The sequence below is a fragment of the Accipiter gentilis genome, chromosome 27, assembly GCF_929443795.1.
Source record: "Accipiter gentilis chromosome 27, bAccGen1.1, whole genome shotgun sequence".
NCBI classification, from domain to species: Eukaryota; Metazoa; Chordata; class Aves; order Accipitriformes; family Accipitridae; genus Astur; species Astur gentilis.
This window is the reverse complement of record NC_064906.1, coordinates 19,892,207-19,964,295: the sequence shown is the minus strand read 5'-3', so window position 1 is coordinate 19,964,295 and position 72,089 is coordinate 19,892,207. Positions and strand designations below refer to the sequence as shown.

At 38.8% G+C, this 72,089-nt stretch overlaps 1 protein-coding gene across 4 annotated transcripts; it reads left to right on the top strand.

Annotated features, from left to right (window-relative positions):
• Positions 1-21,109: 21,109 nt before the first annotated feature.
• Positions 21,110-46,138, top strand: VSTM2A (V-set and transmembrane domain containing 2A). 4 transcript variants are annotated; one of them, XM_049830191.1, is made up of 6 exons: positions 21,110-21,285; positions 21,596-21,723; positions 23,997-24,163; positions 25,069-25,119; positions 28,460-28,796; positions 45,668-46,138. In XM_049830191.1, exons 2-6 carry the CDS (start codon positions 21,645-21,647, stop codon positions 45,754-45,756), a joined length of 723 nt encoding a protein of 240 aa, XP_049686148.1. In that variant the 5' UTR covers positions 21,110-21,285; positions 21,596-21,644; the 3' UTR covers positions 45,757-46,138. The 4 variants fall into 4 exon arrangements, with proteins under 4 accessions (XP_049686148.1, XP_049686147.1, XP_049686150.1 ...); XM_049830190.1 differs by having other exon boundaries at positions 21,110-21,723; XM_049830193.1 differs by having other exon boundaries at positions 21,110-21,723; positions 45,408-46,138.
• Positions 46,139-72,089: the final 25,951 nt, after the last annotated feature.

Genomic DNA, 72,089 nt, shown 5'->3' with positions numbered 1-72,089 from the left:
TGTCTACTCTTCACTCTGAAAATAAATCTGGAAAATCTAAGGCAAAGAAAATTAAATTAAAGCATGCCATGTTACATACTAATGTTATGAGAAAATATGCTGAACCATGGCACGCTTCTGAAGTTCCAGAGTGCTTGTTTTCATTTTCTGTATATCACATGGTTACAATGTCAAATTTATACTCTAAATATAATTTCTAGAGCACTGTTAGTATGTAAAATTCTCCCTCTTTTGTAATGTATTTCTTTCTTAATTAAGGAGAAGGTAGGCTGAAGTTCAGTGGCTAGAAATGCTTACCCCAGGCAGAGGGTGGGTGGTTAGCTGCTGACAATGTTTGTGGAGCACTCAGTTTATTACTTCAAGGTTTGAATGTGATCCTCTCATTTATGGCAAAGCTGGGTGTGTTAATGTATCCTGCAGTGATGTTAAAAGGCTTAAAGTGGTGATGCTGTCAAACTAGCTGTGTCACCACATTCAAAGCTTTAAAGTGCAGTTACAGCTTGAAAAATGATTATGAAAAAGACCATATTCTTACCCAACTGATCTAATCCCTATATACACTTGATGTATATCTGCTTACTTTACTGACTAAAACAAATGTTTTGTACTGTTAGCACTGCAAAACCAAGACAGCTCTGAAAGATTGCACAGGATTTCCCTCTGGCTCATATATCACCAGCAAACCTGTCAGATGAATTCCAGCTGCAGAATATTTATTACTGATGACGATATAACAGAGAGAAGAGCAGATTCCTAGTTGAATTTGCACAGTAGGCAGTTAAAAAAATTCTTCTTTTGACTCACACAGAAAAGAAGAAAAAAAATATATCAGGCAATCATTACAAGACAATGGAGAGTATTTATTATCCCAGTTATTTTGGTCTTGAATGTCAGTGTCATTCAGAAGACCAAAACTGGGGAGCTCAAGTCCTCTGTCAGTCAATGAGAAAATGTAGGTGTCTCTCTGAGAAAGAGGCAACGTGTGTGTTTTGTGCTGTGAGATTTCAAGTTAGATATTTGAAACAGCCTAAAATGGATGATGTGAATTTGCACCAATGTTACTCCTCATCTCTTCAACAGTCTTTTTCTGAAGTGTCCACACTGTTATGAATGTATACATGTGAAGTTTATTAAGTATACCTTATCAAGAGGAATGACACTTTTCTGATGTACTTAATGACATCGGTTACTGAAGTTTTCTTTTTAGGCAGTAGCACGGGTTATTTTAATAACTATCTACCTACTTGCCTACCTACCTGTAATCTTCAATTCCTTCTTAGAGTCTGAATCAAGCAAAATCACATTGCCCTAATACAGACACTGTTATTGGAATCAGGACTGTCTACTAGTGTTCCCTGGTTAGTCCTGCACGGTTAATACCATAGCCAGCTAAAGGAAAATAAAGGATATGGATGCCGTGTATGCCACCTGTAACTGTTTCTGAGACTGTTCTCACTGTCTGTGCAATGCAAGTCTCCATACATGTTCCTGTAGGTTCTTCAAATCTGGTGCCTCAATGTACTACACACTGGCTCTTGTCGTTTTTGAACTGAGAGCCTGGACTTTATAACTCTGTGCTTTTAAAGAGCCTTGGTGCACCTCATTATCAGGAACCACGGCAAACCAGTAGCTCACTGTAGCAAAAACCCTCTAGATATGTGTGTACAGTCTGTTTTTAAACTCTCCTTAATGTGAAAAAGCACAGCAAATTTTTCCCAGACTGATGCAGTCCAGAGCTGAGACCCAAGGGCTTTGTTCTTCCAACTTCTTAGTTTCTAACCAGTACCATTAGCTGTATTATGAATTGAGATTGGGTATGAAAGCTACATAAGGCAATGGCTTTTCCTTCTCTCTGTTTGGTCAGAAACAAGATACACTTGCTCAGTAGCTAAAGTATGAGTTTCTGTCTTAAGAACTTATGTGTCAAATTTCAAGCTCAAGAGAAAAATAAAGCACACCAAAAAGTTAGACAGCTGAAACAAGCCTTAGGAAGAAATATATGTGTACCCTTAATCAGCATCAGTTAATTTGGCTTATACTGCTTCTGTGAAGATGTAATTCCAGCATCTGGAATTCAGGCTGTTTCCAGTTTAAGGCTGATCTGCTGGTCTTTGGAGGCCTCCATGGGATCAGCTCTAACTGCCAGACATCAGCTGTCACACTGTGACCATAAGACCCCAGTAATAATGTCTTCTCTCTGGAATCAATAAATTTGCTGTGCTGCAGGAAGAGGTTTGTGAATACGGGACACAGAATTTTCACAGGTGCTTAGCAGAGAAGTGACCCTTTATCGCTTTCAGCTCTAAATACAAAATTCATTTCTTTCAGATGAGTTTTCTTCCATCAATTTTTCACACATGTAAATCCAATATCCCCTACCTCTTACCCCCCAAAAGAGTCAATCTGTTTCTCCCAAAGGGTATTAAAAAAAAAAAAGGTTCATTTCTATTTTAAAATATTAGGGAGATTTTACAGGGATCAGGACTTAGAAAGCATGAAGATTAAAAAGAGCCACAGAAGTAAAGGCTAGAATCATCCACAAAATTTAGATGGACCCATGTATTTTCACAATGAATAGCAGAAGAAATATGTGGCTGACAGCTATTCAATAATTTTTGTTCCTTTGCTTATCCTTTTAGTAGGGATCTTACTTTGCTACTCCAATTTTACAGATAGGCAATGTACAGTGTGATACATGAGGGAACTTCAGTGGTTTATATGTGGAAACCTGTTAGCTCACACTAGACCAAAAGTCCAACAAGAGTTTTAAAAGACAGCTTTCAGAAGATAAAGACTATTTCTTACTCTCCTAACAGGCTGTCTATTTCAGGGTAATACAGAATCTTCTATGTTCACATATGTGCTAGACACATAACCCCCCCATGAATAGTGTTCACACAATTCAATTTTGAGGAAAAAAAAATACACCCAGCAAGCTGACATACTTGAGAAATTTGTTCTCAATCCTGTGTGCAAGCTACATCACACACTTCTCTGAGGTCTCTTTCCATGTTTGATGCATCTGCCCAAAGCTTCCATTTTTGTATGATACCATTCTTTGCATGAAAAGGCATAATTGTTTTGCTGTGGGTATCCTAATTTCTCTTTAGAAATATATTCTGAGGCTACAGAAGTGCTTATCTAGAAAACATCAGGCAATCTATAAAAGATATCAGGAGAACATTCCCCTGACTTTGATGCTGGCACTGAAACTAATGGAGTTCCCCCCTCAAAAATCTTTGATAGATAGCTGGTGACACCAGATGCCTCCAAGGTCCTACCACCTCCAGCAGCCACCATATCATTTGTTGTTCCTAAAATCAGCTGTTAGCAGCTTGGCCCTCAAATTACAAATTACCTTATCTTTGGATAGAATCAGCAAGGAAAAAAATAAATAAGGTTACTGAATATTTCTTAAGTTATTGAGAGTTTTATAAGCACAGCTAACCTCTTTTTCATACTAGCTTGTATGCATATTGCACACATATACCATCTTAAAAAACACCCTCAGTGCTGGAAAATACAAGCAAATGACAGACATGCAGAAAAAGTCACCTCTGCAGCATTAATTCATTCTTGGGGTTTTATTACTTGGTCAGATACTTACACATGACCCCTGCCTTGCTCAGTACAAGGATGGATTACATTCAGGAAAATAATGAGGTGTTCAAAAATTTTTCTATCTTCTTTTTTGTAAAGTGTGGCCTTAGGTCTTGTTTGCACTGCATTATTCAAACTCTCCTTTGAAGCTATTTGTTTAGACTTCTCTGTGGTGCCCACGACTATATTTCATGAACAGCAATGCCTCTACTTTTACAACTGCCTATAAAGTATGACTATAATATTATCCTACACTGGGTAGATAAAGCACCAAGATTAAGAAGCACTGATCTGGGGAGCCTGCTGTCTGGGATGACTCAGACTCGCGCGCGTTGCCTGCTCCACCCTGCTCAAATCACAGCTCCCAAAGACAGCAGCCTCCACACCAGTCCATCAGCTGCCTTCCCATTTGGGGAACTCCTACCACCAAGTATCAAAGGCAGGTCTTAGGGAAATGTGAAAGGTCATTAGTCAGCACTCAGAAAAATGTGGTTTAAGCAGCTTGCCTAGCATCAGGCAAAAATTCTGCAGCAGTGTCAGGGACAGCAATAGAAACCAGCTTTTCAATGACCTCACCATGAGGTAACCTTTGTAGCTTTGCCTCATGCATGGTACGAGTTCCAGTTTGGGGGGGGGGGGGGGGCGAAGAAGCAGCCTCCCACGTGCTCCAAGGCACTTCATTCCCATAGCCCAGTCCACCCCCCCACCCCCCAAGACTGAAGTTGGGTCCTGCAATATAAAAGTGTGCAGATGTGTCATCAAGAACATAATGGGAGCTATGCTGGAAATGACCAAAGGTCACACAGTATCGTGTCTGACAACAGTTAGTAGAGGTTACTTAAAGAAAGAGTGTAAGAAACAGATGAAATACGGACTGACATCACTTTCTGCCTTGCAGCAACAAGAAGCTTAAGGTTTCCCCAACCCATACATTTTTTTAATATTTTTTTTTTTCTTTAAGCCAGAAGTTGCATCCAGGCTAGTACATTTAACAGCCAATTGGCATTCATGAAATAAAGCTGTTTAATTCATTTCTGAACCTTTTCTTTTCCCCCAAACAATATCTTACAGCAAAAAGTTTCACAGTTGAGGACTGCAACAAATATATTTATTCGAAATAGCCTACAGTCCTGTTTAGGACAGTCCTTGCAGGGTGGGTCTATGCATTTGAAACCCTTGGATTCAGAAGAGAAATTATCCTGAATCCTGCACATTAAAGGATGAGCGCTTTAACCCAAATGTACAAATCAAGATATTGATTGCTGTGTGTAACCCAAACAGTGAATATGTCAGGCAAGCTTTTTGAATGCTTAGACCCTTCTGGCACCCTAGCTCATGTTATCTCCCATTACAGACAGCAGTTTCTCTGACATACACCATATACAGGAATAACGCAAGAATAATAACTTTTACAGTTCCTAACTAACATGAACACAAGGTGTTCACATATAGTCAAGGGGCATTATATACTTGGAAGCAGATGGTATAGAGAAAACTTGACTGATATTGCTCAATACACCTGAATACCCAGTAGAAATAGCCCTGCCTACTTTCTCCCCATCTATAACTATACACATGTACACACAAAAATGATGCGGTCATTTTTAATATTGAAGAAGTGAATTTATCTTTGAAAGAAAACCAAAAAGTGTTATTTTTATTTTTTTTAATCTCCCCTGGAGATGCACCAGATGCCTTTTAACCATATGGTGAAGTGTTGAGCATTTCATCTTAAATTCCTTGCTGAAGTCCAGGGAGGTTGCTAAAATATTGAACTCCAAATGGCTTAGGAACATCCAGCTCATATGATTAGAAAGGTTCTACTACATAACCTTGGAACAATTAAGTATCGCCAGTAGATCAGACTAGTAGCCATACGCCAAAACCATATGGGTAGATATCAGTTCAATGAACCACCATTCAAGGAAATTATAAATGACTGACCTTTATCAGGCAGTCATAAAAGGAGGAGCAACTATACATCACCCCCAAAAGCTTTCTTTTTAAATCTCAGGATAAATATAATAGGCTGAACAGTGTCTAACTCAGAAGCAGTAAAATGTTTAGTGGGACAACTTAGGGAAGCAGAATGTATGAGAGAAATTATGCAGTTAATGGGGAATTGCTCAAGTTGTAATTTACTAAATATTGTTGCAGATTCCTTGTGTCAGGTTGCAATAAAAGGAAGATCTTCCTAAATTAATTTATACTGGTTAATTAACTCCTAGATAATAACTAACTATACTTTTATGCAACATGAACCCAATATTTTAAGCTGGACACCTGAGGTTAGACACCCAAAATTTCACAGTACTGGCTGCTGTACAGATCCTCAGCCTGAGCATGGACTTAGATGGCTGAAAGCAGGCAGCCACATCAATATTGGTCTGTCACAACACCGCTGTGTCGATTCAACAATTAATATAATTTGTTGCTTCATTCTGATTGACCCCTGCGTATCTGAGGCATTTGCTAAAAAATTTGTTTCCTGAAAATTTAACATAAGGATGAAAAATGAAAACTGAGCTGCATGAGGATTGTTATAAACACTGCCCAGGAGTACAGAGGAGTATAGTAGGTAGTTATTTACTTGAGTGGCACATATTTACTTGAGAGCCCTGGACACTTTTCAATAATGCATACTACCTCAAGCTAGGAAAGTATGACTAACTAAAGGCAGGGATGCAAATGTTGCTGTGTAAGCCTTTTCTTCCATTCTTCAGTCCTTTATTTACAGTGGAGAGGGGGGCAGAGGGGGAAGGAGGGAAAGAAATTATAAGAAAAGACTTGGTGTGCTACATTTGCTGCCTGGGCTTGCTCCTGCTGCTTACCTTTAAGAAGTTCTTACATGGCTGTTGCTCTAAGAATAAATAAATAAAAATAAGTAAAACAGCCACATTTTCAAAGAATCTGCTTTGTGAAAAGCCTTGACAGATTTTTATAACTAACTATGGAAAAGCAGCTGGAGAAAAAGTCACACCTGCACCCCAAATTCAAAGAGAATCCAAACCAAGGCATACTTAATAGCTGAAAAGGTTAGCTTTGCTTTTTTACAGAATCCATTTTCCTATTCATTATCCTTCCAAAGTATGGAAAAGAGAAAGCCCCGATAAAAATATTTTTAAAATCCTGCCGGTAATTGCCCATCTCTGTGCATTTTTAATGCTAAGACTCTATAAGGTACAAACTGGAGCAACTCACTGAAGCTAACAGGGCTGAGGATTTGACTTGTACTCTTTTTTTTACATTGTTCCTCTGATATATGACACTTCCAGGAAGGGCAGTACCACACCAGGAAAGCTCAGTCAGGCCCTGGCGTTACAGCATCACCCTCAGATGAACTGGGCACACGAAGTAAAGACATCGTGCTACAGCAAGTGGGCAGTTTTAGCAAGTGGCCACTGACAAGTTTAACTGAGGACCAATACATCAGCTTTCACCTGTGAATTCCAGAGCTCTTTAGAAAAGAGTTGTCATCCTCAACTTAAACTTGGTTAAAGGACTTCTTGTTCTATGCAGCCTTCCCAATGAATCAGAGCAAGTCAGTGCCACAACAAGGATCAGAGCTCCTCTGAATGCACACCTGATGGGGTTTAACCAGCAGGCTGAACCGTAACTTTTGACTAAAAGTTTATAAAATTGCATTTTGACACCTAGATAGCTCACTGAGGGGAAGAATTTCATACCATGGGTTGATGTTTCCCAATACCTCATGGGCATTTCATGTCCATGTATGAAAGCATCATACCAGGAGGGAGCCTGGCCCTTTATTTTTGGCAGTTCTCTTTAATCAATTGAGTCTAGCTCTACTCTTTTTGGAATAGAGAAAGCCACATAACCAACGGGTGGAGCCAGCACATGCTTTGGGACAGCGACAGACAGAGAAAGTGGTACGAGTTCAGAAAAGCGCCACGTAAAGACGGCGTGAATGCCAGCCCGCTCTCTGCTCCCCTCGCCCCCCCGACCTGGGGGAAGGCAGGCATCACTCTGCAAGCACCACTTTGTCCTTTTCGAGGCCAAGGACAGAGGCATCTTACACTAAGTGCAAGAAGTGTTGCTGCTGTTGGGCTACTTTTAACTTCCTTATCACTCTTCAAGGTACCTGCAGGAATCAGACCAGTGTGTTCAGAAGCAAAGTCCATCTTTCTTTACTTTGTGCTTTCACAGGCTGTTACAATTTACTAAATGCTCCCCGGGGTTCAACTTGTGTAGCAGCGCTGTGCATTATGCGGTAACTACCATCGCAGTACTTACACCATCACTGGAGAGAATTACACCTGAAATGCTCCCTTTGGTTTTATAGTACAGAACAGTGTCCTCTGCAATGCCTCCAACTTTACAGTATAAAGAACTAGAATGACTCACTGTCCTATTTCAGATTCAAGAGATGGCAGACTTTTCCCTTGCTATTAAGAAAAAAAAAAAAAAAAAAAAAGAAAAAAGCTTTCAGGCATCTTCTGTTCCAGCTGTAAAGATGCGGCAGGCAATGTAAATTGAGCATTCTTGGCAGGTAGCTTCTTCCTAATGTTTATGGGTCAGGTTGTCAGACATGAACAGCAGGGTCAGCCAACTTCTTTTCTACAATAAGTGACATACATTTTTACTTGTAGAGATCTAAGTGATTTCGTGCTCTGGTCACCTTATCCCTGTGTTTGTCTTCCAAGCAAAATTTTAAATGAACTTTTAAATTACATTTTAAATTATCTTCAATCAAATGGGTATGTCCTATATCTAGATGCAAAAGACATTTTGTTTTACTTCTTTCTCCTTTAGGTACTGTGCTGACAACTCAGGTTTTCTTAGCATTACTTTGTAATAATGCAAACCGGCCACCACTGACCATATTTACGTCTAGTGGATGCCACTGAAACAAATACAAAAGCCTTCTGTAGATGGGAGTTTCCAAGTGCTGAAGGAGCCTGTACAGAGATGTGAAATCAAAGTCCTAGTTTTTTCTCAGACTCAAAATTATTCCTCTAACTATTTAGAGAATACTGATCTGAAATTATAGAATCAGGCTATTAGGAGTGCAAGACACCACTTGAATTCAGGGTAGAACACCAACAACTTGACATCTCTCATGGCAAGAGATGAAGCTTTTTCAGTTTAAAGAGATAAATATTTCTACCAAAACCTTACCAAAATCTTCCTGAGGAAAATATTTTTTTTTAAGCCAAGAGAGACAGAAGGCAGAATCCCTTGATTTCAGTATCAGAAGAATCATTTTCTCGAAGCTTTCCTCTGTTTAATCTGCTTAATATCATGGATTTAAGGAGACAATCAACAGCGTTCTCAGAAAACATAATTTACCATCAGCATTTCTTTTGATTTTTATAGATTTCTATTCCATATTCCATCTTATGAATTTTCATCCCATTAAGTGATTATATGAGTGTAGATGAATGTTAATGTCTTTCTCTTGGACTCCTATGTTGGGGAAGAACGGAGAGAACTACGGAAACTATGAGGCCATTGGTTGTCTAAGCACAGCACCTAGTGCATAAATGGCACCTTCGGATATCCTGACTCATCTCCAGCTGCACTCTCAAACAGGTGTAGGATCGCTCCGAGTTCTGTTGTGCATCTGCCAACCCCATGCCTGGGATAGTCTAGGGAACCTAATAATAGGAGCAGATATCTTTAGCATAAGCAGCTGGATTGCTCCCCTAGTTCAGAGCAGTGTTAAAACTCCAACCAGCACCAGCAAAGCGTGGCTTAGGGATGTCACCTTCCTAACCCCTGTACCTAGAGGGCAATGGCAGCAAGAAGGATGAAGTTCAAATACCTTCTGGTTCTCCTTTTAAAATACACCTCAAGTAGTGAGAGAAAAACCCACTGCCACCCAAGCTAGGTCCCAGAATTAGAGAATTATCTTGGACAGACATCTTTTCACTGTTCCAAATGCTGTATTAAACTCTCTTGTAATCTTCTGCAGTGGCAGCAAAAAGCTGCTGTTGTGGCAACCCTAGAGCTGTCCCTCATGAACAGGCTCATGCTGAAATCCCCAGTTTACAATATCTTCTTCTGAACAGCCCAGAAACTTGGCTTTAACTGGTATGCATTGCAGTTTTCAGAGTAATTGTGACATTTTATTTGTATGACTACAGAGAAAAATATAAATATTTGAACAGAGGGATGGAGCCGGTTTCCATTTAGATCAATGGAAATTCTCACATTCCTCTTCTGAAATTATATCTAGCCCTTAATAAATAAAACTTTATTTTACTTAAATAAAATATGGAATCATACTATTCCACAGAAGGTAAAAATAGTCTCTTTCTTTGAAATGCCTGTATCTGCAGGTTCCTTCCATTTCCAACAGAGGCATTAGCGTCACATTTCAATTTTGTACTTAATGTCAAAATATGATATTAAAAAACCCAACCCTGGTTCTTCATTATGCTGAGCTGTACTTGCATAATTATTCTTCAGGCTTCACTTAATTATATGCCCCACCATGTATTACTTTTCAACATCCTAAGTGGTACCACCATACAGCTAGGAATATTAAACAAGAAAGGCAACACTCTTTTGTTTGGTTACACAGCATGCTGTGTCTGAATTCAGTCTCCTCTCACAGGTGCCCCCTCCCGGCTTCTGAATTATATCCTTTATAAGTGTTTCAAAGTGTTTCACTTACAGTCATGCTTGCTCTACAATGTTAGGGTTGGTCTGTGACTTGTTGTATTTCCTGTATCCCAGAATTTCCCCTGTTATTCAGAATTAATTTTTTTAAAAAAAAGTAACGAAAGAGAAGAATGAAAAGAACAGAAAAAGCAAAAGAAACTACAGAGATTCAGAAGTCTCATTTTAGGTCATTTTTTTTTTCTTGCCCTGTCAAGATTACAAGCTAGTAATCAAGGTGAAGAAAGAAGCATTAGAAAACCTGCTTATCTACAAATGGTATTTCTTACATATCCAACACTGTATTACCCTAAAAGAACAGGAATGCTGAAGAGTAAGTGAAGAAAAACAGGCAGTAACTAAAAAGATACTGAAGATTTTGCTCCAGTGCAATCGGATGGGAGTTCTGATCAAGCCTTCTGCATCCTGAATGGTTTTTCATCATAGTCCAAAAAACATGGGACCTCCTGACCTCACAAGTGGCAAACATCGGCAGATTGAGTAACCAACCCAGAAAGGCTATTTTTATAAGAATGCTTTTTCTGAGAATAATTTAAGAGTTTGATTCAGAGAAACACATTGGCAATGTCCAAGTGAGTGAGACAGATAGGATTTTTATATGGTCAACACTATTCTTTATCAGCCAGAGAAACAGTGACTCCTAGGCCACTGACGTTAAGTAAAAGACTTCCATTGATTTAAATCAGCTTTGTGTCAAACTGAAAACAAGGATATATTAGGAGTGTCCCCGAGACAGGAAGTTATTTTAATAGTTTAGCCCAATAAAAGTTCACTTTATATTATCCTTATTTTGTATAACAATATTCAAAATGATAGTCCTAAAACAAAACCCCTCAAAAAAACCAACCAAACAAAATAATCCCCATGCTCAGATTAAACCTTACTGATAAATCATCCTGAAAAACAAAGCAACCTATCAATCATTTCCAATCAACAAATCCTAACATTTAATCACAGGCATATTCACACTTCAACATGGATCCACTTCTGTCTTTAAGCTTCTAATTAATAATTGTGTTGTCAAAATGCAGAATCATGAATAGTCCTTAAGGCTTTTCCTGTACATCAGATGATGAATACTTGTACTTAGCCAATCAAAACTTTATTTAATTGTTAAAGAATTTGTCTCTTTAAAGTAGGTTCAAACAATCAAAATTACAGGCTTTTTGCTATTTTAAATCCCATTTTGAATGTTGTAGAAAGTGAATAGCCAATAAGTAAGTACTGAAAAAGGCACTTCCCTCTGACTTGTGGACTGCTGTTCCATGGATGTTACCTAAATTGGATGGATGGATGATGGATTGGATGATGGATTTATTATACCATGGCAGGTACTATGGGGCAAATTTTGTCATCCTTACTCACATTTCATTCCAAGGATGTAATTTTCTTTACAGAGAGGGTATGCGTGCAAAAGTAGTGGAACCTATTCTTACTGATTCATTGGATAAGGAAGACTTAGTAAAATGTAAAAAAAAAAAAAAATCTGAGAAAAAAATCAGATTGTTTCCTAAGGTGAGTATGTCAAAGATTGGATTGTTTCTTTTTAACAAAGCTCAGGTGAAAACTAGGCTCTGATGGGCTTCTGCTTACCAGCTACCTTTGTAACCAAAACTTTCCCAGCTTGCAATCATCTCTGAAGCTTCCAGTCCCCCTTGACTTCTTGGGCCTGCATTGTGAAGACAGCCTCACAGTTACTGAGCCTACTTGAAAGCTACTGTCTCATAGGCGGGCAAATGCAGTAAAATAATGCCCAAAGACAAATGCTGACAGTCTTGCTTTTTCTTTCACAAGGAAATATTTCCTTTCACAGACTGAAACTGCTATGGTAGCTGTTTCACTGAACTGCATAAAAATCAGAACTAAAGAAATACCTGTAGTTAAAATGATGAAAGTGGATTTATTTACTGAAAAAATGAATAATTTTGTATGCAAATAGCCGAAGCTATCCCAGTGTTTTTCAATATCTCCTCTATGAAGATTTCCAATGTGTTGAAAGGGCATTATAATAGGCATTTTACATTGTCACTGGCTTACCTCAAAAGGATATGCAATATCCATTGTTGACACAAACAGCCTGCTCTTTTTGAAATTCTTATATTTGCTCTCATCAGCAGCATAATGAAAGATTACAGTTTTTTGAAATCAGAGAGCTCTCCCTTTTCAAGCTAGGTGTACTTCACTGCATAGCTTTGTGAAAGATGCTTTTCTTTGTTTATTTTTTATGTTGTTCTTAAAATAAATGAAAAAAGCATACAGGCATTTGGGGAGTAGCTGAAAGGAACTGCATTCTGCAGATGAAAAGTTTTCTAAGTGCCTCATGCTTTTCTGGATGAGTAATCACAAATAGTGTCCAGTGATCTTGTCCTATCTGACCACAGACAGAAAATGATCAAACAGTACTCCCAGTTTCCCAGCATGCTGGGAAAATTTGTAAACAACTGCCCCTATCCTCAGCTGTTCCTCAGTCTCCTTCCCTAAAGAACTGTCCACAAGAGGGCTAGGCATAGCCTAGATTAAAAACACAAACCAAAAATGCATAAAAAACTTAATGTCATAACTGGATTTTAATATGGACTGGGATTTTTCCAAAATGCAACTGCTATGGTAGGTAGAAATTCATAAGCCTGTAAGACAGTTAAGCATGTACAACTTGTGCACATCCATAAGGTTTAACTGATAATTAGAAATTACAAGTTAATAAAAATGACCACAGACCAATGCTGTTCATAAAGACTTATTTAAATAAATAGATTTTGTTTCAAAAACAAATGAACAGATAACACCTACCATGCAATAATAGAAAAGGTATTTTCAAGTGCTAAATAAGGAATTTGTCTTGCAAGAAAACTGTTTTCCCCTAAGGCTACTCTGTACCTTCATAATCCATTGTAAAACTTTAAAATAAAATAAAATAAAAAAAACAACAAACCAACAAAAAGCATGTAACACCTCTTCCGCTTTCTTTACTGCTACTCCAGTCTGCACTTGCACCCAATGTGCCCAAGCCAGTGAAGGCACGGAAAAAAGAGAAACTAAAGAAGTGAAAAATATAAACTCTGCCAGAGGTATTCTTTTGTTACTCCATTAAGAAAATTAAGGATGCTCTTTTGGCATTATGAGAACTTTTTTCCTTCAAACTGACAGATCTTAAGGAATCAAGTACGTTTTGGGGCTACCTCCACACACACACACACACAAAAAAAAAAAAAAAAAAGACTTCATGGACAGAGTGTGATTGGCCTTAGCCTGGTTCAAAGAAAGGAATGAAGTCTTTTCTTTTATCTGACCAGCCTGATAGCCGTCTCCAGCCCTCCTCATTTGCTTGTGCCTGCTGAGCACACCTCTCGCTAACCGCACACAAAATAGCATGGACAAAACAACCCGGCCACTGTCCTGCTCTCCAGTGTGCCTTTCTTCCAAGAAACCCCCTCAACTATTACTGTGTTTTGGACCACCAACATTCTCAGAGATGCAAAAATAAAAAAAAAAAAAAAAAAAAGAGAGAGAGAGAAATCAAACTGAAATTTCAGTGAAGCTTGAATTTAGAAAACTGCAGTCAATATCCATAGTTCAGACAGTATAAAATCCTACAATAGAAATTCTGCATCTTATTTTTTTGTTTTCCTAAAAAGCTCTGACTATATGATCCTAAGCAATTTAGGAGCTCAAGATTTTGAAAACTCACTTAAGCCAGAAATACTAATTTATCAACTGTGAAGATACTTCTACACTATTCTGGGTATGAACCAACAGGGAAAAAAAAAAAAAAAAAAAGGACCAAAAAAGGAGGAGATTCATAAGACGAGTAATACAACATCAAAGCTTTCTGCATAGAACATTTTGCTTCACGTGTTTTCCATAAACCCAGGGTACAGACTGTGCTTAAAACAGCTTTTTTGGGTGGTTTGTTGTTGCTTTGCTTTTTTGATAATAAAAACCAAAGAGAAAACCAAGAAAAAAGCTTTTGGATTGATGCCCAAAGTCCCATTTTAAGGTTGTGTGAGTTTTTCTCCCAGCTACCGAATGATAGAGAAAGACAATGGTAGAGAGCGAGCTATAAAATGTTCACTATAAGTAAAAAGCTGTACTGAAAGAGCATTGTTAAAGTTGAAAAATCAAGCACTCAAGAGACAGCAAAGCAAGAATTAATCTTGCCTCCCTTCATATGCAACATCATATAGTCTTCAAATGCAGCATGCCATGTTTTTTTATTTCTAGACCCTCCCACCACCTCATTCAGGTTATGTGGAGAATGGAGTTCAAATAATGAGCAGGTCTTTGATATTTTGGTTATTTTTATTGTTCAGTGTGTGTCCCTAGGCCTCACCCGTGCACACCACTCAAACCATGAGCTAAAGACAGAATTATTCATTTCCTTATGGGCTTCCCTATGGTGCTCATCACGTAAAGCTCTGTGAGCTTCATGAAGGTTAATTTATCTTAACAAAACCTCTCTGAAGTGACAGGATAATATATCCCACTTTAAAGACAGGCAGCAGAGGCACACAGGCAACAGTCAGTGCTGAGCTACCCAGGACCCAGGTCATGGGTTTTTGTCACGTTTTGTAATAATTTGCACCTTCAGGCACAACACCCATTCACTTCAGTTGCAGCTGTTACTGCTCAGTGTTTCTTCATCTCAGCCCTCAGGATCTTGAGGTGGGCATTCAGAAATGAGAAGCACACCATGACTGACCATCTGTGAAACATCTGATGTAAGGGACTGCGCAGCATCACTCAGGAACTCCAGCAGTCAGAGACAGGCTCGCCTTCTCCAAGCCAGAACTTAGCTGCCCTGAGGGGAAGGCATCCTTTCCCTTCCAACACTTGTAAGAAACAAGGCAGAGGTACCACAGAAAACGGCATCCTTTCCTTCCCGGGCCTGAGTAGGAAGCCATTCTTAGACCAGGACAACTTTGTCTACTGAGTGAACCATGAGCCCATGTGTAGTGGTTTCAGCCCGGCCGGTAACAAAGAACAATGAAGCTGCTTGCTCACTGGCCCCCCGCCACAGTGGGATGAAGAGGAGAAAACATAAAGAAATGCCCGTGGGTCGAGACAAGGGCAGGGAGGGATCACTCGCCACTCGTGGTCATGGGCAAGGGACAGGCTCAGCTTGGGGAAGGAACACAACCGATTTCACTCACTACCGACCAAAACACCACAAGGATATCGGCCAGTAAACCCGGGCCTGGGAACACCTTCCCCCCCACCCCCCCGCCCTCCCTCCTTCCCGCCTCAACGCCGCTCCCGGTTCTCTCCACCTCCTCCCGCCGGCGGCGCAGGGGAACAGGGGACGGGGGCTGGGGTCCGCCCACCATACCTGGGCTCTGCCGCTCCATCCTCCTCAGCCGGAGGAGGACTCTGCACGCCTCTCCAGCATGGGTCCTTCCCATGGGCTGCAGTCCTTCAGGCACAGCCTGCTCCAGCACAGGCTTTACCACAGAGTGGCGGCCATCTTAGGGGGGCATCTACTCCCTTCCATGGGCTGGGGAACAGAGCCTGCCGCCTCCCCACGGGCTGCGGGGGCATCCCCTCCTCCTTCCCTGCCCTCGGCACCTGCAGAGGGGTTCCTCTCACACCCCACTCCCCTCACTCACTGCAGGTTCCCCTTCTCAAACCTGTTCCCCACAGGTGTTACCACTCTCACTGATGACTCAGCCTGGGCCAGCGGCGGGTCCCACCTGGGGCCGGGGAAGCTTCTAGAAGCTCCTCACAGGAGCCGGCCCTGCAGCCCCTACCCAGCTACCAAAGCCCCACCTCACAAACCCGAAACACCATGCTAAAAATAGGAGGGGTTCACCTGAAGTAGAGCTTGCTCATAATTACTTGCGAATGAAAGGAATGACTTAAGATAATGGACAAACTTCATTATGATATTTTCTAACTTTCAACTCCTTCATTGGTACTTCAGCTTCTTGTCACCTCTTTCTTTTCTCTTGCTTTACTCCTGTTTCTCCAGATTCTAATTACAGGTGGTTTTGCTCAGCTAGTTCTTTGCATGTCTGTTCACTCTGTGATGATGCCATATATGCACTTAGTCAGCATTCAAGGCTGTGAGGAGTTTAAGCACGATGAACAAACACAGGCCTCTAAGGGATATGAGCTATTATTGAGTATAGGCAGCCCATATTTCTTCAGACCTTTGAATATGGCCAAATGTGCAGGAATTTTCACAAGAGTGGCAAAGCTACAATGTCCAAACACAAATGATAACTCTATAAAATATGATGTCCCTGATCTGAAGAGTAAGAGGGTGAGGGTATTTCAAAGAAAAGATCTTAAAGGTAAACCAGTACTTATTTCTAACCTTTATTATAATCCCCTCCTCTTCCACTATTGGTTTCAGAGATAGCTGTGGTGGGTTGACCCTGGCTGGACGCCAGGTGCCCACCAAAGCTGCTCTACCACTTTCCCTCCTCAGCTGGGCAGGGGGGAGAAAATAGAATGAAAGGTTCATGGGTCAAGATAAGGGCACTTTGATAAAGCAAAACCAAAGGAAAACAATAGATTTTATTCTCTACTTCCCATCAGCAGGTGATGTCTGGCCACTTCCCAGGAAGCAGGGCTTCAGTACACGTAGGGGTTGCTCCGGAGGACAAACGTAAATAACGAATGCCCCCCTTCTATAGCCCTTTACTTAGCTTTTATTGCTGAGCTGACACCATATGCTATGGAATGTCCCTTTGGCCAGTTTGGGTCAGCTGTGCTGGCCGTGTCCCCTCCCAAGATGTTGCCCACACCCAGCCTGCTGGTGAGGGGGGCAGAAATGTTGGAGAGACAGCCTTGATGCTGTGCCAGCACTGCTGAGCAGTAGCCAAAACACCGCTGTGTTATCAACACCTTTCCAGCTACCGATATGGAGCACGGCTCTGTGAGGGCTGCTATGGGGAGAATTAACTCTGTCTCAGCCAGACCCAGTACAGTAGTTGATAAACGCTTGAATAAACACAGGAGAAAAAACCCCCAAACCTAACCACCACTACCTCAAACCCTGCAAGACATAGCTAACATAGAAACATCACAGCCCAAATGCTTAGTTTCACAAAATTACACATTTACAAACCATGAGCATGGGGTGTATGGCTTGTGTTTATGCAGAACAGTAATCAGAACAAGCAATCCCATTACAGTAACAAAAAGCACCATTTGGCAAGTATTCTTCAGACTGGTAAGTGTCCCAAATGCTTCTAGTTTTGAAAGGTCATACCTTTATTCTGTGTCATGATTAAGGTTACGGTGTTACTTTCATTGTGAAATGGCTATAATTTGCATTACTGTTTCTGGGAGCCCATAGTAACATCATACACAGATACGAGAAATTCTTGTCCCAGAAGTACTTAAAACATACAGATCTTTTTAACTTTTCTCTGTTCTTCAAAGATTACAAATTCTCTGAGCCTAGTCACGGCTCTCACTGGTCTGGATATTGGTATCTCCGTAAACTGAATAAATATGTAATTGTGTAAGAAGTCCCACTGATATGCTCAGGTTTGAAAGTTAACCCTCTACGATTTTTTTCAGAATTATTACCAAAATAATTACTGTTGTGTTATGCTGCTACTAGCTCTGTTAAACTTGCAAGTACAGAAACACTGAAAAGCGATTGGTCGTTTGGTTCATTGGTTAGTTTGTTTTCCCCATTACAAATCCAGCTTGTTCATAGACTTCCTATATATTTTAATTACCTATAGCAAAGATACAGTGATACTGTTGCAAAGAGGCAACCGTGATATGCTGGAAGAGGCTCATATGACCACTTGGGTTAACAAAGCAGTCCTCAGTGAAGAAAACTGACCTCCTTTTCAATTTTTGTAAATCAGAGATTTCAGCAGAAAATGCAAAATTTCCCTTGAAATAGTAAACAAATCTTTGAAATAACAGTAACGATGAAAAAAAAGCTGAAAATATCCATCAAACAAACAAAATAATATCAAGCAAAATACCAAAAGGTAACTTTTTTTTGTTTTCATCTTCCACTGAGCTTGTTGGAGAGCAACGCTCAGTCGAGGTCTCATGCAGAGAGGTAGCTCAGCCGCTGACTAGCTTCCTAAAGGGCAAGGCAGCCCATACCCGCACGTGTCTTTGCGGGACCAAAGCACTCCAACCTTACTGCTGACTGGCAGCACAATAGCTTTCATTTCTAACCTGTATTGAGCTTGGAATCGTAACCTCCATAGCCACCTTTTTCCTTAATAGTTAAAAGAGATGCACAGACCTGGGGTCTGTAAGCTGGGCAGAGTGGTGGTGAACATGCATGGCGGTTTATGGTTTTGAAGGAGCACTTGATCTGGAACATGTACTGAAGTAGTAATAAGACACAGGATGAGCTACACAATTCAGCTCCAAGGCAACATAAATGGGTCTTCCATTATTACATTTCTTTGGCGTGTTCAGAAAGTCATTCCTGTGTGCATGGACATTCTGGCTATGACCTGGGAGTGTCCAGTGATGACTCACCTGTTAGCATCACTGAAAGGGGGAAAAAGTGACAGTAAAGACCTCACATAAACCGTATCATTCATGCCATAAAGCACAACTGATACTGCTCACACATGTTAGGCTACATGAAAACTCTTTCTACAGCACAAAAGGCAGAGATTTCACACAAGGTAACTGGGCAAATTCACTGCCCAGATTCATACAGCATGGCTGACTGTGGACAAGCCACATCCATCAGGGTGAAAATTAACATTGATAGCATGAGGTGGATTGCTTCTGTTTTCTGCTTGCAATATTTGACAGAATCATATGGCTTGTCGCAGCACGTGAATAAAGCAAAAATAATAAGTATGTAACCAAGTTTTAGGATTCCTTCCATTAAATCCATTTCCTAATAAATACATCCTCTGTTTTGATATTTTAATAACCATATATATTATTTTGTACCTCCCTCTGAAAGTAATTTAAGATTTCATTAGTCCCATTGACTACAAGGTATTTGGGAGAATTATTCTTGTTTCTAAATTACAAATTGATAAAATTAAATTTACCTATCAAATATCTTCAGTTGGAATAGGCAAAAAAAAAGAGAAAAAAAAGCGATCTATTTTTGTTTTCTGCTTTCCTTCTAAACCAGGTGATGCTGCTTAGATTCTTTTTCCTCCTGTCTAATTTACATTTAACTTGGCTGCTGATAATATGTCTCTAATTTGTAATTTCAACTGATTACTGATGACGTACATGGGTTTGAAGTGAATCCTATAATCAGCCTTCATTTTCAGGAGTGACTTAGGATTTTGGCTGCCCATCTGAAAAGGATCTGATTTCTTTTATAGAAATTATTGAAACATTCACCATCTGAACCTGTAAAGACCCCTATAGTGTCTAATCACTGAATCACTCACAGTCCTTGGCTACTTCAGATAATTTAGGTCCACCACCTTTAAAAACTTGTGCTTCTCTTTTGTTTTGCAGGTTTTCTTTGGTTTTGCATATATCCATCATGACCTCCTTTAAAGTAATTAAAACTCTGTGGTAGTAGAAAATCTTTCAGGCAACATAATTATTTTCCTATTTGGGGGATCATTTTAATAATGTCAATTATATTTGATTTATTGTACTCATTTTTTTACTCAGAATTATTGCTATGCTTAAGGTATGACATCAGTGGAATAGACCATTACCATGGGGAAATGCCTCCCTTATTTTCACAAATAATGATGGGAACTCATGCACTTATAAAACAAATAAATGCTAAAATGTAGACAAAAAGATTGTTCTCCAGTCAGATGGCATTAGTTCTGTGGAAGAGATCTCTACAGCTATGTCAGATGAATGTATGCAGGTGATAATTTGGACGGTGCGGTAAGTAAGGTGAAAGTTGCATCTTGTACCATTGTGGAACTGCTGCACTCCCATTGCCAGGAATGACAGAACCTGCCCAGTTCTTCATCCAACAGAAAAACGTATCGCCCATGCGGACAAAATTCTCTTTAATTTGGTATGGCTTATATCTTTTTTTAGTCTGTGACTAGTAGTTAAGTTCAGCTACTTGGCAGTGTAAGTGATTATCAGGTGCTCTTTTCAGATTCTATTTATTCTTTGTCTCAGCCTTGTGAAGGTATTTGGTGTTTGCTTAGTGCAACAAGCACTTTCTAGATGTCTTCTTACTACAAGCAGCACCATGATTTTAGCCAGACAACTTCCCTCAGTGCAGATGTTTTTCAGGGTGTTTTGAACATCTAATACAGTCAAGGTTAGTCTCTTATCTAAACATTATTAATATACATAGGCAGAAAACAGGGAAGAGAGAAGGAAACATTCACTGCAGGAGGAAGCATTCTTTAATATGCTGTAAACACCTTTTCTGGTGTACATATATATTACTGTGAGTAATCTGTAGGATATCAAAATCCACTTTTATCTAGCTAAATATTTTTTCCATAGAAATCTATATAAGTACATGTATCCTAAGCACACTCTTAAGTATCATCTTCTTTATCTGCCTTTGAACACAAAATGAACAACATTGTAATGCAAGATGCTAGAAGCATAGTCATTTGGAGCAGGCAATAGCAAGTGCAATAGGATTACTGAGAAACTATTTTCCCCTCAGACCCTGCAAGAGGGAGAGGAAAAGGAGAAAACAGAAACAGCTTAACTCACCAAAAATCAAACCACTGCATTGCCCTCTTAGCCACTGAGTGTTTTGGGATGTAAGACCGAAGATTACATCAGTACAATAAAGGCTCCCTGCTCTGTCTACAATCACAAGCTGTACACTATGCAGAAAAGAAAAAAAAAAAAAAAAAAAGGCGCAGCTTTACCCCAGCATCAGCACCAGTAGAAGTCTAAACAGGTAGAGAGGTGTGGAGAACAGGGGGGAGAAGGAAGGGTTAAAGGCATTATCGCAGCCATTAGAGGGAAAAGTTGAAGCAATACAAGCACAGCAGACTTCTCTCTCTCCCCCCCCCCCCCCCCCCCCCGCCCCTTTCTTTCCCCCACTCCCCTCTTCCCAAGCTGGATCAGTGTGTAGGGAGGGCAGTCATCACGCCATCCTGAGCAGCAAGAGCTGACGCTGGACGAAGCTGCCAGGTAGCTGAAAAAAGGCACAGAAGGCAGCTGATACCCACTTTTCAACGTGTTGGGTGGTTGGGTTTTTTTTTTTTTTCAGTCTGAATCTGGACTTCAAGCAACACAGCGCCTGAGACAGCTCATCTGAACCACACTGTATTGCAATACTCGCTCTTCCCAAAGAAAAAGACTCCACTGAGTAGCAGAATGCTGCCAGTGTCGCAGCTAGGGCTACAATACAGAGCCTTTTTGTAACATTTTAAAATCTCTTTCTGTTCATATATTTAGAGATACCTACCTACACTCACATATCAATTCTTCCTTTTTTGAGGGCACCTTTGGCTTTTGTTACCCTGATGTGACTTCTTTTTCGTCTTGGAATGATGGGGATCTTTCTAGCTTATGTTGGATTCATTTTTTTTTCAGTTATGTATATTCAACAAGGACTTTCCACCCAAGGTAAGATCACTTATTGTCAAATGTGTGTATGTGTTTTTCTATGGTAAAACGGACTGACAACAGTACTGGGGAGTGGGGGGGGGACGACGGGGACACGGACGACGGACGAGGCAGAAGAGGAAAAAAAGAAGGAAAACAACCACAATGGATGGGAGACGAGGACAGCGAGCATCAGGTTTACATTTAGCTTAAAAATTGTCTGTAAATAGGAAGAGAAGTGAGAAGTTTCCCCAAAGTGGGAATAAAACAGGCTTTCTTTACTTGATAGCAAAGAGGGAAATGACAGGCACCTTGCAGAAGAGTACAGGGGTGTTTGTGGATGGACATACATGTGTTTGGGTTGTCCATGTTTATATCTATGCATGTATGCATACAATAAACACCTACCCGTGCACGCATAACTATCGCATTCAGACCAAGTACCGGATGGCTAAATCTACTGCCTCCCTTAAAACATTGCAGTCTCCTTTCGCGCTGCGTCCCCTTTCCTCTCCTATTACCCTGCAATCTTCCGAGCCAGACCTTCATTTCGATTCTGTGACTACGTGTATTTCTGCTCCCCCCCCCCCCCAAAAAAAAAAAGGAGAGAAGAAGACAAAATCGACTTCTTTGAAGACCTCCCCACCACCCCCACCACCCCCCCGTCGCCTTCCACCCTCCCCGCCGAAAGGCGCGCCTTGCATTTCAAGCAGCCCGACCGCTGCGGGAACCGCTCGGTCGGGACCTCGGGGCTGCGGCGAGGCGGTCAGCACCACGGACAGATCCCGCTGCCCCCCGCCCCCCCCCGCCCGCCGTTCCCTGCCGGCAGGCTCCCCCCGCCGTCTTTGCGAGCCCACAGCGGGCTGCTCTCGGCGGTGCGATGGAGGAGGAGGAGGCGGCTGGCAGCCTTCCTCCCCCCCCCCATCCCCAATCCGCGTTCTCCGCACCGCTCGCACGCACTGACCTGGAGGGGAGGGAAGGAACAAACAAATCAAAGAAACCGAAACAAACTTGCAAGCCCGGGATATGCAAAATGCACGGTCCTTTTGTCATTTTAACTCGGTGACTAGCAATCGCTGGCTTGGGGGGGGGGGGTGGGGGGAAGCGCAGAAAATGGGACACCGTGAAATATAAAGCTAGGAGCTTCGCTAAGTATCTGTTGCCAAGCACAAATGTGAGAGGATAAAGAAGTAGCACTGGTTAAGCGTATTGCTAAATTATCCCACCTATTCCAGGTTAGCTAGGAACACTGGAGGGGGGGGGGGGGGGGGGGAGGAGACAACGAGCAGTATTTCCTTCGCATCATAATATGCTCTAGTCAATCTGTAACAACGCATAACAGAAAGCAACGTTGCAGGGTCTTTCCACGTTTTGCCCTTCTTGAAACACAGGCTTTATTTATTACACTGTTCATCTGTAGTCCCCCTCACCTGACTATCATGTTTCATTAGGCTGCACAATTTTAAAGTGAGCTATAGGAAAGGATGAGGAGGAAGTAAAGACTGAGACTTGAAAAAATACTGGTGCCCTGGACTGTGTCGGTCGGGATTAGTTTTTAAATCTAGTAGTGGTACCCTGAAATGGGCAGATCCTGTCTGGTAAAGGACTGGGACACAAAGGTGAAGGTTACTTCTAGAAAGTGTCTGCCAGGACTGAGAAACAGAAGATGTATTGCTTCTCGGTCTGTTTATGCAAGCAGAGGTTCTCAGAAAGGGTAACCAACTCAGGTAAAGCCTTGGAAATGGGCATTTTGATGAGTGGTCGTAATCCACACCTCAGAAGAGTGCCAGTTCCAACAGCCGCTCCAACTGGCTGTGGAAGGTTTAACAATTTACACATCTCCAGCTCAGCCCTACAAAATACAATAAATCAGTCTGATTTTTTTTTTTTCCCCCTCTTCCAAATTGGTCTTGCACAAAATCCCTCAGTGAGTCTGGTGAAATACTGCATTCTGCCCAAGGGGATTTGGACCTGATTACATAAAACTTTACTAGTCCCTGGGAGCAAGCAGGGGGGTCTATAGCATTTCCCATGAGCAAAGCTTAGAGTGCAAAGAAGGTGGACTTGTGCGTAAGGGAGGAAAGGCATACCCAGGTGTGAGAGAAACCAGGGGAGGTAACATGTGGGGAAACTAGAAAATCAGAAAAGAGGAGGAATCAGAAAAGAAAACAGAGATATTAACTAAAAATGATAAAAAGAGAGAGAGAGAGAAGAAAAAAGGCAACACAAAAAGCAGAGAATAAACAATGAGTAGGTAACAGGAGATCCCAACACGTTATGAATTTGTTTTGCAGCAAAATTCACTGAGTTTCCCCGAAATGTCACGGCCACTGAAGGGCAGAACGTGGAGATGTCTTGTGCTTTCCAAAGTGGCTCCGCTTCGGTGTACCTCGAAATCCAGTGGTGGTTTCTGCGGGCGGCTGAGGACCAAGAGGCCGGAGCCGAGGTGACAGGCACTCAGGTAATGATCCTCTGCCATGGGATCCCCAAACCACCCAGGAATGCCACAGGAGAAGGAGCTGAGAGGGAGGGAGGGAGGTGGGGAGAAGAGGGGAGGAGACAGGGGGAGCTGAGGGACGTTCTGGATCTCCCCAGGGATTTAATTTTGACCATGAAATAACAGCACAGGAACCTTCAGAGAAAAATGCCCACCTCAAGGGATGATGCCCTTGGTGCCTGTCACTCTCAGGATGCACCTAGGGACGTTCACAAACCCACTCAGACTTCCAAAGTCTAATTTTTAATTTCTTTTCCCCTCTCTCTCATTTTCCCTTTGGAAAGCAGCTGTTCAGAGACTGCTCCTTGTGGGAATTTTTTATTTCCCAAATGGCAAGATCCTCCACGTGCCCTCCAATTTACAGCTGGTGCAGTCGAGTCGGCAGCCCTAACTCTGCATGCAGCTGCCGCAGGAGGGCACACACTTCGCGGGGGGGATGGGGGGGGGGGGGGAGGCGAGCAGGGGGGGAACCAAGTCCCCAAAGAACCATAAAAAAGGAATCATACAACAGCTCAATTTCAGCCTTCCGAGCGGGACGGAGGGGTCCGTGCCCACTCCCACTCCCGCTCCCTTCCAGGGACGCTCCTCCCTTCCTCCTTTGCCACCACCTCCGCACTGCTCTCGGCGTTCAGCCGCCCCGAAAAGCCCCCCACGCGAGTCGGGTGGGTGGCGGCTCCGTCGGGCGATGCCCCCCCCCCCCCCCGCTCTTCCACGGAGGGGAGTAGGGCGCGGGGGGAGGACGCCTCGGACACGGGACGGCGGCTCTCCCCGGCGCGGCCCGCAGGTGGCAGACGCGGCGCGCCGCTCCACGGGCTTCCGCGGAGGGGAGCGGGGGCCGGCGACCCACGGCGGCGTTCCTTTCCCTGCAGGTGGAGCTCCTGCCCGAGCGGGACCTGGATAACGACGGCACGAAGATCAGCGTAAGTACCGCGGCTAGGGCGCGGAAAGCCCCCGGAGCGCACACACGCACCCCCCGCCTCCCGGCATCCCTCCTCATCCTCCCCCCGAGGTGAAGCGGGGCAGGCTCCTTCCTCGTCCTGCCCGAGGAAGAGGGTGGTGGTGCCGGGAGAGCCCTGCCCGGCGCAGCCTGCGGCCCTGGGGACTTCCCAGGCGGGCACGAAGGCACGGGCAGGCGGTAGACGTGCGGCGGATTCCCGTTTCCAGCCCCTGAGAGCCCGCACCCATCCTTGTACCTCTCGTTCTCATCGGCCCCGGGCAGCTGCCGAGTCTGCCTTAGCGCTCCAAAGCTGGTTTTAAGGCTGAAATTTGGCCCTGAAGCCCCGCTTCCCTTCAGCGGGGCGTGCAACTATTTAAATGGGTGCTTCCCTGTGTTCCTATCCGCTGGCAGAAAAAAAAGCTCAGAAAGTCTTTGGCCGAGACCCTCCTGTTCGGAGTAATCTCCGCTCCTGGCCACTGAGACTCTTTTCTTAGGAAAGTGGGGTTCTGAAACCAGAGTTACCAATCTGCCATTTGGAGATTAAACCAGAACGCTGCCTCGAGAAAATTACGAGCAACCTCGCTCCGGCCCCTGTCCAGGGGAAGGATGCCTTCCTCGGCAGACCCATACCCCGAGTCAGGCACAGCCACAGCCCCTGACCTCAGAAAAAGTTCAGACCCTCCTCCTTCAGCATCCCGAGAAATGTATGGCGGTGGGATTGTGGTGTCGTGCTCACTGCAGTGGAAAGACAGAGATACCTGGCAGATACTGCAGCATGAGCATTCCTTATGAGCCCAAAGGGGTTTTCCTTTCTCAGACACAATCCCTTCAGAAGTGCCTTTTAGCTGCGGCCAAGGCTGTAAGTACCAGCAAAGCTTAAAACACCAACACATAGGGGTGACTTATTTCCGCTAAATCCTTTACTCTGCTGCTCTTTGATGCCTACAAATAACTAACCAAGTAATTACATCAGGTCACCGTGCAGCTAGGTATAGCTATAAATTATATATAGCGCTATATATCACAGTTATAAATGGGAATTCAGATACGCTGTATTCAAAATTATACATATTCTAGCCACACTTAGATTTCCCATTATACCTCTCACCATATTCTATAAACAATTTGCGTTGTGGACCGTATCTTCAGTTACATTTGTAGGCTATCTTGCAAATGAGGCCCACATGTGGTCTTTGGATACTATTCCACTAGACATAGTGCTAGCAGCCAATTTATTCCTTATCAATACTGGCTCATTCAAAGTCCCCCTAGTAATCTATAAGATCTGTGACACAGTATAGGCTGTAAAGCTTGTCCCATCTTTCACGTTAAAAATCTCTTTCTCTCATTATGTATGATAATAATTCACGAAGTGGTATTTATACAGTGTTTTTATAAGCTTGCATAAAACAGTTTATATTTGCAATAAAAAAAGTCAACATTAGGTTGACAGTCTAAATATACTTGTTACAAATGTAGCCTTCCGTTTTTTCTTTCTTGAAGGCACACACAGAGTCTTCCATTAGTAGGGAAGTATCTTCATGAAGAGGACAGCAAACTTTTAAGTGCATTTAGTAAATTCTTTACAGAAATGGTAAAATATACTAAATATATTCTTAAACTGTGCTGAAATATACCACTTCTATTGGTTTTAAATCGTAATCAGGCACGTATCGAAAACACGCGTACATGCTGACTGCAACAATTTTAAATTTCTAATGCAAAACCCCAAACAAATTCTGTTTTTCACTAGTGCTATGTAACACTGTTAACTTCGCAGATATTGCATGGGAGCAAGTGAAGGCAGAATACGACCTACAGATCCTCTTTCCATTCATGTGAAACTTCTTTAATCCTTTTGCTGAATATAAGCTGTTCAGTAGAGATATATTATTATTGAATATGGTTTAAATAACTATCCAGCACTTTCTGGGTAATTAATATTGCATACATTGTGCCTGAAAGTATGCAATCCATACTTTCAACTCAGTTTGCCAATATAAATTCAGAGCTGGATACAACACAACAGGCTGTAAAGTCCATCCAGTACCTTAAAGCAATAATGTATTCACAAGTATTGCTCTTCCATTTATCAAGCAGGCAGAATAGGTGCTTTGCCAACACGGGTGACCACAGCATGTCAAGCTATCAGAAGCAGTCTGTTGTACAACCACCAGTAACACGTGCCTAGTTTCACCCTAACGGTTCTCCATTCTTGTGATCTACCATATATTCATCACCCTGACTTTTCCTCCTTGTGTGTCATTGATAAGACACAAAGCAACATTTGCATCCATGTTTATGTAATGGTGGAAGTAAACCACATTCAGAAGTTCTTCAAAGCTGAAGTTTTCTGTCCCACTGCATCCCTTTTAACTGGCTTCCTGTGGGGCAACAGATATTAATCCAGATAGAGAGTAATAGCCAATTAATTAAATATAAATTCTCTAAAGTGATGAACATACAGAAAGGAATCTGTGTTACCTTCCCTAATGCATCTTAATACCTATCACACATTTCTGGATGCATAATTTACTCATGTGTGTTTTAATTATGTGAGACAAAACTATGTTGTTACCCTCGGATATTAAACACAATTAAAAATAAACCAGGAGTCTTACTTTAGCTGACAACTTTTGAAGTGATCTTGAATATGTGCTACTTGAATATGTGCTGCTGACATTATATATGATTTCTAATAAGTACACACTTATATAAATGAGACAAAAGGAACTACCTGACACAAGATGTCTTGTTACGGTTACCAAACAAAAAATAACAAAGGTTTGGACATGCTTGAAGGAGACAAATTGAATGTCAAATATGCAGTTTCAATGTAGTGAAGATTACAAGCTAATCTAATAAATTGTTACTAAAGAACTTTAAATATTGGCAGACATCTCCAACGAAATTGTTAATGCACTAGTTCAAAAGCTGAATTATTCAATAAAGCCAACTAACTGGAAAGGTTTAACCAACGAAGCGCACAGATATTAGGTTTATGTATAAAGCTCATTAAGAATGTTCGTGATCTTAAGCAATTAATTGGAATGAGCACGGTAGTTTGGGTTGTTTGTCTGAGGCCAATTAGCATTTCAGAGCAAACCATCTAAACAGTTTTGGAAAGAAGATGTCAGACATCCTCATAGATACAAATAATCATACTCATCCTTGATGCAACTTCCCTGCAGTAAGCACAATCACACCACTGATTAATTGGCACTTGACTTCTCTGGACAGGCTCTACCTCGGTAGAGTCTTCCCAGAGAAAGAATAATACCTGACAGCATGTTTGTTTGTTTGTTTTCCTGGCAAATTTGCAGACAGTGAAAGTACAAGGGAATGACATCTCCCACAAGCTGCAGATTTCAAAAGTGAGGAAAAAGGATGAAGGCTTGTATGAGTGCAGGGTGACCGATGCCAACTATGGAGACCTTCAGGAATACAAGGCCCAGGCATTTCTCAAAGTCAACGCTAACAGCCACTCTCGGCGAATGCAAGCCTTTGAGGCATCTCCAATGTGGTTGCAAGACATGAAACCTCGCAAAAACATCTCAGCAGCTGTTCCAAGTAGCATCCATAACTCTGCCAATCAGCGTGTGCGTGCCACCTCCAGCCCTGAAGCAGCAGCCAAAATCCCCAAACAAAGTCCACAATCAGGTATGGTAAAGCATTTTGAGCTTTCATTTGATTGCTTACCAGCATGTAAAAGGAGGCTAACTCCACAAGGTAACCAGGAATTGTGACTAGGAAGAGTGTGGTGCTCATTTATTCCTCCTCCTTTCTGGCTCTATTCCTCCTGCTATCTCCTTACTTCCTAAAAGCTGAAGATTAAGTTTTGGGGCAGAAGAAGCAAAAAGCCTTAAATTCCTATACGTGGATTTTATCTCTACTGGTTTTATCCACCTAAGGTTAGCTCTGTAACTGAAGCTTAGCTTTTCCTGTAGTGTGTGTAGAGAGAGAGGGGCATGTCAGTGAATGACTCATCTCATTTTAAGATGGCTGTGCATGATAAATTAAATAAAACACCCAGCCAGAAGTGTTTCTTCCTAAGTTAATTTACAGAAGTCACCTAACTTTTATGTTGCTAACATTTGGTGACATTAATCTACTTTTAGTATCAATCCTATTTTCATAAGGAACTTGACTTCTAAATCCAAGCAGACCTTAGGTACACCAGATTGTTTCTCCGTTGTGTAGGCTTTAGAAAGACCAAGGGTTTGTCAGAGAAAGTGGGTTTGTCATCTTCAGCTGCTTGACCATTGGCTTTGAATCAAGTGTTAAAATGGCAATGCCTCAATTTTCTGTCACGTAGAAATTACCATAGTACATATTTTGTTTGGGAGATTTTGTACAGCACTGTGTAAATAACCTATAAGCAATATAAGTCTGTGTTTTCTACATTGATACAGTAAAATTCACACTTATGCAAAGGTACATGAATATACAGGAGGTGCAGCTGTTGGCCACTGTATGATGGCAATAGAGATGGACAGGATAAAAAATTGAGACATGTTGTAAATGATTAGAAGTCCTCTGGAAAACAAACTGTGCAAGTTTAAGGGTTTCTGGGTTACTTCTGTTTACAATGAGGGCCCAATGTAAGGCAGGAGATCACAACCTAGCTTAAAACATATAATGGAAGCTAACCTAGTTTGTTCTGATGCATCATTTTTTCTGCTAGAAAATGCCATGTCATCAAAACCAAAACTGGGAATACAACAAATTTCACAGCACACCTATTGTGAAATCACTTATCTTACAGGCATAGGATTAGAAAAACATTTTGATAACGAAAATACATTTCATTACAGATTGGAACAATATGATTATTCATATGAAAATTCTTATTGCTATTAGAAAAGATGATACGCATACTACCACCATTTTACCTCTGCATACATTTTTTTTTAATTTATTTAAAAGTTACATTTGGTTCTCTTTCCCTGAAATAGAGCCACTTTCATTTTTTAGCTCTTCCAAAAAATGCTTAAGCTGTTAGAAGAAAAGAAATATTTCAATTGATTTTAAATCATCGTTCTACCATGGCTTTCCTTTCAGAGAAATCTATATACCACTTATTTTCCACTGGACTCATACATTTCAAAGTAGCAGACTTGTCCATAAAGTGAAAACTCTGGTTTCTGCTCAGTTCTGTGTTAAATTAATTAGAATAGTCACAAGTTTATGAAACATGTAGCTACAGACTACGCTGCATTGCGGCCAAAGTGTGCACACAACAGCTAATCCACTAAATCACTTTGGATATATAATTGAATCTATAATATTGTTTATGTCTTTAGTCCAAACAATGTCTTGCCTGATTACTGGACATTTGTTTTTTGAGCGCTAGTAGGTTATTACATGGAAAAGTCCCTGTGAAAAAAAAACCCATAGAAAAACTTGGTCTCTAATTTTTTCCTTGAGTAAAGGTTACTGCAGATCAACTATAGACAATCCCAATCATAAATAATTTAAAAATTAAACAGATTAAAATATAATTTAGTTTATTAATTCATTTGGTTTATGATGAAGCACAGATTAATGCTGTATTCATCAGAGGTGAAACTCATCTACTGAAGAAACAAAGAGTGTATCAAGAATCCGTATTAGGCTTAATTTCAATTTAACGGTCAGTTGCTACACAGTAATTACTGATGATATTTTTGATGAACATCACTTTAACTCTTGAGAACCAAGATTTACTTTCCTTTACTTGAGAAAATCTGGGCCTGATTTTCCAGCTATGGTGTGATTTGGACTTTCACTCCATTTTACACTCACTCTACACCAACAGAAATGCCCACGGGAGCACAAGGCAGTGGGGGGTTTAGTTCTATGTAACTTTGAGGTGCAACTTCAGCTGAGAAAGGAGAGACATCAGCTGTGAGACCTCAGAAAGGCAGAAGGGAGATGTCAAAGACACTAATAGTCTTTCTTTTTATGATACTGAATCAACACCATCTCCTTACATTGTCAAATGAGAAACTCTTCCATTCTTCAGATTCATGCTAATTATATATGCATGCACAAGACTACTGTGTGATTATGTTACATGTAAGCAATGTGTCCATCCAGCCTAGAACACAGAAACATGGTTGAATACAAATTTATCGTTATCAACCATGTTTGTATTTGAAAGACATAGGGCGTGTTTGTTCATGTTGAGTAATACACTGACTTCACCAACACTGTTTGAAGAGAGAAATACTATTAACCATAGGTAATTGTATCAAAAATTCCCCGGTATTAGAGAGCCAGTGCACGGTTATCGGCAAGCAATAAATTTTACTGCCATGCTCACAGACTATTAAGAAATACTTTTACAGCAGAGGGAAATAAGACACTGCGAAATTATTGGAAAATCTGTATTCAGCTATTTCTGAAGAACTCGGCTACTAATATGAGAAATATTGATTTTGATTACATGAATATTTTGTCCCCAAAATTTATTTCTGCAAGGTGGGTAGCACTCTACTAAACTCCTTCTATCCTGAAGCACACTGCAGAATTTCATTTCTTTCTCAACAACAGATATTTAATAGGTAGCTCTAGAAAACCAGTTTACCATCACTGCCATTTTAAAATATCAGCATTTCCTAACTGAACAGGTATTTCTGTCATTCTCCTCTTTTACTCAAAAGTAAGAGTATCTGTGATAACTATGAGGGAGCTATATAGCCAGGGCTGACAAATTAAAGTGATATGAGGTCCATTCAGCATTTTGCGCTGCTCTGAAAAACGCTATGTGAGTGTAAAAAAGATATTTGTTATTGTTAGCATAATGGAGATTCAATAGAGAAAGAAAAAGCTAAAGTGAAGACCTCCCACAGAGTCTTCAGAAAATATACTGAGAAGCACTAAACATCTACCTCAAAGTCAAAAAAGTCAGGAAAGCAAAAGTCAAAGCTAACATAGCTTGACCCTTTCTTTTCATATTCATGGGCTGCAGCAAATGAAGTAAGCCATCACAGCTTAACAGGAATCTGAGTAATTTGACAGGCTAATCTGCATGTATCCAGAAACTGTCCTATGTGGGTGGAGTGACAGACATTTTTTTTTCCTGCATAATTCATAACAACGTATCTTAGTCCAAAGGTAGAAGTACAGAGTGATCATATAGCCTTGTAACTCTAAGCAATGTTGCAATTAACTGAGGTCCAAGAGCTGCAATGAATTCGGGTAAAAGGAAGCTAAATAATCTACAGGCTGCACCAAATCTCACTGTTTCATGGATATAAATCTAGACAAACTCTGCTACCTGCATTCAAGTCACTCAACATTTATAGCAACACAAAGGAAAGGGCTGCACAATTTGATGTGCAGAGAATGTGTACATCCCACAAACTCTTCCTGTTCTGCCAATGCTCTGTTAAAGCACTCAAAGCCATTAGTTGCTTTTCAGACTCAAGAGGGAATAGCTACAAATGAAGAAGTGACGTTAGGTCCATTTTTCTGACTGCTTACATACAGACTCTGCACATTTCTAGCAACTTTTTGTCCTTTCCTGAAGTTACACATTCAAACATTAATCTAACTACATGCCAAAACTGTTCCTGTGATTATGGCAGAGTTGCAGTGAGCGCCTTGAAAAGGAGCACAAAGACGACAGTGGTCCTTATCTAAGACAGAATGACCTGGATCCTTGGCATCATAAATCGCACTGAGAAGCTGATCCTCAGGTGTGAATGCAAAAGAAGAGGATGAAAATCTATTTCTTCAGTCTGTTGATACTGATAAATTGATGACATTCCTTCCAGCCTCCATTTTTTTCTACAGAATCCAGGAATCTTTTATTATCAACCTGTTGTAAGCACAAATTTTATGCCCAATTTGGAATCTTCTGTGGTATAAACCAACTTCTATGTTGTTTTTTTCTACTTTTATGTTACATCTCCTCTTAATGTAAAGGGACAAAAAGTCTGCTCTAGCCTCCACCAAGGCAACAGCCAACATTACTGCTTTCTTCACTAAAAGGAAGACTTTGGCTTTTGCGGCTGGTGTTTTATAAACTGTGAGTACCCGTAAGGCTGGGAGGTACCAACCATTACTGTAATTGTTGCACAGCAAAAAGTCAAACATCTGTTTCCTTAGGACTACATTAAAGCAAAAGCCTAGTGAGAGTTTTGTTCTTTTTCTGAACCTTATTCATCTGTTCTTGGAAATTCTTGCAAGAAGATGATGCAAGCGCTATCCCATTTTACACCTGTATACACTACAATCTCTGTTTTTACTTGAAAATTACACTTTGGTTCTCTCTTCCTGAAATGAAGTCACTCCACTTTTTTTAGCTTCTCTGAAATAATGGAATAAATTCTAACCATGTTAATTGATGTAGCCCTATTAGCCAGTTAGCTGTTGACCTTGAAACTGTAAGCATCTTCTGAGAAGTGCTAATCTGCTCAAAATAACTTCACTGACAAAGCAAGGTCTTAACAGCAGCTAAACCCCTTTGTTTTAGGCCAGAATTTCCAATGCAGAGTGAACTCACTACTGCCTTATGATTCTTTCAAAAACCCCACATCTTAATTTCTTATATGTGCATAATTACTGATAGAACCAAATGCATACAAGTATTTAAACTGCTGTTCCTAGTGCTTAGTCCAACTCAATCCAGTAATAAACAAAGTTTTCTGTAGACCTGAAGTTCTAACTCCTGTCACAAGCAAAATGTTATCTACTTTTTGTAAACATCCCTCACTGTCATTGCCAGTCGCTGATACTACACCACTATCACCTTCCTATTCATTTCTAATCCTCTTGCAAAAACACAAGCTGAGGAACTGAGAAAGCACTCGCCAACCAATATATATACATTTTTGTTGTTCTACAGGTTTTAGCAGTTGTTCAATCCCACATGCCCATGCCAGACTGAGTACTGCATATGCCTAGTTTCAAACACATCTTCTCTGAAATCAGAGATATTATTTTCATCCTTAGCCATGCCCATGGTTAAGCACTAATGCTGCATCATAGAAGAAAATCATGGTCTTCTCCGATTTGTTGAGATAATCACGGATTCTGTCCTTAAACAGATGATACCTCCACTGTAACTCATACTCCTGTAAAAGTTTAAGAAACTCATTTTGCCCTTTCTCCATCTACATTGTTGTTTATGTACACACATGTATACTGAGATCTTTCCTATTCTTTTAGTAATCTTACCAGTGTATTTCACTGTCCATCTGCCTTTGCCTTTAATCACATCTATTCCTTTCTTTTAGCTATTTAAAAAAATGAACCTTTCAGACTCACCTTACCTTTAGAACAAAAATGATATATGAAGATCTGGTAGGGGACCCCACAGGAGTTCCACAAGTAGCAGAATCACAGTCATTCTGTTCTACATGCCTGATACAACTTTTTTTGGTAACTAACCACTGGAAAGACTGCAGATGGGCCACACAGTAAAGAAAGAGAAGAAAATAAAGGAAGAAAAGAAAAACTGAGGGGGAAAAGCTGTTTATGAGTTGTCAGCTCACTCAAATTGCTTTTCATTGCTACACAATCAGGCAGCTTGCACTGGGTCATCAGAGATTGCAGCATATGTGACAGGGCCTGCTCTTGAAATAACTGATGGGATTTCCTTGCTTCAGAACACAACCCATTTGTTACCTGACACCTATACAGCAAAGCAGAGGATGTTTTTGCTTGTTTCAGACAAGAAGCAGGTGCTCTACTTCATTATGAAAATCCTTTGCATTACTTGAAATTAAAAAGAAATGGGTAGAATTATCCGCTGGTTGGAATGGATACAAGTCTGCTGAAGCCAAAAGAATTGCATTCATTTACAACAGCAAAAAATTTGGCTCAAGCAGGAGGATGAAGATGAATTCTCTTCTAATCATAAAGTGAGAGTGAATTATAAGGAGAATCTAAACTCCACCCAGCCTGTACCAGAAGTTTAGGACAGTGAAGCTGTCTGGGAGCAGAATGAAGGGAAGGAAAATACCTGAAAACTACTATTTTCAGCTCATTCAGATTCAAGGGGAGGGAGCATTCTTGGTGGTGGGTTTTGTTGTTTCAGCTTTTTTGTGCATTTTTTTTTTAAACTTTGATCAACTTTTTTCTAGTGCTTATCTTTGAAACCTCAGGCTGGACTTGATAGAAAGTTCAATACTTAGTATTTTCTTATTCTCTGGACAGGGATTTTCCAGTGGATTAAATAATTCATGAGCTTCAAAGATATTCCAGACACATAACCTTCTTTACAGCTACAGTAATAATCAATTAATCCTGCTTTGCTGAAGATAAAGCTGGATGTCATTTGAAGAGCAGCTGATGATCTTTCCATTGGCCTTGTGAAGAGACGACTCTGCCCCAAACCCTTTCATTTCACCTTATCATAAGGAAGTTACCATCATACTTTTCGGCAGTGCAACTTTCTATCTTGTCTGTGTGTGGGTATTCCAGTCTGATCCACCCCACCAAAGTTTGTTCCCCATCTACTGACAAATGCTACTGTCCTGGAACAAAGCTGCCTAACGTGCTGAGGAGAATAAAAATGTGAAAGTAACTGCCACAGCCAGCTTTCCCAGTGCTTCATACATACGATCTGTGTGTTCACCAACAGTTACAAAAATACAGATAGCAAATCTGGATGCTACTTCTGCTGCCAGTCCTATTTCTACTGCTGTTATTCCCTCAGCTGCTGTTATTGCCTGTGACACTGATGAAGGCTTTTGGCCACCAAATCACAGCCATAGGGCTATAATAACTACAAAAGTGACTTCTACATCACTACAGAAGATGTGTATCCATCTCCAGTTCATTCTGTGCAACTGAAAAAAGAGCTAAAAGGGCAAGATGTTTTGTCAAGGAGCAATAATAAATCAATTATGAAGCCAAGAACTAGCAGTAAGTCTCACAGAGAGCTGGATATTCAGACGGTGCAAAGCCCTTTAGCAGAATAATACCATTTGAGAATATGGCTACACAGCATTGTGCCTGTCTGAAACTCTGCCAAAATAACAGGTAGATTACCTATTTTGTACTCTGTTGAATTATTCACATGCATAGAATATGTGCGGATCAGTGACCATCTTATGCCTGAAGAGTCTTTGAATAACAATGGATGACATTTCATGATTATGATTGATCCCACATCTCAGAACTGTAATGAGAAAGGTAAAAAAAATCTGAAATAAAAGTAGAAAAATTCAACAATAGAGAATGTGAAGGAGATAGAAATAATATAGGATTCGGCACAAATACTTCAATCTTCAGTCTCACAATCCACCACTTTCAAACTAGTGCACTGTGGTTGTAGGGGTCATAATGTTGTATTTTTTTTATTTGTATCACAGTAATAGCAAGGGTGAAAGCTTTGACTTGTGAACTCTGATTTAGCTCTCAAAGTTTAAAATGTTGCCACCCAAAGTCTCTGTCTTGCCCCAATCAGAAGTTATTGCCCTAAAACATCAGGTTGTTAAATTGAGATGAAGATGATGAGATGGCATGGGGTTTGCTTGTACCACTCCTGTTATTGGGGGTTTAATTTCCATAAGAGGGGGAGGTAGAGGGATGGAGGTACTATCATCTTAAACTGCTCCAGCTAAAACCATTAAGAGCTGCTGAGTCATAGCCCTTAGACAGAGGTATGTTCTGTTAGTCAGAGGCATAGTTCTAATCTCTATAACAACTGCATTACCCACCAGGCAAACAAAGGATCAGAAGAATGGTCCCTGCCTCAAAACACTTACCATCTAAGAATCAGACAGAAGAAAACAGACTCATCCATTCCGATGGGTACAGATAAATGGGGGCTTAGCTGAGTTCCATGAAAATAGCACTTATATAAATGGTATAAATAGAAGGAGATCAGGTTGACTGCATGTCAAACGTAAGCCTAAGCAGTGTCAGGTGTGAAAAGCGAGAAAAGGGATTGAATCTCTCATGCTGAAATATTTACAAAGAATGATAATTTTCCTTCTGTCTACGTTATAATAACCCTCTTTGTATGTTTTTCTTGGTATGATGGTGCTGTTGAAGATGATAGAGTAATATTAAGTATCATCCCACTTAAGATTTTTTTTTCTGATAGATGAAAGGATGAACAGGATGCAAAAAGCACAGGAGGAAAAAGATTACTTCAGTTCTGTTTTTCTGCAAATAAAACTCCTGTTGTGACTTTATGGTATCTTTCAGCAATAGGTCTGTTAACAGTTCAATTACAATGTGGCATATATCAAATACACACACATTTATATTTCATACAAAAATGCTGAGCAATTTGTGCTGGGGACATGCTTAGTTACAACAGAGGAAGCCGGTTATTAACGGAAGAGTCAATTCAAGAAGAATTTTTGTTAACAGTCTAAGTTTCTGCCTTCATTCAGGATGCAACATAACTATATGCAAGTAAACAGATGAGGATGGGTTACCACCGGACAGTCACAAAAAACTGCATTTGCTTTGGAACCAGCCATCTCATAAATAGATAAATAGAAACACACTGATTTATATATTTTTCTGTCCCACACTAAAAAAAAGTCTAAGCAATTTTATATCCATGGTTTTCAGGGAAAGGATGAGAGAGAAAGGTGCCCAGTGCTGATAAGAGCAGTCTTAAAGCATGCTGCCAGTTGTTCTCAAACAATACCAATTAAAAAATTTAGGGCCTGCATTTGCTTGAGCTTGCCTCCCTCCCCCTTAGCTTTTAACTGTTGCAATGGACACTGGATATTAGACTGCTTCTCACACTAGTTTTATTTAAATAGCTAACGCTGGTGTTTCACAGATTATTTGCAAACACCTCTTTTAGCAACCCTTTTCCCCAAAAATACTCTTTCACTGAAACAGAAACAGCTGAAGTCAATGTATTACTTATACATGCGAAGACAGAGTTCAATGCAAAGAAAAAAAACACCAAACCCGCAAACAAAAAAACTTTAAAACTTTGCAGGCTCAAACACCAACTAAAGGGAGGAAGAGAACTAGGATATCTGCTACAAATGGCTGATGCCTGAACATTTGTGACTGAGATGCCCAGGCAGACAGAATGTCATTCTCCTAAGAAAGTCAGCCTGGGAAGTTTGAGTATCAAAACAAAAAAGCATCCACAATATAATAAATAGATAGCAACGGAAGCAGTCATAGTTGTACAGCCACTAAACAATTCAGAGACATCAAGAACTCAGTATATCCTTGGCTGAATACATGAAATTTGAGGTAGCTGAGCACAAAAAAAGTTTTAAGCTGCTAGAAGGAGAAATATGCTTCTGGGTATGTCTCAAGCTGAAAGCTGTGTGCCTTAGGTTCAAAATCATTTTGACTCTGACATGCTCTACCCCTCATATCACTTGCAGAAACAATACATCTACACTTCATTTCACTGAATGGGTATCTAACCTACTGCTACTTTACTGTTCTGAACTTGTTTGTGAGAATATCACATGAAAATGCTAGGGAAACTAAAATTTTAGAAGCTGAATATTTGATAGGATAGTCTGTCCAGATAGCTAGACTCACTTTCAGACCAAAACAGCCTAAATAAGTTTCCAAGAAGCATAAGCAGTTGAACAAAACTTAGGATCACTGCCACAGAAATGAATGACAGTCATGAAGCCAATGCAAAACTGTATCAGGATTTCCTAATCATGCCAGTATGTAAAATATTATTTAGTCCTGAACTACTTATTAACACAATTTAAACAAAGCTACATATGAAAACAGAAGGAAATCCACTGATGAGAATGGAAGTTGTGAATTACAGGATAAAGATATGAGGATAAGGATATGAGAGAGCAAAAATTACACTAGAGGTGGGCTAAGACAACTACACTATCCAGTTCACCGTCCTGAAAAACTGTGTTCAAACTCAACAGTGGGTTTTGGCTATTTTCATAAGAATTGTATGAAAATCTATAAATGTTCATGCACTTCCCATTTCAGATATATGTTTAGGGAACTCGCCACTCCCTCCTGCCTGTTCAAGGTAAAAGGATGAAAAGGTCAGATCATTTTGATGATTTCATTTTCATCTTTGAGAATGATAGTAGAGATCATTTTAGCTTCTTCATAGTGCATGATGGCCCAATTAGGCAGCCTGGTTCTAGTCAAGGGGTTAAAGAAGGAAAAGTAAACAAGAACACTGAAGAATTAAAAAGAAAACTATGACTCTCAGATACATTGCAAAGGAAGAACAAGATTTAAATGTTTCCCTAGGTATGGGTTGATGTAAGGGATGATGCAGAAAGTGGCCTGAATGTAAAATCCCATGTTTGTTCACACCAGTGTACCCATAATTCTACTTCTGTCCATCTTGGCATAGTAAAATTGCAGGAGTCATTGCAAGTCCCACTCTTCTTTCTTTCTTCCTTCGTACTGCTATCTCTTGTCTTTTGATAGATTTACTATGGCTTGTTCTGGACCACTGCCAGAAGCCAACTATCATTTTACTACATGCTACCTATATTTGAAGTCTCCTTAGGTTTTTCCTCTCCCAAGTATTTCCATCTCAAGTTTGCATTAGAATGTGGCTTTAGGTGTAGCTGGCAGCAAGTAAAAGGCTGTGACCTGCTTTAGCCCAGAAAGAGCTCCAGGAGCTATTGTGGCCCAAACCTCTGGCAGAATTCTCTCCTCTACTCATGGTTGGAAAGTTTTCACTTTCTTTTGTCCTGTGACAGGACTGAATACCTCTGTTTGCCTGGTAACCTTACCTAGTGAAAGCTAGGGAATAATCATCCATCTAAGATCCCATCCCTCTTCCTCCTCTGCTCTTTTGGGTGTCACTGGCAGAAAATGAACACACAGCAGGTGAACAGAGCTACACGCTGGATGCAAAGTCTAAGTAGACTTCAGGGAAATTCAATACATAGCCTATTCTAAATTTCTATCAATTTGGAAGCAGTAGTTTTCTTCCAAAATGAAAAAAAAAAAAAAAAAAAAACACCAACCAAAAAAACCCACAACCAACCAAAAAAAAAAACCACCTCAGAAATTCAGAACTTTTTTTCTGGTGTGTAAGATGAATTCATTTGCCCTGTGTGGTAAGTTCGCCCAAGACAGTGATGAGCAATTTACACTATTTTAGCCTGACTACTGTACAGCCAATGGGGAAAGATGGACTGGAAGCATAAGCAGAAGTATCTACACGAGGAGGCTTGAATATGATACTTACTGCTTGTCTTTTGTCATTCAGTTCCCCCAAATCAAACACAGGTGACTGAACCTTAAAACACATTAGAAGTCATTCCCCTGAGGAGGGAAAGGGGGACCTTATGTCTGTGGAAGGAAAATTTTCTTCCTGAGTGCAGGTATATTCCAGCAGTATAGGACAGCTATAGGTGACTGTGATTTTGGCAATTCAGAGGAATAAAAACAACAGCAATTGGTAAGCCAGAGAGGAAGAATCTATTTATTTAAAACCTGTGTGAGACATATTCAAATAAAACTTCGAATAAAATCAACCACACCTGGTTTCACCTATCTTTATAGATGTAAAACTGCAAACGTCTTCCAATAAATCTTATGGTTCATTAATATCCCCAGTAAAATTAAGGCAGGTATTTAATGAAATTTTACTTACTTTACATGGAAATAATGCAAAATTATGATTTCATGTGATTTCAGCTAGGGCTGACAAGAAGCCTATTTCAAATCTAACACTATAAAGCAAAGCTGAGTATTGCAAAAGAGCAAACTAGGCACTTAAATGGAAAATATCAGCACAAATACCTGAAAAATGAAACTTCCAAGGTTTCAACACCTCTGTGATTTCAGAAAGCAGTAGTACAACAAAATTAACTCATATTCAGCACAAGCTGAATACATATCCCCCATAAATATGCAGGGATATTTTGGCATCATGTCATACATACAGAGAATCTAGGATGGACTTTGGGGTGACTGGCTGTATTTCTCCTATACTGGTCAGCACACACCCAGGACTCTACTCAGGCATTAATGTTCCCTTATGATCAGTAGCTTACTAATTAAAGGAAACTCAAGGATACCCTCACTTCACTTACATGTTTTGTAAAATATTAAAGCAATGCTGTTGAATTCACAGATTCGTTCTGTTATTTATATGATGATATAGTACTCGTTTTAAGGATAACTGTAAGAATCCAGTTTTCAGAGGCTCTGACGGGCATTGAGACTCAAAGGGCAGGAGGCTATTACATCCCAGAGACCTCCCAAACCTTAGGAAGCACAAGGAATACCAAATTTGCTAAACTTCAACTCTTGCAGATGCAAACTGCTTGAGACCCAAGGTGGTTAACCATGTAAGGGATTCTTACAAATAGGGGATGCTAAAACTGTAGGGTCTGAGGTAGCTGCCTAGTTTACAAATCAATGTTTTGTCCAGTTGCGAAAAATAAGTGGGCAAAATTATGAAACCAGCATTTGCTTTTCTCTGCTTGCGTCCCAAAATCCCATGTGTTTTTACACAAATCTTGTCTGATCACTATCTTAGTGAAAGCAAGGGATTATAATCATTTAGGCATGCAATGAGTAACTAGGTTTTTGATCAGTTAGGGTTTACTAATAATTTATAACTTCTGCTGGCTTTATTTTATACTTAGATACTCTAAAATTAATCTCATTAACAGAACAAAGTTGATGTTTAGCAATTTGGTCCATACACTATGAGCCATGAAATATGTTTCAGCATTTGTGACAGACATTATTTTATTATTTTAAACATTAAGATCACAATTATTTACCACTTTTTTTCTGTTTTCCTAGCATTTAAGTAAAACACATATTTGAATAAACCACAGTTTCAAAGTTTCAAAGATGGCATGAACTACTCTTTCCTGCTATTGCACAGAAACTTATCTCATGATCAAATTCCTTTGGCAATAAAGCATTTGTTTACAGGAGAAGCCTAACTATTTCATGGATGTTTGCTCTTTGGATGTATGTCAATGGCAGGAAACAAAAGACAACACATGGGCATTTATATCTCACAGGAAGAATTTAACTGGATCCCAGTGGGTAACAGGTCAAAACGTGAGAATCCCTGACCCACACATCAAGTAGAGTTTACCTAATAATGTAGAAATAATATATGCATACATACTACTGGTCTTCTTCCAGGTTACTGTCTCTGAGGGCAACATAATTGTAGTCCAGCTTTGCCCGGTGTTCTTGACCTGCAATAAAATTTATTTTAGCTCTCATTATGTTAATTAGAAAATAATGTTAGAAATTACAGGGAAATGAGTAATCGATATAGCAAACCCACAGCCAGATCGACAGGTTTTTATGTATATTGCCATGCTCACAGTTCCAGTAATACTGTTTAAGTCCTGGTCAGAGCTGTACACCAAAACCACATCTGCATGAAAACTCTGAATTTGGATACTCTGTATTTTCGAGATATTTGGATTTGGATTCTGATCTGTACTTTGCCTCTGACTTAAGTCTAAAAATAGTGAAACTAAATCTCTGATTTAAACACCCTATGACTTTTAGATTCATAGTCAAAATGGAAATTTGTGATTATTTCTGGTTGCTTATCCTTTATCAAGTTGGAAACCAAAATAATAGACTATAAACAAATATGACAGAATAGAAAAAGGAAAAAAATCTAAAAAGGCTGCTTTTGGTTTTTCTATGTTATTATTCTACATTTGCAGATTTCACCCTTCCAAAGTCTAAAGAAATACTTGGGTTCATGAGAGAATGAATACAGTTCTTTTACACATCTCCAGAAAAAAGAAAAAAAAACAACAAAAAAACCCCCTGAGTATATTTAAACTCCAATTCTATTTCATAAAGAATCACTGACAAGATGAGAGTGCACCTAATAGTCATATATGTCACTATATATTGCAAGTCAATTTTATTGGGGGTGATATATTACTGAAAATGTATCAGTTTGGGTTAGACAGCATTTTGGAAACTATTAAGCCAGTAAACAGTAAATTAGGATATACTAATCAGTTCCCGAAACCACGCAGACAACACTGTTTATGACAGTGATTTCCAACAATCCTAACAGCCCCTTTCTTTACCTAGAAGCTGAAATTATTTTAGTTGTATTTCCCTAACTTTTTCTCATGTGTTCAGTATTGCTTCAGCTTGTACTTACTGCATGTACTCTAACCTAAATCCCTTGCAAGATAAAGAAAAACAAACTTGTTTTTTTACAGAACACTACACACGTAGAACATGTGATATGAATTGGAAGGAGGTCATGATTTATAGAGAGACTGAACATTACAAATAGAAAGGTTATCATGTGTGTGCAATATATGACCCCTAATTTGGGGATCTACAGATTGTCACATTGAAAAAAAGCAAAACAAAACAAAAATCAAAGAATGCTTTGCCTGCAAATATTATGGTGCTGCTTTTCCCACTGTGAAACAGTTTAAGTCAAACCTCTTTTATATCATACCGTTTCTCTTCCACACATTACAGCTTTCAAATTCTCAAATTATAATACCATTAATTGTTAAAAGTCCCTTTTAAAAAACATCCGTGAGACTCTTCAGAGTATTCATCCCTATTTGCATTGTACATATTTTGTGCAGAGGAAATGTATCTCCAAAGACCTCTTTAGATTGTCTTGAGCAGCGTATTTCTCTAGTTCAATCCAAAAAATATTTAAATGGAATAAAATGAGTGAAAATAGTTCAATACATCATGAAATGATCTAACACTAACAAAGGTTCTAACTCAGTTCTGCTAACCTAGTTAGGGAAAGAAAAGCCTTTATAAACATCTGTCAAGTGATGAATTTTACACCTCATATAAAAAACAAGAACATAGCGATGCTGCAGTAAAACCAAAACCAGAAATTGAACTCGACCCTTGGGTGCAAGCTTGTAAATACTACCTGTATGAGAACAACCCACAGGAAGAAGTTACAGCAAATTTGCTTGTGTGTTTGCTTGTTCCTAAGGAAGAACAAGTGTTTTGAGAAGCCCAGCAAACTACTGCAGCGTAGTACAGGTAGGCTGGCTTTATCAGATGGGCAAGAGAAAAGTAGGCTTCCCACTCCTGTCTCCATTCAGTAGAAACTAGGCTTAGAGTTCCCTTGGACTTCTTTGAAAATCTTAGGTAAGGTCTTTGAGACATGTTTCCATTTAAAAGTTAATATTCATTTAGAAATTCAGTTCACACATGGATAATTGAAATATCACTGTTACTTAGAAGCTCTTGTGTATGCGACAGAGGACTAAGAGTCTTTTATGGCAACTACTATGTATGCAATGTCTCACACCATGTATTTACAAAAGGAAGCAGTGTTCAGAGATCTGGGATTTAGTTTAATCCCTGTTTTTGAAGGGAAAAATTACTAAAGACAGGAACAGAAATACTTCTTGCTACACTTATAAACATAGTTAGCAGATACAGAGAAATGTTGTACCGATAAATGTCTGAAAACTTTTAAAAAATGAGCATTTGCCTTGAGTTCTTTTTGATTTCATTGTGTATATTTTTTATAAGAAGATAAATGTGCTTTTAGGGGCTGCAGTGGAATCCAGCCTTCAGTTTAATATTACATTTTTTTATTAAAAAAGCTTATACATGATTAATAGATTTCTTAAAAATAACCAGTTATTAGAAGTCCAGCATTATGATGGACTGCTTATAACACCAATTACTTTGTTACAGAATTGACACCTGTAACCATCAATAACATTCATACTTCTCAAGTATACAACACAACTATAAAATCTATTAATCATGCATTAACCTGTTAGAATTGGAACTTTTATTTATAGTGTAACCAAAATTCATTTATGGTTTTCACCTCAAGTAATATGTTTCAAATTCTGAATGTAATTCTTTATAATATAGGGAGTCATCAGGCCCTGAGACTTGGTACGCAAGACATCTAAATACTTATGTGCGAACATTTCCATTTAATTAATACAGTTTTTATTCTGATAACAGACTTAAAATTCAAAGTCATGTTTTCAGAAATAATGATATTTACCATTGTTTGCATAGCTTTTTACAAAGAAAAAAAAAAGCCTGGGAAAATATAATTTCTCAAAAATAAATACTCCAAACCTTTTAGCATTCTGTTCCCCCCTTGTATAGCACAGCCATTTGCCAGTATCTCCTCTGTTTTACAAGAAAACACTCTTTAGCCGCTAGATGACTTTTTTGTTAGCAGTCAATGATGTGATGCTGGAAATGATTTTGTAAAGAACACTCTGATATGGAAGGTGTTTGGGTTTGTTCCTCTTGGTATATGGTTTCACTGGATAACATTGTTTAAAAAGACAGACAAGAAACAAAAGCAAAGCAAAACAAAAAAACCTCCCTGGGACTGAAATACTTTGTATGTGTTGTTATTTGCAGTGCATGCCAAGACATTCATGGGCACCAGAGCCAACCTGGCGAGCTAATTAAATATATAAATGTATGTGTTTAAAACAGCCTTATAAGGAGCATTGGAAATCTGCAAGATGAGCGAATATCTTATAACTTCTTCCGCAGGTGCGAGGATAGCTACAAGCCATGGACTTTCTGTCCTGCTTCTTGTTTGTGGCTTTGTGAAGGGTGCTTTGCTTTAATCTAAAAGTGCTGACTTTTTCCAATATCACTTTCTCTTCTTAAAGCAAAGAGCAAATCGCCTGTAAAATCCACGGAGCGGACAGCAAAGTTGACCCTAACCTCCAACCACCACTCTGCACCCAATGTACTCTAAATCTCTACACAAGGAGCACCTTCTTCAGGAAGTACAAACAAAAATACTAAATAAATAAAATAAATAAATAAATATTATAAAAAGAAGAGGATACCACATGTTTTCTTGATATATCTTATTTTCGTTGGTGTATCACTGATCTTTTATTTGAAGAGAACTGGTGTGATGTAATCAAACGTTTTGTAACAGCAAGACCTAGTTTCCTTTTCTTTCGGCAAGGAGAAGCCTCATCCTTGACTTCTCAGGGGTTGGCCTGCGAGTCATCAGTATTACAGAATTAACCATGGATGACATTTGGTTTCCTACGCTGAAAGAACCGTTCCAGCCTGGAAGCAAACAGAGGCCAAATAATTAAACAAAATATAGTGATTTCACATCGACCCCAATAAAACACGCCACAAACTTCATTAAAAAGTTTGTGGTTTTTTGGTTTTGGGTTTTTTTTTTTTTGCATGAGGAATAGGGAGGAGAAAAGAAATTCTACAAAGCAACTAAGCAGACTAAAGGACATTGTTTCTGGAAAACAAATGAGGATACTTTTCTTTTGAGTTGTTTGGGGTTTTGTTATTATTATTATTATTCCCCTGTGGGGTTTTTTCCTGTCTTTTTTTGTTTGTTTCTTGTTCAATGGTGGCAATTACCGACTTAGGCCAACCCCTGATGATTGCGTGGAGGTTTATATATATATACATCTCTTTTTTTTTTTTGTGTGCGTTCTATATTTCAGTGTTTTCTCTAATTTTGCAACTCCTGTATATGCAAAACTAACTTAAATTCTGTAAATTGCTTACAGTCTGTGTGATATAACTTCAGAGTAGACATACTTTGGTCCTCATGCAAGCCAGTTTTTAATATTATCTATATGTCGTGCCATCAATAGGAATCTTTATTTCCTTTTTTGAGAAAACATCACTTTTTAGTTTGTAATTCAGTACTGTGTGGATTTTGTAATACATACCTTCACTTCCACTGGTTTGACCCCTTTCAGCCCTCTGTTTACTCTGTAAATGCACATTAAAATTTGTTATGGTCTCTAGACAATGAATTATTTTAGTTTTGTGTATGTTGTGTTGGAGTTCAGATGCTGAAAGCTCTTTTAATTTCTGATGTTTACAGAGGATGAAGTGATTTGAATACTAGAGACTGTAAAATGCAGGTTTGCAGTCAAGTACTGCATGTAAAGGAAGGTTAGAAGGGGAAAACAGACAAATAAAACAGAACATGGCTTAAAGGATATTCTTTTGGAAAAGAGTTTTAGGAAAGTGAATTTATTACACTGATAAACTATATTTGCATCACAGCTCCTTTTACATGGCCAAAGATGCGTCTTTCTCTGCTTTTTCTGGAAGTGGACTGTCATTACTCATTGATATTCTTAATTAAAATACTTTATGTCTGTGAACTGAACATGAGAATTTTGCTATTGAATGAAGTAATATGCATTACATGAATTACATTCATTAATGCAGGAAGGGAAAATTGCTACCATTTGCAGCTGCAATCCGGAAGGTTTTTTTCTTGTTCCCCTCCTTCCACTGATGCTGAACAATCGACACCCTTTCATTTATCAGCACAGATAATCACGTATACCACATGCTTATCATGATCTATTTACAGCAGCATTAAGTAGCTACAGGGTGGTCAGCTGTATGATTTCTCCTCATTTTGTAAGTAGTGTAAAAAGAAGTATAAAAGTATGTTTAATATCTCACCAGTCCATAGCCTACAGGCCTAACATTTTATTTCAAAATGCCCACAAGTCTGAAGTCTTGCCCCATTAAATTCAAAGAAGGATGCACAAATAGTAGCTTAGAATCAAAGGGTAACACACTAACGCTTTGGAAGAGGATAACATATTTTTGCAAATCTTATTTCCCTTAACCATATATTCTGTACTATAAGCTTGACTGGGAATAGTCAGTCTGTCTTTGGTTTTAGAAAAGTCTTAGCAGCAATAAAGAGAGTAGAAGTTTGGTCTAACACAGACAAATCAGGAACAACTGTCTGGAGAAAAAGGGAAAAAGTTCTTTTATTTCAACATAAAATTAATGACCCAACTAGGAATATTGTGTATTGGAAGGGTTTTGCTCCATAGTAATAACAGTTTATCAGCCTACTGACAAAGAAAATAGAAACAGTCCCCACTAAAGTGTTCTGAATCAAAACCAATATTCTGGATCAAAAAGGAAGTAAATGAAAAAACAGCCAGAGCTTTTTGAAGTCTCATTTTCTGACCACACCTATGGAACCAAACTTTCAGAGCTCTGGAGGAAAGGCTACATTTTACCCATGAAATAGTTATCTATGACTGGATGCTGTGAGAATCTCCCATGTGAAATTCGGACACCTCAGTTTCCATTGGTCTTAAGCAGAACCAAATGCTTAACATCACCTGTGTTCCATATGTTTACTGTATACATGTATCTTGTATGAATATTCTGTGTACGCATATAGTCATATAAACAACCTGCACTGAGACACAGCATTTTTCAGAAGCAGTTTAGCCTCAAATTGTTAAAATTAGCCTCTGATTACTATGTTACAGATAACTGTGTTTTGCTTTATGCTGTTAGCTGCTTAGATATAAATCACGATGTACTAGGAAGTAAGACTAAAGAACCAGCTGAAATTAAAAGCAGAATTCTAGACCACTCAGACTAATCTGATACAACAACTCAGAAGACATTACCAAGTAAAGTGCCATATTGTGATCTGCTATTGCTCTTCAACAGTGTCAGCAAAAAAATGGACAAATGAAATCTGTAGGACTTTTGAAAAGCCTTTAAATCTTGCACAAGATGATAAGGGGATACAGTAGTTGTCCTCCTTCCCCCAACCCCAAGATAATAAACCTAAGTTCTTCAGACAAGGCTGGTCCAGCCCTTCTGGTTGCAGATCTAGAGCCTAGCTCTACAGTTTCTGCTAATCTGTGTGGATGTAGCAGCAATATCTCCTAACAGGAGCAAGTGTTGTATTTCTAAATTCTATGCTGTGTCTTAACAGCCCTTCTTCAAATCAGGAAGCTGCCTGAAGCTCCAAGAAATTCTCAAAATGGAAGTTAAGCTGCAGTAGCTCCCCTTTTACCTAGGAATTCAGTTACGAATAATTTTTGGTATAGGAACGGAACTACTGCCATTTTCTGCCCTGGCCCAGTTCTAGTTTGGATTTAACACTAACAGAGAAAAAAAAAAAAGGCTTAATAATATCCTTAAAAGCTCCACTGAGTTAGGTATTTAAAAGGGCAACTTACTTCTAGCAGTGGCAAAATCTCTCAAAACCCAATGTCCTTAACCTTTCTACAAAAATACTCTTGTTTTGAGGTGGTCATTTACACGACTCGTGCTTCTCACTTGGTGTCCTCAAGGCCTCATTGCATATGTGACTTTCTTCAGATTGTTCCAACAGTTTTTATTTCTAATAGAAGAGTAAACATGGGTGAGTACGAAACACTTTTCTATTTCAAGGTATATGCCATCTAAATACACCTCACATGCTTTCAGATGTTATGTCTTGTGAAGCTAAAAGAAACATATTCCAACTCCATTAAATATCAGTGACAGCTTTTGTATTACATGAAAAGAAGATCTGTAACACTTTCTTACTACTATCAAGGAATAGTACTGCTACAGAGCCTGTCCCATAAATTCTCCTCTGTTTCAATGGTTACCAATATTCTTTTAATCTCTGAAACTTCATGCATGCAAGTTGCTGCATAATATGTTTGAACTTTCCTTTCTTAATTGCTTTTTGTAGATTCTTCAAAGAAATTTATGGAGCAGGAGGGATGCTCAGACCATAGATTTAAAAAAAGCTTAGCAGAGTAATTTAAGATTGACTGTTTGTTCCTCAGAACTCCTGTTAAGAAAGGTGCTAGAAAATTTGAATGGCAAACACCGAATATATAATGAATTGTTGTTATTTCTTTGTCATTCTCAATTTTGAATATTTATATTACAGTACTACCCGAAGGCAAAGATCAGAAGTAGGTATAAACATGAGGCACCACAGCAAAAGCACTGGGACTGCTTGGCAGTTCATCCCTATGCACATAATTCAGTGCCGCTGTGATTTAGGATCAAAACACACCCTAGTAGCAGTTTTTCTCACATGCATTCTTTAAAGTATTTTGGCTTCCTTCAAATAAAATGAGGAAACAGTGGCCACTGCAAAAATCTGAATGCTTGCATAATATTTTTTAACTTCTAATGATCTCTACAGTGATATCATCATTTAATTCACCATTAAAAAAAAAAAAAAAAAGACACACACACACAAAAAAAAAGACTGCACCAATACTAATCTTCAACTCCTTCCTCAAAAAAAGGAAAAGAAAACAATTCGAACCTTTGTTATTTGCAGGACAGGGGAACATTTGTCCATGACATTACTATTGGTAAATGTCAAATGTTGTTTACAGAGCTAAAAGCATTAAGAACCAAGAATGGGATCAACATACTTTGCAATATGAATTTTTAAAGGTTAATCTTCCATGATTAGCTTAGCTAAACAATGCTAAGCACAAAGTAAATTGCTTAATGCAAGTCACCATAAATGGCTTCAGTCTTTTGTTCTGAGCTTCCTAAATATTGATTTATTTGATTTCACAGTCATAAAGTTTGCACATACATTCACATAGTTGAAAGATTATACACAGTTTTCCTAGTACTCTTCATCTAAACAATACAGGAAGACAATAGCAAAGAAGAAAGTTAAATTTGTTTGTAATAATGAATCACAATCAGTTGGTAGAGTTACTTGCAAAGAAAGAGAAGTGTGCTTTATTGAGAGTCAAGTGTAGTTGCAATCTTATTTCATTTTCTCCTTTTTGTGCCTTTTTTTTTTTTTGCAAATGCTTCAATCTAAACAAGACAATACTGTATTTCTTACTACTCACTTCTTACAAGGTGACAAAGGACAAAATAATGTCATCTTTGCCATGAAAGAATCTGAGGGGAAAAAAGAATCTTTTCCTTTGACAACACTCTAAATGTTTACAGCGTCCTGTCACCTCAAAATATCTCTGTTCATAGGTTTATGGGGAAGGAGCGACAAAGTGTTTTGTGTTTCAGCTTGACTTCCCAGCTCTAAGAGGGTTCTCAGTTAATTGTCATCCTACAGCTAAGGACAGGAGTCTTCTGTAAGTTTCACAAATACAGTAATTTTCCCTGTAACTACCAATGACAGATGGTTTCAGTTTTGAAATGATAAATACTTGCAACTCAGAATATTTTTCCATACAGTTATAAACGTTACGATGAATAGCAAATATTAAAGCGATAAACAAGTCTGGAAAAATACCTTGAACTAGTAATCTCTCAAAAATTTCAAAATATGACAAACACTTTAATCAAAAAAAGGTTTTTGGTGGGATTTTCTTTTAAAGTTATTGTAACCTGCTCTTATCTATACAGCTATAAATACTCTGGCTTTAAATTCCAACTATGTCGTGCTGACAGTACAGAGGGCCTTCAGAATTTTCACTTCTTAAAATGCTCCTTTACATTGATATTACAGCACAGAAAGAGGTCTTATGTGTATATGAGACTATTTACAGTGACAGCTTATAAGGAAGCCAAATGTACATAACGGACTATTAATTCCTTTCCTCCTTTAAGATACCATGAACTTGAAAAACAAGAGAGAAGATTGCGTTAGACAACTAGCTGCTTAAAATAAACTATTTCACTTAAATCTTTGAAGAAGCAAAGTCTCAAACATTCCTTATTAAAAAGACTTGTATAACTATGACCTTTTAAATTATATGGGGTTTAGATTTTTAAGCAAAGTTATACATATTGTATATGAAATCCTTGTACATAAAAATGAGAAGGAAGGAGATGATGACTTCTTTTGTTACTTCTGATAGAAGTTTATGTTAATTGTTGCTGATTGTTTTCATTATCAAATGATTTAACAGACCCTCAAATCATTAGCAGCTATACTTCTTAAAAAAATAGGTGCCAAATTTTCTTAGCACCTGCACTAGACTTCAGTTTTTGGATGTTAACCAACACTGGTTCAGGTTTCAAAAATGTTGCTGACTCACCATAGGAGAAAAGGAGGAATGCATACTTTACTAAAAATAAATGTCAACATATCTACTAAACCACCTCCATGTCTTTTTCTTTGGTGAATCAGGCACAAGAAATATTACTTTTGTCCATATGTGGCATCGCCTCAATGGGGCTAAGCACTGACAAAGAAGATGTAGAACTGTGGATCCTAGTTGTTTCGCCTGCTAATTGGATTCCTGTGTAAGAGACAGAAAACAGAAGGCGTGATTCTTTCTGTTTCCCTACAACAGCCAACAATGAAGGATCTTTACAGGGACTACCAAACCAAAACACTGCTGTGAAAAATGAGGTTTGATGATAGTTCAACTCTGCAATAAGGTGAAAGACTCAATGATGTTAAATGCAATTTCTCTAGCAGAATGCAAAGGTTTTTCTTCCAAAACTACAACTCTTTCAACTAATCTGAAAGAAGTTCTTGTAATTAGGGCTTTGAACAGGGAAAGGTTTTGTCTGTCTTTTGCAACTGCACAATGGCAACCCTGAAAAGACTGTCACCTGCCTCCCCTCCACCATCGCTGCCCTACACTTGATTATCAGTGATGAGGGCACTCAGGAGATGATTATATATTACACAACAATAATTTTCTATACCTAAAAAAAAGATTTTTTTTTTTACTATTTCTAGTTTTACAGCAGAAAAATCTTATTACATTGCTCAGCTATTTTTCTTTTTAAAAGGCAGGCAATGTTTGCATAATTTCGTAAGAGTTGTAGGTTGTTTTTTAAAAAAATTAGTTCTTGGCACTCAAGATAAAAGAAAAGGCTTAAAAAGTGACCCGACAGCATTCTAAAGCTGTGTATGTGTCAAGGACTACTTGCATTAATGGAAAAGAAAAACAAAAACAAACAAAAAAAAACCCCTCCTGGCCTGGAGTTCATTCTATACAGGTATGCAAAATGCTGGGGAAAGGAGGTGGCTGGGAGAAAGCTGTTGGAGCGATTCTGGTGATGGTGATCTGATCTTTGTCCTTCACCTTTTCAGTATACTTCTTGGACCCAGCAAGGGAATAAATTCTGAAAGGACTTATTATGCACATGCAACAGCAGAAATAATGCATGCAATCCTGCTAACAATCCTGTGCAAAGTACAGGTTCTACTGAGTTTACACAGAGGCACTGTGCACACGGGCAGGATATCTGAATTCTAGAAAGGCTGAATGCCTGGTATGTAGTGGAGATCTCATCACACATCACAGAAGGAGCTGCTAGATACAGGCTGCTCCTGCCTCTGGATGGGGTTTGTCTGACTAGAAAAGTTGTTCCCTCTCTAAGGCTCCTAACTCAAAGAACAAATAAAATATAGAATACCGAAAAATAAAGAATATTGAACAAAATTCCTCAGGAGCCTCCCTCATTTTCTGTGTTTGTGACTGACACTTCTAATATAGAAATTCAGGAAAACTGCTCTCCTCGGCAATAACTTCCACAGATAGACTTGGAGAATGCTATTTCACCTGAAGTTTACAGTCCAACTTTATTGCTTTCACTTTTGAAAGGTATGTCAACATTTAAATAGAATATAAGCAAATAAAGAGAAGCAAAAGTGGCACATTGTGCCAAAATCCTTGCTCAAAACAATATGAAACATAAATTATCAAGTATATCTAATACTAAAACACATTAAAGGTTCACTGATTTATCATCATGAACTTTAAGGAGGCATCTGGGAATTTATACTCTATTATTGATTTGTTTCAATATAACAACCTTAGAGCTGCTTGTAATTTGGTAAATTAAATGCTATTTAGTATGGCTACCTATAAAGTTAAACAATATAGGTATCCAAGACATTTGTCATAAAGATGTATGCAGAACACACAGAATTTTAGAGACAGACTTGCTAATGGTAACACAGTTCTTTTTCTCAGCAGATGGATGAAGCAGATGGACGAGTTGTGTTGTCTTCACACTTTTCCTACTAATCAGTAGTTGCCAGCAGTAATATCAATGTCTACCCTGGAAATATACACATGCAGTGATTTCTTCTTTTTTTTTATTAGCCACTTTTCCTTCTTCATCAGACTAGGCTTTTGGTAGTCCTTCGAAATATGTAGCACATAAAAAAACCCCACAGGCAGTTGTACAGAAGCATGCAGGCCTTCAAGTATTTTCACTGGACAAATAAAACTAGGCTAAACATTCCCTTAGGAAAAGAAAGACATCATGTTATTCTGTAAGACGAGTTTGTTATATACAAGTCATGTTTGAGACAGTGTTCAGAAAGATTTGCCACCACATATGCCACAATGGAGGCTCTACTTGAAGCATTCCCATTGCAAAATTCTAAAATATCCTATTTCTCCTCATTTTATTGTGGATTTCTGTATTGTATTCTGTTTCAGCAATTCAAGCTACTAAGTCATACAACATTGCTGAAATGGATGAGAAGCACTTGTACAACCTTTTTCACCAGGTCAGCTTTGAGGGATCTGACTTCCTAGCTGTAGGTAGAGTGGCAGAAACGTTTTAAAACAGTCACAGCTTTATCTGATCATCCAAAAAAAAAAAATCCCAGCCATCTGGGGGGATTTCAAAGGAACATCACTGAGGAAGCTGGCACAAGATCTGCTGATGAACCAGCATACAAAGCACCTAGTGTAGGTAAAAGCTATGCCGATGGAAAAAACACAACACTGGGGAGGCAGGATGAATACACCAGCAACTCCTTTGCTCTGTCTGCGTTCCATCTACTGTAGAGGGCTCTTCCAGCGACACTTATATTAGCATGGGTATAGGTTTTGAAGATTCATTACATAGGCAAGGTCTTAACAAATCTGAATTTAACACTGGAATGGTTTGTTTCTGTACTAACTGTAGTCAATCCAGAGAAAGACTGGTGCTCAGTGTGACAGGATCAATGAAAAACACCGTTGTAGTTGTTAATGGGTAAACAAGCAGAAAATATATTATGACACATATGAAACAAAATACATAATAAACTCTGAAAATAATAAAATTACATGACACGTTTCTGCTGTATTTCTGCACATTTGGAGTCACTATCACTGACAGCACCGATACCAGAATGTGGCAACGAGATAGAGCCCTACCTCAAAATGGAACTGTGATGACTGAAGCCACTGTATCTTAAGAAGCAACTATATGAGTATTTAGGATAGACAAACAATTTCCAAATAAAACCGGACACTTGTAAAGATAATAAAATCTACAGATCCAGCAGAAGGGGTTTTTTAAAAGGCTTGTATGGGTGTGTGGCCAGCAGGACTAGAGAAGTGATTGTCCCCCTGTACTCAGCACTGGTGAGACTGCACCTCACGTACTTGTGTTCAGGTTTGGGCCCCTCGCTACGAGAAAGACATCGAGGTCCTAGATTGTGTCCAAAGAGCAGCAACGAAAACAGTGAAGAGTCTAGAGAAAAAGTCTAATGAAGAGCAGTTGAGGGAGCTGGGGTTGTTTAACCTGGAGAAAAGGAGGCTGAGGGGAGACCTGATCGCTTTCTATAACTCCCTGAAAGGAGGGTGTAGGGAGGTGGGGGTCAGCCTCTTCTCCCAAATAACAAGCGATAGGACAGGGAGAAATGGCCTCAAGTTGTGCCAGGGGAGGTTAAACTGGCAATTAGGAAAAAATTCTTCACTGAAAGGGTTGTAAAAGCACTGGATGGTTGAATCACCATCCCTGGAGGCATTGAAAAGACATGTAAGTGTGGCACATAAGGACATGGTTTAGTGGTAAAGATTCCAGGGATCTTTCTGACTCGGAAAGTGTATAGAACCGTGACCACAGCTAAGACTGTAAAGCTGTGGCATGCCCTTTTGAACTTCCTCAACAATAAAGTCTTGTTTCAAGATTTTCAAGGGTTTTTTTACACTATAACTCCTACACCCCAAGAGATATCTTTTAAAGAGAACTGTGAAAACCAAGATTTTTTCATAGCTTTCTCTGCCGTATTTCTTCCAGAAAGATGACTCTGGTGGTTTATGAACTTAAAATAATCAAAAACAATTTACTGTCAGCAATTCTTAGCAGGAAGAAAGGTAGATTACTGGTGGTTCCTTCAATATAAAGCTGTACTTCAAGTAGAGCATTAGCACCAGCACTTTAAGGCAGTGTAACTGAGACTTTTAATTCTGAAATTCATAAGATGTGATAGTATTATTTTGCAAATAATTGTCACAAGCCAAGAAAACATAGAAGAGTCAATTCAGCCAAAGACATTGGGACATACTGCTAACTACGCAGTAGCCTATCTAGGACAAACATACCTTGTATTGACTTTTCAACTGATTTCTACCCTCACTACGCAGCACATATTTTAGCAGAAATAAGCAGTCTAGACAATCCTAATACAGTTTACAACAATCTTGCCACTGATTCACTTGAGCAAGAGAGAATGAGCCATGTATGAAAATTAAAGAATGTACAAATTAATACATAAAGATTAAACACAGGTAGATTAGCAGAAAAGTTATCACTACCAGCTCATGCATTTCTTGCAGGATCTACCATGGAAGCACATTTTTGCCTTTTAGTATGTCAAGCTGCTAAGCCTTTTCCTCGCCCACCCCCTCCAGCTTCTGTTTTCTTCTCATGCATCTATTGTAAAGGAATGTATAAATATGATGTGCTCAATTATTAATCATGTAACATTCAAGCCTGGCAAGCAGCTTCAGAAATAAAAATGCAGAGAAGACTTAGAATTAAATCCCACTTCAGGAGTTTTACCTAAAAATAGCCAGTTCCTGTATCAGCCATATCCTGTTGACTTTTATCACTGAAGTATCAGGCTGGAATTCTAAGTATTCACAAACTGTAAGACATACTTTTAAAAAAAAAATAATTAAATGAGTGAAGCTAGCCCAACCCAGACTCAGGTGCTTTCTTCTGCTTCACTGCTACAGAGAACCTAGTGTCTGTTGAAACTGCATGTAAGGTCATCAGTAATAGGATTTGTTTGCCCAGATTACAGAGGACTAACATTAAGAAGAAAAAAAAGCAAAGCTTGAAATCATAGTCTGCTTTTGGGTGGCCAGCTTGAAGAGGCCTTTAGAATTTACTATAACACTCTTTCTGTATTGTAAAAGGCCAGATTATTTAAAACATCACCAACATAGCACCCACTAAAACTAAGAACAAACAAGCTCCATTTACTTTTGAATATACAGGTCAATTCTGAGAGAGGGAGGAAAGGCGAAATGGAAGAACTGGAATTGCTGTTGATAATAGTAAGGGCAAAGTAGGACAGTACGCTTCTAGAGTATACTTTTTTCCTAATCTGTCTTCCAGAAAAAGCATCTGCTTATTCCATAAGGAGACATTGCTTCCTTTGGTCTCAGATGGGGTATAAATGACAAGGTTTTGATAGTTTGGGGGCTGCAGCAGTGGCTTCTGTGGAAAGAGGTCAGGGACTGCCCTGTGCTGGACACTGCCAGTTCCAGTCAGCTCTGCAACAGATCCACTGCTGGCCAAAGCTGAACCCATCAGCCATGTGTATGGTGCCTCCGGGAAAACATATTTAAGAAAGGTCAAAAAATGCTGTGGAGAAAAAGGAGGAAGGAACAAAAGAGTAAGAAACAACAAAGCTAACACCAAGGTGAGAGGAGGTGCTCCATGGAAGAACAGGTACATCCCTGAAGGGACTGCAGCCTGGGGAGAGCCCACACAAGAACAGAAGGAAAAAAAAAAAAAAGGGAGAAGTAGGGAGTGGCAGAGGGAAACCACTATGTACTGACCATAACTCTCCCACCCCACCAACCTTGCATGGTGCGCTGCCTCACTGAAGGGACTGAGTGTAACCCACAGCAGTAACAAGGACAGAGGAATTTGGAGTGAAGTTGAGCAAGGAAAAAAAGGGAAGGACAGGTGCTTTCCCTAAGTGTGTAAATGTTTGGTTTATTGTTCTTTTCTTTCCAATACCCAAATCAGTAATTACATTAATTTTTATTATCAATAAATTAATTTACACCAAATCAAGTCTTATTTGCCCACAATGGTAATTGGTAAGTGATCTTCCTGTCTCCATTTTGGTCCAAAAGGTTTCTCGTTCCCGTTTTTCCCCTTCTTCCCCTGTCCTACTGGAGGAGGTGGGGGAGAAGGTATCAGAGAGTGGTTGAGTGCGAGTATGGTTGCCAGCTGGGACCAACCCATCACAGCTCTCCTTGTTGTTCTGGAAAAGAGTGAAAAAAGGAAAAAAAAAATTGACAGTCTTCTCACATATTCTCAGTTGCAGAATGCATGGGATGACATGTGACTGACTTTAATTTCAACAAAACGTTTCTAGTTGCATCTAAGGTTTTTGGTAAATGTTCTTGAGTGCAGGGTTGGATCTCAGAGGCAAGTGACTCAAAGTCATGTATGAGACACTTCCTAAACCATGTCTTCCTACTGTTGCCAAAAAACTCGGAATACACTACCTGGCTCATTCCAGATTAGAGCAACACCCAAAATGTAGGAATTGTTTAAGCAGTCCAGGAATTTGCGTTCAAGTGCAATCTCAGATTGATCTAATCCCCTTCCTGTCAGCAACAAAACAGGCAATAACAATAAAACAATCCCTTCATTAGTTATGAGAAGAGGAAAGATATGAGAAAGAAGAATGATATTTCAAGTCTTTCAAATAATACAATGACCAAATTAAATAGTTACTAAACCCCCAAAATATGACTAGGCAAGAGAGGGCATTTAGAAGAAATAAGGAACTGATTACATTTGGAATTTAGTCTTGAAGACACAAATTCTCAGGTCTTTGAATGACTACATACTTGGGCCACAGTTTTTCTTCAGTTAGGTAAGGGACTTCAACAATGATAAGAGAATTTTCTAGCTGGTAGGTTTTTCAGTGTCAAATTCTTCTCTTAGAATTTGTTCTGAAGTTGATTTTGTAGTGACAAATGGCAGGCATTGTGAATTGCCTCCCATACTGCTATAACATGAGGTTCAACTTTTCTTCAGAGTCATTCTGAGCAGTGATAATGACGGTGTTAAATAGCACGGGGGAAATCACTAAAACAGCCTCATTCAGACAAGGGTGAAAATGTATAAAGGAAGGAGTTCAGACTGCGTAAAATAGGAAAAAAAAGATTGGTAGTTCTGCAGTGAAGGGGGAAAAAAGCAGAAGAGATGAAAAATTCTCATAACAATAAACCTATTACCAATGGTTTGGAACAGAAGAAATATGAAACCCAAAATATTCCAGTTTATCTGATAAGAAGGTTGATTAGCTCAACAATCAACTGCCTCTGTACTTAACCCAGTTCTGTGGTACTAGTTAAACTATGTAACACACAAAGGAAGACAGAGATAAAGAGAAAACACTCTTCAACACTTGCTCAATTCCGCATGGTAAAAGGATCAGAAATTATCACATAAAACTCTACATACTACCAATAAAATCAACATAAGTACATTGATCTGGCTAAATCTCCAAGAACATGTCACATCCCTCTCAAGTTATTTTGGTGCATGCTAAGGTGGTAATCACACCATGCAATTAATTGTACTTTAAGTTTGGCCACATACTAGAAATATTTTTATCTCATTAGAAAATGCATCTATGTGTGATTTCTGTACACTGAACTATAAAGTCACTTTCTGCTTTTCCTTGTGGAAGAGAAAACTGAGAGGAGGTATGATAGAGGAAAATAAAAATACAAGTGGCATAAAGTAAGATGGACTGAAATTGTTCACTGTCTTTTCTAGTGCAGGAAACAGGAGGTGTCCAATTAAGCCAGTACGAACGCATTTCAAAACAAACAAGAGTAGGTGCAAAAGACCTTGCCAAAACTGATGTGGATCCTAGAAGTTCATACAGGTTGATTGGGAGACTGAAAGTGTTTATGGAAAAGAAATTCATTATGGGTTACAAAAGTATAGAACCACACAGAGTCAGGAGGTTTCTAAAGTGAAAATAGCTGGAGGTTGAAATTAGCATTAGGCAGAAGTATCATATTATAACCTTGTCCTGCTCTTCCTTTTTACAAGCCATTCACTTCTGGATGCTTTTGGATACAGTACACAACTAGGCCTTTGACTTGAGCCACTACAGGTATTAAAACTGTATTAAGTTCCCTAACTGCCACCACCCACTGATGTCTCCGAGTGAAACTGTAAATGAGTCTTCAAAGATATTTGACTCTCTTAACTTCATATAGTCTAAATAACTACTTCAGGAATTCTCAAAACTTTTTTTTTTTAATAACCTCCAACCTTTTTTCCTATTCCTACCAATTCCATAAGGGAGATTTATTTATTTATCATATTTTTTATGTATTAACCAAAACCTCTATAGCCACCATACTTTCCCTTCTGCCTGTCCCTTCTGACAAAGCTTTCCACTCCTGTTACTCCTATCACTTTCAGCTTCTTAAGAGATTCTGTGCTATATGCATTGGGTTTTACAGTTGTACTGAAATCACATTCTGCTCTGCTCTTTCTTCTACCTGTAAACTGAAAATTTGCAATACTTTTCTGGTCAGGGGTCAGCTTTCACTCGTGAATAGCTTTTCTTGGACTCAAATTACCTTTTTAATCCTGTCCTCTGCATTATTTAGAATCAGTTTTAGATAGGTAACTGAGAGGAAAAACTTGCCAGTCTCTATGAAGATAGCAAGAAGTAGAGAAATATTTTAAAGATTTGCTGATCCCTGGAAAATTCTACCAGTAAAGTTTTAAAAATAAAATGTTTTATCTCCATATTTTTGTTTCCAAACAGCAACCATTCTGCTGCACATGACTTTAGAGGATACATCCTTGACCAACACTTAGTCTCTTACTAGTCATATACATCAAGCTGGCTATTCTGACAAGATTTTGGTCTGGAATGGATTCTAGAAAATTTTTCATGTGCATACAAGATACTGAGACTTTGCTGAGCAATGGAAATCCAGTTAAACCGTTAATGTAGACACAGTCATAATCTTCCATTTTTATGCACAGAGAAGCCATACTAATTCCTTCATTTTAAAACTTGCTTTGTATAACTGTGCAAATCTACCAATCTCTCAATTTCTCACATGGCAAGTTTTCCTCTATACAATATTTTTCCTATACCTTGATGAGATTAAGTAACACAAAGCTTTCCATTGAATAAGATCATGAACTGTCTTTGGTTGCTTTCCAGGGTGGTAAATTTGACTTTAGCATCCAATTTGGCTATCTTGCAGTTTATCATTGGCCGTATATAACTTTTTAAATTTTCCTCCTTTATTAATACTGTTTCCTATTAATAATAATGATGATTTACATTCATATAGTCCTCTTACACAGTCTTGATGTACTTTACAAACAATACATTAGAATCACTATTTTTTACTGAATTTTATCCACATCCCATCTGAAACATAACTATCTAGTAACATTCTGCAACACCTTCACAGTGGCTTAAAACAGAAGAGAAGGTGAAAATGCAAGAATAAGTTTTCAAATATACACAAACTAAGTAGCTAAATTAGAATAATGGTCAGTACACTACCTTTACTCTTACAGAGAGCACCAAGGAAAATTTATTAATCAATAATAGGCAGAAGCTTTCATTTTATTTGACATTTTACTTTTATGGCTTACCATTTATTAAACAGATCACTGTTTAAGAGCAAACATTTACCACTCATTTATAAGATATCATACTTATTTCCTTTTAAGGTTAGAAAATTATCATGGCATCAGGATACTGCCTTATGGTAACTTTGAAAATACTGACTCATTTTGGCAACAACAGTACAGCACCAGTTCCAAAACAAACCCAGCTTTCAATATGCAGCATTGCAGTGGCCAGGCACAGCTTGTTTCCATCAATGTCTCCCAAATTCTAAGAACAGAATGAGTGAATATTTGTTTAATACTGAATTAATACCTGTAGCCCTAGGTCATACAGTGCTTAACTGTGTACCGGTATAAAGTTACATCATCTTCACTGACAGCACCAAACTGTATATATTATGGAAACTCAGAGCTGCTTACTAGCTTGCTTACTTCTAACTGGTGAAGAATCCAAATCACTTGTAATACCAACATACTGTTAATAAAAATCAATGAAGTTCACCACCTGAAAAAGCAGCTCTTCTATCTTAAAAAATACACAAGCTTTTACATAAAGTAATCCTAAAATATTGAAGTATTTCTTAAAATTACTCAGTATGTCAAACTCAAAATACAAAATCTTACTTCAAAAACTGTCATCCAGAAAAATTACAATTGACATAATTTAGTTCTTTCTACTTTGTGCAATACTATCGCTTAATAGAACCTATCCATTGACTGCTCTAAATTTATCTTTTATTTCTGTATCTATCTACATGTACAGCTAGACTAGAAATGGTTCGATGAACACAGTATGCACTATATGGTAAAGGCTGTTCTAAGTCATTATTTACCTGTACAACTTTGACAGCTCAAAGCCCTTTTTCTTTTTGCATTCATTTACTGAATGTGACTAGAGAGTCTCTTTCATTAGAGGCTTTTAGAAGCAGATTAGGCAAACAGTTATCAGAAAGTTTGTTGTACAATTCACCCTGTATTGGAGCAGAGGAATGAACTCAGACACTCTCAAGGTCCCTTCATCCTACATGCTAGGCTTTTACAAAAGTTAACAAAGTCAGATGTTAGAGATGACTTTGACAACTTTGCGCATGAACTAATGCCATGTCATATCAATGATGGCTTTTTCAATCAACTGCAAACTATATAGGATTAAGCGACAGAACAGTGATTATTCGAATCCATATTTTTACAGTCTTTTACATCTTTTATCATTATAGCATAAGTTGTCAGAGATGATGATAATAGATATTGCAAATACATTTAAAAATATATTTGGACACATACATACATTACAGAGTATCAGACAGCAATGTGTAATCTCACTTGTCAAATATGTTTTGAAAGCTGTGTTTATAGCCCAGAGAGCTGCTCAGTGATTTGTTGAAGGGCAGACATCTGGATCATTATAGTATCTGTATGAACAAAAAAATAGAGAGTTGATTTCACAGCCATTTTTGACCTCTCTGAATAATTTCAATCTGACTATGCAAAAACTCTTCCCCAAGCAGACAACAGCATTGTACCCATGTCAATTATTGTAGGCAGTCAATGTATGGCTGCTGAATAAGTGATTCAGTCCTTACAGAATTGATATTTAGATCTGGCATCTGTTTTTCTTGGCTTCTTTCTCTGATGACTCTGCCAGCTTCTTAATCTACCTCCCTTTCTTTCTCTTACATGCATAGACATTTCTCCTTTGCCTCTCCGTTTTCTGCAGCAAGCAACACATTGACCTGTCTGCTTTTCTGTGATCACTTTTTTTCAGATGCAGTGTGCAACTCATTCGGTAATTCCAACAAGGATGTTTCAAGTTTTAGCATATTGTTTGATTTTGGTTCCCCCTGCCATTGCTCCATACGCAAAGGACTGAGAGACAAAATACAGGAAGATCTGAATTCATTGTAAAAGGTAGAATACTTAAGTAACAATATGAATTTTTCCTCCCATGTGTATATTCCTTAAACAGATGATTAAAAAAATGTTATGACACCATAGAAGACATTCAAAACCTACAGCTTCAAAACTAGAAAGTCTGTAGAGGCATCAAAAGACTTGCTGATGATAGGTTTCTAACTGGGTTTTCACAGCCATTTCATCACTTCCTTCTCTTTAAATTAAAGAAAGCAATGGCCATTTCATCTATATGTATCCCGAGAACCTAAACAGCTATCAAACTCATATGCACCAGCTGCCTAAACCTCTACAGACAATGGTAGATCTGTCCATGGTACAGAACAATATGAGGTAACACAACTCAATACAGTGTAATATTGCTTAAAACTGCCTAGAATCTAGCAATCTTCTCTGTAACCTACCAAGCTTCAGGCATAGTAGTTTAAAATGTAAACACATTAATAGCGGTCAAGGTCAGACACAAAATACAGGACTAAAAGGCCCTCAGCTCTCACTCTGAAGGGCATTTCTGATGTTACTCCAGAACTCTAATTAAGTAGCCTTACAAAAAAAAACTCCGCTCAAATAACCCAATAAGGTCACTAAATTGACTAGATTCCAGCCACCACATGGAACAACTCTAATCATATGGCAGCTGTATTCACTGTTCACTTTAGTATTACCAAGCAAAATATTTGCATGCAATGTAAACAGAATGAGAAGACAGTTCAAAATGAAGTCCTTGGAAATGTAAAAACAGAAGAATAATTTGTAATGATGACCATTATGACCAACATTTTCCACACAGATGTGCATGCAGGTGGCTCACAGACATGAGTAGATAAGCTGAAGCCACATTTTTGGGAGGGATTTTGGAAAGGGTTGAAGGGACTGCTTCCCATGATAGCAAGAGGATGGAACAGAATTTCTAAAGATATCTGTTTTGCAAGGATCTTGTGTAATGATTATTCTAATGCTACTGAGCTCTTCTTGTCATCACAAGCGGCAACAAAAAGGTGCTTTGAGAAAAATAAAATGTTAAGAGACTAAGGGAGGTGACTCTAGTGACCTATTTTATTGCTATTTATCTGGCATCGATTCAAGAAAGGTCACAAAACGCTTGAAAACATGCTTAAGTTTCTGTGGAACCTTTCAATAATGTTAGGGCAAAAATTAAAGGAAGTCTTGAACTTTGACTCCTTTAGAGACCTCAGAAAATTATTATCTCCTTGGTTTCAGCGTATGCCTGCCTTCTCCGCACAGAAGAAAAAGCCAACAAATTCTTAATCACCAGCAGTGTAAAGAGTATATTTTCCTATTTTTACCTGTGGTATGGATACAACTTCATCTAATCAGTCATTTACCCCTCTTTCACAAGTCCCTTCCAATTTATAGCATACTACTGAATCCTGAAGTACAGGGTCTTTTGAACCAACTACATTATCTTCTACCGAGCTGCTCAATTAAACACCACTATTTTTCCATGTGCAAATAAAAGAGTTTTTTTTCATTGTTTCAATACTTTCTAACCCTGTGCTTCTTTCCCTTATTTAAAGAAGTTGGTCTTCATTAGCTTACAAACTTAATGACATTTGAAATACCATGCCATTCACTTTCAGCTCTGAAAGTAAAATAGCAGGGTTGACTTTGGGAATTCCATCAAAATCCAATAATCCAACTCTTACATTCTGCATTTGCTCTGCCAGTCAGCACGTGAAGGAAGAGAGCCTCTGCAGATGTCTACAGAACCACACGTAGTAAAGGCATGCTTTCCCCTCCTGTCCTTCCCCAAGTAAAATGAACTTGTACTCTTAACCCAGCAATACCTCTGTGTGTGTGACCGGTATCCCCTGCTCCTGACCCCTGGTAATATTCTGCCAAGGATCCCCAAAAGAATTTGACTGTCCCCATAGCATCAGGTGACCCTATGTAACTGTCTGTTGTACCTCATGTTTGAACACTGTGGGCCATAAATTCCAACATTTCAGAGAACATTTTGTAATCATTAGGACATGCTTTTAGAGAAAAGTGGAACGACAGAAGAGGTTGGTAAGAGAGGAGAATCAAGGAGGCACATAGGTCATTTGGCTTGACAGACTTAAGAATTTTCTTCCAGCTGCCAAGACTGCAGTTAAATACAATAAAGTTAATCCCTCACAGCATATCTCAGCAAAATTTTCCAGAGCTTTTACATTCCCTTTAATAACAACATTTTTAAGAGGCATGCCATTATTTCTTACTCTCCAAATAAGTTATTCACTGACCTTTACTGACTATAAGCAATCCTAGTAACATTTCAAATGTTATCAGATTTTTTTTTCCAGCAATACCTTTTCCTATTTTTGCTACTGGATATCACATTACAGAAAATGAAATGGGTAACAATAATATGCAGAGAATTCTCTTTGAGAAGGCAAATCTTATTCAGAAGACCATTCCCAAGAGAAATAGATTTGAATTCAGAGGGGAATTGTTATTCTCTTCAAATCTTTCTTTTCTGCCTGATGTATATTCCCCACCACTCTTGCAATTCCATAAACTATGACTGAAATTATATTAGCTTTTCATAGACAGTGTACTGATGAGAAAGAGAGAAGGATCATCATTCTCTTGCTGTTTCCATGTTGTGACTTCTCTGTTACGATCTAACTCCATCATAAGTGTTACTTATTAAATAACAAGATTCATTAATGAGAAGACCAGGCTGTTTCACCTTGGCTAGCATTCATAGACCAATGTGGTTCTTCTGATGTTTATGGAATTTATGTATTAAATATATAATTATATGTAAAGAACTCAGGTTTACACAAATAGGCAAATTTTGCTCTGCAAAGTCTCTATTTTGAATTGAAAGGAGTTAAACAGTGCTCGCCCAAAGCAAAGTTGATTTCTTATAAATTGTCAGCAGCTTCTGCATGTGACAGCAATGAGTGGAATAATTTTTACCTGTAAAATATACTACATCTTACTCTATAATATGTCTATAATATTTTACCTTTTTTTTTTTTTCTTTTTTCTGTGGTTAACCAGGAGCAGTTTGCCAAACTGATATCATGGTCTGTGACTCCCAAGCCTAGTCCTCAGCTATAAGCATGAGTAACTCTGAATCCAGTTGAACAAAACATCACAGCCTCATTCTCTCTTAATTTAGAATTTAGAGTGAGACTATAATTTTAAAGACACAGACTGATTTCAAGCTCTGATTTCAAGCTCTGATTTGCTTCTATTATGTGTCTTTTTGTGCAGCTGCAAAACTGCAACAACTAGGTGCTCAGTTGGCATCACTGTAAGCAAAGCTTCTCCCAGTTTGGTTTTATAATTTGGATTTTGCAGACACTCTAGATTTCTGGTAATATTGATTGCATATACTGGCATTAGCTCAGCTAGTTTATGAGCCTACCTATGACAGTGCATTATGAAGCAGTGACCACGGGGAAGTTCTGCTGAATCACAAGCATTTACAATCTTCAACATCTCCTACCAGATTCTTCTTTTTAATGGTAAAATACACATCCTCTCTGTCATGGTACAAATACAGCTATTTGATTTTTTATGTTATATTATTCATCTTACGCTACACATCCTAACTCTTCGGAGTGCTCTACATCTCGCGTGTTCTGCCACCAGATCTATAACATCTTCTCCAATTATCCCTTCCCACATCTGATTTTTTTCTTCTCATTTACATAACACTCAAAGATAAAATTGTTTTGCTCCCTTGGATTTGCATATTTTGAGTTTAACTTGATTAGTTAAATTGGTATTTTTCTGCTAAATCTGAACGATTACAATCAAGCACAGCAAGAATGATATTCATTTTTTCCCTGGTGTTTTTGAAGTTCAACAAGTCCTACTGCAGCAATTAGCTGGTATGCTCCTCTTTCTGCCTTTTGATAATTAGCTAGCATTTCAGGATTTTTACCCCCTAAACAGGCTCTTCAGACAAAAAGTCTACTGTGTATTCACAAAAGCTTCCTGCTTCTCTCCTTCTGAAACTGTGAAGAGCTCTTCTGAGCTGTTTTATGAAAAGGAAATACCATGAATCATAAGCAAAATACAGTAACTATTTACTTGAAGCAACTGCCTACAGATATTATAGTAATAGGGTGACACCAGTTCTTCTTTTACTGCCTTCTACTTTCTGTGGAAGTGGAGTCCAAGTGGGCTATAAAAATCAGTGTGGTATTTCCTGAACAGAAGCATAAATAGAAAAGGCATGAGATTTGCTTAGCTATTAGCTGAACTCTAAATTTATGATTTTAAGGAGTAATAACAAGTTCAGGACATATAGATACATTTAATTTAGAAGAGTATGCATTCTATGGCAATAGAAGAGGCAAATTACTCAACTGATTGCCATACTTCGCTATGGTGACCATCTTCTACAGAAATGCTTAACCAGATAACTCTTCCATAAGCTATGGCACCTGTCAGTATCATTTTGGAGGAGGGCTTGAGAGACGCAACTGGGCTACCATTTGAGGACCTACAACTACAAGGAACCTGGGAGTAAGACATAGCTAAAGAAATTCGACCTAGTTGCATGTATTGACTCTCTCACATGAGCCTCTGGGGAAGATTCTTCACGTCTTACGGGTTACAGATGGTGGAAAAAAATTTCTTGAAGGAGATAATTTGGTTATTTGATGTTAGTATAGAGTTTACATACAGAAATCAAGTTCTAGAAAATATTCAAACTTTGCAAGTGAAAAAAAAAGGCATCGATTTGCACCCAATCTGTAAAAAATCAGAACTGTTTTATAATTTTAACACACCTGTTCTACCCATTCCAACAGAACAGTGAAAACCGTAAAGGCAGAAAACTGGAGTTTTGTTGGACAACTAAGGTGTAGTGAATTTCAGCATTAGAAGCCAACTGAAGATAACAGAGGAACTACTTATTAATGAAGGCTGAATGGCATTTCTGTGATAATTTAGTCTAATTTTAATTTAGAAAACTTCCTTAAATTAATTCTTGTTTAAAACTATGGCATTTCTTTTTAAGGAAAAAAAAAAAAAGGAAGACCTAATCTTGATAACAAAATACCTAGTGACTATAGCTTCTGCTAAATTGCCCTAGTGTTTAGGGAAGCCATGATGCACAGTCTAAAACCTCATGCATCTTATTTACAGGATATATTTGTCAAATTTTATTTTTCTATGCATCGTGTCTCCTTGCACATCACCTCAGTTTTAAGGATCTGACTGGGAAGAAGAAATTGAGGAAGCCTCTAAGGCCCAAGACATTAAGAATTAAAAAATAAATAAAATAAACCATCTCCCAACTATATTATTAAAAGTATCTGTTCAAAATAGGAAACAAACAGATATTATCTCATCACTGAGAGAACTGCTAAGTAAGTGATGGCCTCATTCTATATCACTTAAAATGTGAACAGCTTTATATCAATCTTCACTTAAAATCATACTCCACAGATCAATTTAAAATTGTGAAAAACATGAATTACTGGCATAATCCATATGAAAGACTTCCGAAGGTTCACATCACTCACTGTCCAGTATATGCTCCAGCTGTGCTTAGATCTACAAGATGCTGCCTGGTCTTTTGAGTGCAGTGCCAACTGTTGGCATCGCATGCAAAATCAAGGGCAGTCACTGTTGAGGAGTGATTATAGGAACCCAAGGCTGAGCAGATACACCATAAAAAACCAAAATACTTGAGTGGATATCAAAGAACTTATTCCAGTATTTGAGCAGTGAAATTTAGTCCAGTAACCAGCACGTCACACTGCTGTCACTCAAGAGTAGTATCTGACTATAATATGTCCAGTACAGTCACAGTGAATATCCAAGGTGCATCCAGCTTTATGCAAAAAAGAGAATATACAACAATTCCATAGATTGCCTTTCTCCTTCCCCAAGTTCTTCATGATCTCAAGCATTTAAAGACATGTAAACAAGTAAGCCAAAGTTTAGACACAGAAGCACAAAATGTTTTCATAACTTTTTTTTATGTTTTGCATGCAATTTATATATTTGCTTAAAAGTGCTCTTCTGCTAATCAGTTGCACCCATATACAACATTTCCTCTTTCTTTGCTGCAAAAGATTTGATTATGAGTAACAGCTCTGCCACATTCTATTCAATGTGGCAACATCTTAATTCTTGAGACAAGAAGCTCTGGCACCCTTGTGACAATCTATTCATGGGAGGTTCTCTGTACTTTTACATTTTTACTGTGAAATACAATTAACCCTTTGCATTGGAGTATGAATTCTCAAGAACAGGATCTCTCCCTCAGTAGTTAAGTTCCCCAAACTCTTACTGTGGTAATTTTCTTCTGGAAGAATTTGTAATATTTTTTAGAAGACATCCCCAATCTGAATGGAACTACAGGTATCTCACAGTTTTGCAGGCAGCACCATCTTACCCACAGTCCACCAAAAGCATTCTTGGTCACTGTCAGCATTCTGTCACTCCTAAGTAGCTAAGTGAGTGTCTACATCTTAGGTCCCATACTTCCCTTGTGTTCATCAACATATCTAACTGGTCCACTTAATTCTGCAGAACAGAAGGAATAATTTTTGTGGTTGACAATTTTGCCTGTTTTTCTAAGAAGAAAACTCCATGTTGATGTTCCACTAACAGCTGCAATATGAAATGGAAGCCACGTTCCCTAAAAAATAGGGAGGGTTTTTTTTAGGTTTTCTTCCTACTCTTATAGGGTTCCCTTTAAGAATAACAACACAAATTGGTAGTAACAGCTGCCCGAGTATGAACCACAAGCACTAATCCAATGAAAAAGGGCGTGTAACATTTAGCAGAGGCAGCTTTCATATGGTCATAAGTGAACTGCTTCTGCACAGCTATGGAGTAAATTGCCATGCAATTGCAATGACTCAAGACCCTTCATGATGGTTTGCTTTCCCATTCAGAAATTCAGTTAACAACCAATAGTCATTACATATGTACAAGGTGGAAAGATCCCACAAGTTTATGCTAGTTCTGCAATTCCAGAAGCTGGTGTTCAAATGGGTGTAAGTAGTAACTGCTTCATTTATTACATCAACCCAAATTTTAATTAATCTACTGCATTTGTCTTGAGAGTTCAAGACACTTCCACAAGGTAGAAAGATCTGAAATGTTCTCTAAAGCTTCTGACTGCCTAATGATTGTCCCACAACTACCATATCTAATGGTTCCATTGTCTGACTAACCTGTATGATCTGGCAGTGAAAACAAGTTTGCAGGCTTTCAAGATCATTGTGTGATAATACGGTAAACATCATTTCAGCTTTTAGGGCTGTGAGGGGAAGATGTGATGTCTTGCATTTTACCCACTAAAAAAAAAGCTTCACACTGCACAGCACAGAAAACGGATGTTATCCCTCTGTAGATGGCAGATCCTCATAGTGCCAATTACCACAGAGGGGCTTGTGTACAGGTGACAGTACATATCTATATGTACGTACAGGAAGGAAACAACACAGATGAATCCATATGAAAATCATGCGAGTGAACTCATAGACATGAGTCAACAAGCAAGTATACCCTGTAGTGCCAATATACTCTTACTGATATTGAAGAGCATGATTCTCACAACAGTTTCTACAGAGTCAGCAGAACCAGTTGTGGAAAAAAACAGCATAAAGCACAAACATGAGGATCTAATAAACTGTAGAAAAAAATCTAAGGGTTTTGGCTCAGAAATTAAGGTTTTAGAGTATTATGGATTTTTTATTAATATATGCTACCTCATCCCAAGTACCCTGAATAAAAAAAAAAAAAATATCTCCCATGTGTGGTTTCAGTGCCATTGTTCAAAACAATCTTCACTTAGAATAAGTCAGAAGATAAGTATGATACTGTCTAGGTCAGCAAACACAACTGCCTGTTGTCAACATACCTTTTCCCTTTTAAGTAGTTTCTGTCATCTGAACGTGTGTTATATTGCTCCCACTATGCAGATTATACACTGTCACAGAATGCCAAGGAATGGAAGGTCATTGGGCAAGTTCCCCAATGTGCAACATATGCTGCTGTCATGAAAGCTTGAGCCTCATCACCTACTATCAATGCAAGCTGTTCCCAGCTAATGTGAAATAATTTGCTGTTGCATATACAATAAATATTAAAACCACCACCACAGTGTGAAACTGAGTATCCGCCTGCTTTCTGAGAGATATTTGTGTATTTGCTAATGGAACAGGCATTAGCAAAGAATCCATCTATAATCAGATTTTATTGAGAAATGCTAGGAGCATCTAAGCTTAAGAATGAAACTAAATTGAAGCTTAAGAAATATGTTTTGTTGGAGGTGCTATTCAGCCTTTTCTGCAAAAATTTGCCTTCGCTTATATAAATCAATGGTTTTGTCATTGTCTCTAAAAGAAGTAAAATCACACCCTGCTTTAACAACCTCTTAGTTATTAGACCATAGGGAATTTAAAACTGCTTTTCTCCTCATGCATAAAATCTTCAGTCATCTATAAAAGAGTTTTTCCTGTACACTGTAGCCTTTTGACATGAATACTCACCAAGAAAACAGTCAAAAATCTTATAGTTGCAGAACTTCAGTTCTGATGTCATTTACTCTCAGAGCCAACATTATGAACTTGGGGCTCTTTAGGAAAAATGAAGTATATTACTACACTATCGCTGAGTGGGTAGTACAGATTATAACCTAACCTGGTTCACTGAGAGTCTACAAAGACAACCTGGATGAAGAAAAAAAAGCTCAGCTCAGCCAGAAGAAATCTTGGCAACCTAGAAGGTAACAGTCAGTGGGCAGATGACTAATAGACAAGGCGATATTATGCAATCCAGCTTTCAAAAACAAACTATTCACTGGGTGTTTTGTTCCTGAAAGGCTCACTTTAGGCAGAGGGAAGAAGCTTCTGATCTCACCTG

What these genes read in the sequence shown, in the direction of transcription:
- VSTM2A (XM_049830191.1), top strand. Translation starts at nt 21,645, where the DNA reads ATGATGGGGATCTTTCTAGCTTATGTTGGATTCATTTTTTTTTCAGTT. An exon ending in CCGAGGTGACAGGCACTCAG is followed by an intron (nt 24,164 to 25,068) that starts GTAATGATCCTC and finishes CTTTCCCTGCAG; the next exon opens with GTGGAGCTCCTGCCCGAGCG. An exon ending in ACGACGGCACGAAGATCAGC is followed by an intron (nt 25,120 to 28,459) that starts GTAAGTACCGCG and finishes GCAAATTTGCAG; the next exon opens with ACAGTGAAAGTACAAGGGAA.